Here is a 72,089-nt window from a genome sequence, read left to right on the forward strand (position 1 = left end):
GTTCTCTGACATTTTTGCTCACTCCATTCTTTCCCTCTTTGATTACTGTTCAACCACACTGACCTTTTATCTCTTCTCAAATATACCAAAGATGTTCTTGTCTCCACCCTTTGTACTTGCTCTTCCCTCTGCCTGGAATGTTCCCTCCTAAGACTTTCATTTGGCTATCTATCTCCTTCTTATTCCCTCTTGGTAGAAATGGCAACCCACTCCAGTATTCTTGCCTGAAAAATCCCATGGACAGAGGAGCCTGGTGGGCTACAGTCCGTGGGCTCTCAAACAGTCAGACACGACTGAGCGCTTAAGTATGCACACACATGCATCCCTTGTTATTATTTAAATGTCAGCTTAAACATATCGCCTTAGAAAGACCTTCCTGACCACCCAATAAATCTGAAAGTCACTCTCTAGCCTTCCCCTAGTTTAAATAACTTATTCCTACTGCTTATGGTATATGTACCCTCTCTTTATTGCGCAGTGCCTGACATGCAACTGCAAGTTGTTTGAGAAGCAGAGGCCAAGGATTAGACACCCAAGCAACTTATTAGTGGAAACACCTATGAAGGACAACACAGAGGAAGCTGAGAGAAGGCTAGGAGAGGTTTCAGACTGTGACACAGGTCTGACAGGAGGCTCGTGAAAGGAGAGAGGGAAGGAAGGGAGATTGGGTAGAAAGAGCCTCAGACCACAGTGCAGTTCTGAGCAAGTTTTGGCCAGACTGAGGTGAGGCCCACACAAAGGTTGCTCCCTGGAGAAAGGCCATATTGGGCAGGAATGGCCTCGATCCAGAACCCCCACGCAACTCAGATCGTGGCAGAAAGTGGTTTCTGGAAGGTTGGATCCACAGTGAATCCAAAGACACAGTATTTGTGACTGTCATCCACCAAGGTCCCCAGGAAGGTTCCCTGGAGAGAAGGCTGAGTGGTGGACTTCTGGGGCCTCCCCATCAGTTTATAGATATTTGCTGACAAATGAAACAGTAGATAAATACATGGATGAATCTCTGAAGTCCACACTGGAGGCACCTTCATGACCTAACTGGACAAACTGTCGAGTTCTTCAACTGGTCTCTTGCAGGGCTGGCTTTTTCTTATCATCACTTCTATAGACAGGACACACGTGCATGTTGTGTATAGGTCAGGGGTCATGTCTCTGCTTGATACCTCACGATGGAGACCTTAATTGATCCATAAATTAACTTTTTATTATTAGTAGTAGTATTCTTGTTTTTCTCTAACCAGCTTACAATGCTAATCCTTTTCTTGTTTCCTCCACAGTTCTTAGCAGCCTGCTAGGCACAGTGAAGTTCTAAAGTAAAGATCTCAACCTCAAAAGCCTACTGAGCCAGGCATGCTATGGAGTTGGGTGAAGAAGGTCTGGCATGGAGTGGTGGGGACTGATGAGTGGAGTGCGCTTGGCCCAACCAGATGGGATGACTGCTATAGAAGGGTAGCCAATTATTGCCAGGTGGATATGCAGACTCTGAGCTACCAAATCAGATGATGCCAGAAATCTGGATTTTTTTACATGACATCTCCTGATTTTTCAAATGTTGGAACTAATTAAATATTTCTTAAACACTCTGCAGGCCAACACTAGCCTGGCCAAGCAAAACATGCCTATGAGATGATTTGGCCACCAGTAGTCTCCATTCTAGACCTCAGTTGACAGACAACATTTCTAGATCTTTAAAAGTCATCGTTTTCTTTAAAAAGTTTTGTGGCAGTTATTCTTGGAAATCTTTTCCGAACCAGCCAAAGACTCGCCGTTTATGTCACTACCCAGTATCTTGGATCCAGAGAGGATGGAAGAGAATTGGCCATAAATGTCTGAGTCACAAAGGTCATGGAACTCCTGGGGCTGGGGGGAAATCCTCCATGAAATACAAGGTGACAGACATCACATTGCCAGTGTGTGAGCCAGTTTGCCAGAAGAGCAAGGCTAAAGATAAACAGATGAGTCTCACTCCCTACCCAAAAGGAGCACAAAGAGGCCTCAGAGGAGGGAATTCTAAGGCAAGTTTCACTTTCTACATATGTTATGACCCAAAGCTAGAAAATCTAACTTTTTTTGGTAGTAAGCCACATGATTAGAAATTCCAAAAGGTCAAAGGTAATAAAAACAACAGTAAAACTCACTAGCTGTTCAAAATGGTGGTGATGGATTAGTCACTAAGTTGTGTCTGACTCTTGCAAGCCCATGGACTATACAGCCTGCCAGGCTCTTCTGTCCAGGGGTATTCTCCAGGCAAGAATACTGGAGTGGGTTGCCATGCCTTCTACAAGCAGATCTTCCCGACCCAAGGATCGAATCCTGGTCTCCCACATGGCATAAGGATTCAAATCCTGGTACCTAATATAATGATCATCTTCAGCCCTCAGTCAGGATGCACTCCAGGGATGTGGTGTCGATGGTGACTCTTTCTTGGGTTATCCGAAGAATGAAGAAATCATAGATTTTAATAAACCCAGAGGAATCGAAACATTTGCCAGAGTTTGACATGTCATAAAAATGTCAGTTCTTGGATTCACATGCTTATCCACAAAGTTGTTGGAGGGAACTGCTGTGCTCTCAGATTTACAAAAGGCTGCTAAAGAGTAGCTTGTGCTACTCTTTCAGAGGAAATCTTTGTTCCTTAAAATTGTCACTCTAATCCAACAATGCTAACAATCGGCTTCTGAAGTTGCAACACTGTTTTCATTGATAATCCTAAAATGCTTCACATTAATTTTTAATGTTATTGCATAATGATTGCCTTCTCTAAAAATTATCTGTCCAGTTTTAACATAAATAAGCAAACTTCAAAAAGTACAGTGATGCTCATTGCTTTCTCTCTCGCTCTCTCTCTCAACATTTCAGGTTCAATGTACTTTCGTGTTTTGTCATAACTGTAAGAAAGCACCATCGTGTAAACAAGCACTTGGACAAATTGGCTCTCTCGGTCCCTCAGTTCCCAAAAGTCTTTGATCTGAGGAAGCAGCTCAGTAAATGTCGTCATCCAGTTTCCCCATCTGATGGCATAAAAATAAATGGTATCTGCCACACGCTGGTTTAACTGTTCCCAAATATCTCATAAACTGGTGGTGTCTGTGGGGACTGGCTTGGAGAACACTCACAACTGGAATCACTTGCTGCATCACGTCACACAGCGGACTTGCCCACAGAGGTGCTGGCCCCAACCTCGCAGGATGAAGCAGTGGTGGTCTGGCACACCAGCCTGTGCTATTGACTACAATCAAGTGTCAAGCTGCCTCTTCTCCCTTTTCACCACAATGGTGCCCCCAGTGGCAAGTGAACTCATCTTTTCCAGGTGTAGACCAAACTTCTCCAACTCATCACGGGCATGCAGTTAGGGCTCAATAGCTGGAATAGGTCAGATAATTACACATGCCTATATCCATACGTATAAGGATCTATACCCATGCCACTGTGAGATGTAACATTCCCACAGCCTAGTCCAGAAGACTGTCCTCCGACCTAAACTTCTAGACTCTCTTTTTAAAAATTTATTTATTTTAATTGGAGGCTAATTGCTTTATAGTATTGTGATTTTTGCCATACATTGACATGAATCAGCCATGGGTGTACATGTGTCCCCCATCCTGAAGCCCCCTCCCACCTCCCTCCCCATCCCATCCCTCAGGATCCTTGTGTTCATTCTACAAATATTTAGTGAAAACATACCATGTCCGAATGCCTAAATTCACCTGTTACTTGTTGACTCTTTCATGCTCAACCTCAATCTCTTTCCAACAACAGCACAAACAGGACAGAAGGGCTTATTTCCAAATGGTCTTGGCAGAAGGTGACAAAGCAATTAGCCTCCTAGATGAATCCCCTGCTATGTCATCAGTTTACTAACTTCTGTGTACTGGAATGGAGGCTGCTGCCAAGTGCAGTGTTCTTTCTGGAAAAAAAAATCATAGCTTCAAATCCTCTACATAATCATATTCTAGTTCACTTGGCAAAACTCTTCACCCCCTTTGATTGAGACTTCAATCGCTCTCTTTTAAACTCTCACATAGTAAACCTTGCATATTTCTAAATCCTTCTTGAAATGTTATATTTACTGTATATGTTCTACTATGGGTAGTATTCTATAATCCTTGACCAAAATGCTTTGAGGCCTGCCGCATTTAGCTCTCTGCAATCTCCCTCTCGGTCCACATCTGCTCACTGCTAGACAGCTTGCCTTGGCTGTAACTTTGTTAGACATGACAAGTTATTATCGTGTTTGCTAGTTTCTGCCATTTGCAATTGTCCTCTTTTAAGGCATGCTGTCTCCTTAGACCACTTTCAAGTATGTACAGGACGTGAAAAGAAATGACTGAAAAAAAAAAAACAAAAACCCTGCTAAAATGCTAGGCCTGGTTGTGGTTTTAAGTGAAACATCTGGGCTCATTCAGATCATCCTTCCCTCTGATGTGACTTTCTCTGCATGACTGACAAAGGCAGGGCATTGGCCAGGTAGCCTCTCCAAGGAGTTCCTGGAATAGGGGATTTGTCCTCCAGGGATTATATTTCTGGGCTCCTCAAACTCTTGGGCCGAAATAGGTGCAACTCATGTTTTCCCTTCCACTTGTCATGGTGTTTAGATAGCTTGATGAGAAGAGTCTCTGGAGCCTTCCTTCCAGAGGAGGCTCACTCAGGGGCACAGACACAGTGAAGACTCCTGGGGAGACCTGGCCATCATCTGTAAAACTGTGAGGGGGGCAGGCTTCTTCAGGCTGGCTGTAGAGTGTGGACCAGAGTCTAAGCATGAAGAGGCAGACTTCACTGTGTCAGCATCATTAACCGCTCCTGTTTCAGGCCTCAGCTGAAAGAACACTTTCTTGAAGAGGCTTTCTCTACTGCCCCAGCTACAGAGGAGCCCCTTCCCTTGATAATCATGTCACTTTGCTTATTTCCTCCAAACAGTTATAAGCTAGTGAGGTTTTTCTTGTTTATTTACTGATTGATTTTATTTTCTCTTGTTTTCTGCAGTGGAAAATAAACTCCATAGACAACAGGCACCCTGTCTATTTTGTTTGCCCACTCATCACCACAACAGGGCTGGCTATACAATTTGTGGAGCCTGGTACCAAATGAGTATGTTGAGTGCTTTGTTCAAAGAGCAGGAATTGAATACTGTTGAAGGCAGTAAGGTATAAACTGTTTTCCTTTCTTAAGTGATCATTCAACTTGCTATTGTGCTTTTTATTTGCTAATTTAATGACATTCTAAGTAAAGAAAAAGTTGAAATTGTAAATTATTAGTACAGATTTTACAGTTCATGTTTGTATTATACAATGCCAGCTTTAAATGTAAATATAAGAGCATTTAACTCATACGCAAATCATGAAAATTACACGATTCATATTTCATAGCTTATACTTGTTATGTATGTCATTCTTACCAGAACAGGGGAAATGCTGCACAAAACTAACTCACCAGTTTTATTTCACCTCTTGATGCATTCCACCAAAGCTCTCCACCTTCAGCCTGCTAATGAGTAAGAAAGGACTGAAAGGAAAAAAAAGTCTAAATTGCCCTATCTTTCCCTTTCCTTCTGTGGCATCATTTCAGCATGAAGTAGTTGGCTAATCCAGGGAAAGAACATGGATAAGAAAGAATGTGAAAGGATTCCTTGGTCCTTATTCTGGTTCAAAGGACAAATGGAAAGCATGGCCTCTAGGATGTCAGCACCTCCCTCACCCCCAGCTTACTTAGTAGCAGCAGTGACATATTTTCCTTCTACGTGCTTTGAGTCTGCTTGAATGCCCATGTATTGTGGGCCACCCAAATTGTGTGCCCATGGGGTGTTCCAAATGCTATATGTGCATGGGAAAGCAAAGTATTCTGGGCATCTCTTCTACTCAATGTCCATGCTCCATCATCCCATTGGACTTCACTTCCAAAACATAAGCTCAGTGAAAATATCCAGAATTACAAGACAGCCACAGCTGTGCATTAAACCTAATGCGGGGGTCGTTTGATTGCATGTGTCTGTTCCCATGAGGCCAGCCCTGATCTACTTCCTACTGCACGTGAGCATGCTGAGCACAGAGAAGAGTATCAGTTCCTATTCGACAGAGGAATGATCAATTCAGAGCTGTCCATCTGCAGAAATAAGGAACCTCATGGCCCAGATAAGAAAAAGGTAGAGAGAATGACTCCAGCTCTAGCTCTGGATAGTGTTTCTATTCCTAAGCCTAGCTGTACCTCTTGCCCTTGAGATCTATGAACTTTTTGTGCCTCCTCATAATAAATCTCCCCTGGTATATCTAGTTCAGAAAGTTCTAAGGTTTTTGCAACTGCCCAACAAATGCATTTTGTGCCCTGATCCATCCATCCCTGATTCACTCTCCTGCTATACAGAAGTCTCTACATGCCATGGTCTTTCACACTTCCACGCTTTTGACCATAGAAATGTTCTTCTTGGTATGGGTATACTCTCTCCTCTCTAACAGACCAACTCCCCTTCTCTCTGGAAGACCAGTTCTTGTGTGGCACCTTCTCCGGTTCTCTTGAGACAGTTGTTTGAGCGTCATTGTGGTGAGAAAGATTGTTGACATTTTCTGTCCCTGAGTTCTCCTCCTGGGCAGAGTGAAGGCTTGTTCCCTTCCATGTTTCTCTCAGCAGGAACCTAATCAAGTATCTGGCCCTCGGCAGATGCTCCCTATCTGTTGCATGACAGCTAGTTGTTGACTCCAAATTACCCTAAGTGGTTAGGTCTGGGAAATGTGTTAGGACTATTTTCAGGATACCTCAGTTACAAGTTGGTGTCCACTTCCCAGTTCTTAGTGCTCTTGTTCAAAGATGGTTCTTCGCTGAAAATCTTCCAGGAGATTGTGGGAATTATGCAAGGCCATGATAGTAAAAGGGGGTGTGGACAATAAAAAGAGGCAATTGAAGTGGGCTTGGAGTTAAGTCATTCAAGGGACTGTCTGGGCTCAGCTGTGCCTGGGGTACTTTTGAAGCAAGCTATTTATGACCACAGGTCACTGACTATAACACCTACATTCATTCCTGAAAGCTATGACTCAGTTGTAAGTCCTACATATGCACAGGGGCAAGAATCTGAGGGGGGCGGAGTGTCTATCTATTTCAAATGTCATTCACAAAAGTCCCCAGACTGTCTCCTAAGCAGCCTGCCTTGTTCTTGTCTGGTCTGATCCCACTGGGAAGCAGTCCAAGGTGTTAAATAGTTTCTACTGAATATGGCTGTCGACCTCCTTTGGCATGGCATTTGGGAGGAGTCTCAGTGAGACATTGTTAATTAGTTATTTCTCATCTCAACTGAGAATTACTATAGAAATCAATCCTGCTTTCATTCAGAACGCCGAGTTGTTAAACTATATCTGAAATAGAATAGGTATTATCATGATTTTGCCAAAAAGCTGACCCTTACAAGATGGGAGACTTAATGAACAAATGGCACATTTGTCAAGGTTTTGTTTTCATTGCTACCAAGACTGGCTGCGTGGAATAGAATATGAGATCATGTAGTGACTAGGAAAAGTTTCCACACAAGTGGAAGAGGCAAAAGATGAAAATCCTACATGAGACAGAAGCAAGCCCAGGAATTTCTCTCTTCTGTGCTCACTTCTTTGCACACATGAAGTGATCCCTTACTGAACAAGACAGGAAGATGGAAAACTCGCTTTCATTCAAATGACTGGTGAAAGTACCTCCCCCTTTGAAGATCTAAAGCTATAAGGTTCAGATGAGAAAAAAAGGGAATAGAACGTCATGTATCCTGACCCCTGCTATGCAGTACAGTGGGGGGAATCAGTCTCCTTCTGTTTAATTCCATGATCTAATTGTGAGTATAAAAATTATTACCCAGGTTGTGAGCCAGTCTAATCACTGGCTCATCTTTCATTAGCTCTGGGCATGTAGCTATCCTCATACCACTCTGTCCCTGACTGAACAAGTCTGTGCAAAATAATGGTTAAACCTTCCACTGTTCCCCCAAAAGGCTGAGCAGCAGCTGGCTGTAGGTCATTCGCCAACACCAGCGTTCATATGCAGTCCACTAATTGGGCACACATCTCCTGAGTACACAAACATGCCCATACCAAAGGGGTGGCGGTGCCTCCTGACACCTTAAGAACATGCAATAATTTCATTACTTTTTAAAAAGTAAGGGAGAAAAAAAAAGACTTGGCTGCGGGCAAGATTGCTTTTCAAGGAGAAACGCTTTTCCCAGGGTGCACAGTGCAGACAAAACTTACTGAATCCTTTCTGAAAATGTGTCTGGAGCAGTCTTCCAAGATGATTAATAGAGCAAGTATTTTTCACAAGGGTCTGACCTTTGAAAGGAGCACAGGCAGACAAAAGGCACTATTGGCCAGAGAAGGGTGGAGAGCTGCAGGCTCACAGGACACCCACGTGCGCACGCGCACCTCTCATCTGGGCCCATGACACACTGTGGCGTCCCTAGGGGGCAACCCCCTGGACCAAAATGCCTTGGAAAGATTATTCTAAAGTAATTATGAAGATCTTTACCTGAGGAAGATTGTCTTTCAAGTGTTGGGACAGCTGGCTGGTGTATTGCAAGTGCAGAAATTGTAAAGACAAACAAATGGAGTCAGAAGCTTGTTGCACCAAGCTTTCAGCTCAGAGCCATGGACCACAAGTTTAGAAACAAGTCCTCAAAGAAAGTGGATACATATCACCAGAGAAGGGAGCAAAGGAGGGCAGAGAATATGGGGGAAGGAAATCAATATTTTTGAGGACCTATTTTTAAATCTTTACAACAATTCTATAAGACAATATTCATGTTCCCATTGCATGAGTTGGTACTCAGTTGTGTCCAACTCTTTGTGACCCCAGGGACTGTAGCCTGCCAGGGTCCTCTGTTCATGGGATTTTTTCAGGCAAGAGTACTGGAGCAGGTATTGCGTTCTTCTCTAGGGCATCTTCCCAATCCAGGGATTGAACCTGTGTCTTCTGAATTTCCTGTATTTCAGGCAGATTCTTTACCTGCTGAGCTATTGGGGAAGCCCAGACAGGCAAACTGACCTTGAAGAATACGGAAAGGTCCTGTTGGTAGGAAGCAGCGGCAAACCTGGATGGTCAGGCCCAGCTGGGTGTCATGACAACTCTCATTCTTTTTCCACTATCCAAAGCTTTCTCAAGCTGTGGGAGGAAGGGTTAAACAGACAGGTCTTGATGAAAATTCACCTACTTACAAAGAAAGCACATTTCTGAGTCCACCAGTATGGCATAGGGAGGGTCTCTGTTGAGTTGGTAGATTGAAGCAATACTGAACTTTCTTGTGCATGCATGCTAAGTCGCTTCAGTCCTGCCCGACTCTGCCATGCTATGGACTGCAGCCCACTAACCTCCTATGTCCATGGGGATTCTCCAGGCAAGAATACTGGAATGGATTGCCATACTCTCCAGGGGATCTTCTCGACCCAGGGATCAAACCCACATCTCCTACATCCCCTGTGGGTTCTTTACCACTAGCACCACTTGAAAAGCCCCATATTTTCTTGTACTAAACTGTATTAGTGGTCTCATTTTTTTTTTTGTCTTCTTCTTCTACCTCTTAGTTTTTAAAATAATTTAAATTTATTTATACTTGGCTTATTTGTTGACTTAAAAATACTTATTGTATACCCAGTCTAGCCAGTTTCTATGCTAAGCGGTTGGTGTGCAGCAGTTTTGTCAGCCTGGGTTTCCCTTAATATACTGAGACTAAAGGTGTACATGTAGATGGATTTGGGAAATGACCGTAAAAGGCAGAGGTGAGGGATCAAGAAGAAAGAAACACGGAGGGAGGGAGTAAAGCCAGTATAAGGACACGTTAGTGAGAGGGCCGCCAGTGAGAGTGGCTGGTATCCAGTCTGCTGGCACCTTGTGAAGAGTGTACCGCAGCAGCAGAGGGCTCATGCGCTGCTGCGGTTGGGAGTCACCCCTCAAAGCACGACTGCTTGCACACTTCTGGGTTGCACACATGTGGATGTCAGGCAGGCACCCTGCCCCGCCTCCTGGGGAGTGAGGGGCCCCGCCCAGGCAGGAAGACGGGGTTTTGGTGCAGGCTTGATGCACGCACTGTCAGTGGAGAGCAGCCTGAAACTTGTGAAACTCTTTTCCAGAGCTGTGAATTGAGGCCAAGAGGGTGTGAAGTGGTGAGTGCGAGGTCTGCTACAGGACGTTAAGTGGATACTAGGGAAAGCCCACAGTCTAGTAAGAGCCATGCAGACTCAATAGGTTAACACAGTACACCACCAACAGCACTGCCCTCCAGCTGGCCTTCTTACCACGATTGACCTAAGACGGCACTCTGGAGGTGGCTTTCACAAAGTCAGAGGACTTCTCTCAGACACCACTGAGCTTGAGTCCCTACGCCCATGACCATTCCCTTGAAGGTATCTCAACCTGTGGTAGAATTTGCATGTGTTAACTTGCACTAAGATAGCACACAGCCTCTCTGAAACCATTCCACAAATAGCTTTTGTCAGTTTTTCTTGGTCACATATAGCAAAAAAAGCTACCCCTACAGGAATAAGAAAACGATTTCTCAGCACCATTGAGGCTGGGGACGGCGCTGTATCAAGCACGCTTGCCACAGTTGATTCCAAGATGTGCCTTCTGTTGTGCTGGCTGAGAAGCCATGGGAAAACCGTACCTGGTCTTCTGAGAAGGATGGCACTACAGTGGATCGGTAATGATGCTGGCCACACTAAATAATGAGGAAGGCAATGGCACCCCACTCCAGTCCTCTTGTCTGGAAAATCTTATGGATGGAGAAGCCTGGTGGGCTGCAGTCCATGGGGTCGCTAAGAGTCGGACACGACTGAGAGACTTTACTTTCACTTTTCACTTTCATGCATTGGAGAAGGAAATGGCAACCCACTCCAGTGTTCTTGCCTGGAGAATCCCAGGGATGGGGGAGCCTGGTGGGCTGCCGTCTATAGGGTTGCACAGAGTCGGACACGACTGAAGCGACTTAGTCGCAGCAGCAGCAGCACTAAATAAAGTGCACCTGTAATTCTGAATCTTGATTCTCCTTCAAAGTTATTGTATCATTAGCTTCCATTCAACATCCTACAACCAAGCTATGGTCACTTGATAGCTGCGTGACTGGCTGATAATCTTAATGGCAGACCCAAGGCTAGACCATGCAAAGATAACTGGCATTCTCATAAAATGAGTCTGGGATTAGTTTTTCTTCTGAGTTCAGGGAATATAATTGTTCCTAAATGTACTGAGCACATTTATCTTAAGAAAGCCTATGAGGCAAGAATTGAATCACACACTGAACTGGTGCTGATGCTTAGTGAGGACAAATTTTAAGAAAAGGAAAGAAAAGCGGTGGAGAGAGGGTGGGAACTCTTTCTGACAACCTCCCTGCCTGGGGCCCCCTTCCAGGGAGCTGACCCCTGTGCGTGACCCTGACGTGGTTTAGACTTGGCCAATCAGGGCACTCCATCCTCAGAGATGAGCGCGTGATCTCTGTGAGACCAACCAGAGACCTCCATGAGCCTTTCAGGGGACCACTGAGAAAAGTACTTTCTCATTCTCTCTGATCTCACCGGATCTGTGAGTGGGTTACAGGCATGGCGATGTTAGTGATGTGGTGCTTCCACGTAGAGGGAGCCTGCGTGCCTGCTTGGGTAGGAAAGCAAGTAGAGGTAAGGAGACACAGAGAGACGAAGACTGAGGCCTGAAGACCATAGCTGAAGCCCGGAAGACAGGGGTGCCTGAAGGGAGTCCTTTTAATGGAAGCCAATGAATTCTCTTATTTATGTTTCTACCTCTTGTGACTGGGGGGTCCTGGCATGGACATGATGCTGCCTGGGCACTGCATTTCAAGGAGAGTGCAGGTAACCCAGATGCCAAAGAGTTCATGGGCTGTGAAATCTTTGCCGCCATGGGATATCATGTTTTTGATACATGTTTAGTGACCGGGGCAGGGGGCGGTGTAGGGAATGCTCATAGTAAAAAGTAAAGTGGAAGAAAAAGCTAACACTGTTTATAGCACAAGATGTAGTTTTTTGGTGAAATATAAGTTTATATAATTGTATAAAACGTAGACTGAAAAGAAAGAAACTGGAATTTGAGGAGTGGTTATCTTTGTAGTTAGAATTAAAATAATTTTAGTTTCCTTCTTTAAGCTCTTCTGTGTTTCCCAGGTTTTCTGCAGCACACATAAACTGCCTATTAGTTTATATGAACATATTAATAAAAGGCTGAAAACTCATACTTTGGGGTTAATGCAAGATAGCTTTCAGTTAGCCCATGATGCCCCCTCAAGTATATAAAGATTATGTTTCAAAGCACCTGAAAAATTTAGTGTTTGGTTTCCAAGTAGGATCCTTTAGGTACTTGTGCATTTTATTATAGTGGACTCTGGCTATATCTCTAACCCTGTAGCACTTTTAGTTCAAACTGGGGATGAAACTGTACCTTCCATATGGAGTGAAAGGGGTCCAGTTATTACTACAGATATAAAAATAAAGGGGCAAGTTTTGAATCCTCCATAGATAGAGCAGTTATGTCATCTGGAGGACATTTCTTCCCAATTTTATCTGACAAAATTGCTGGATGTCAAATTCTTAGATAAGCAATACCAAATTCCTGTGGGGGAACAGCAAGTCAAATAGGAGACATTTGTTCTTGGCATAAAAGCATGTATTTAAGAATTAACTTATCACATTTCACAGCTCACTGTAAACTAAGTGGGGTAGAGAAGAAAGGGTCAAAGGCTGCTCTAATTACTCTCATTGTAGCAAGTGAAATGAAATGAAGTTTCCTGGGGGCAATTGATCAAGTTGTGATGAAAAGTGAACACACACTGGACGCTTTGGGGGCCAGGATTGGGTGGAAATTGCCACTGCCTCGTGGAAGACACTGTCGTCAATCTGGCAGAAGCGTCTGACTCCGGGAAGAATAAATAGTAACATAGCATTCAAAATCGAGGCTTCGGGAAAACAGCCGTGATCATCTGGCATTGCTCTTGCTGAGTTTTGGCTTTATTTCTTGCTGGTAACAGGAGGCTTGCGAGTTTCTTCGGTGTGTTGGGTGGAAACAGTCTATGCCTGGTGATTTTCACAAACAGATGAATATACTCCTATTTCCAAGCATGCGATTTAGCCACTTGGACTCTGGCAGTAACTGCCACCCGTTTCAAAGGGGCTGGTGTAAAGCAGCCCATACTATCTGAGCTCATATCTATTACAGAAATCAAGCTGCATGTTTTTCCAGGTGCTACCATCTTGGAAACAAGGCACAAGGGGACCAAAAAATGTGTTTCAGAACCTAATGTGAAAGCCTCCAATTAGGCTTCTTGTCCTTCTTTTTTTAATCTAGTTATTGCAAGCTGTTTTGGCTAATACCTGAATGTACTTAAATGTCATCCAATCTTGTATATTTGCTACTCTTACAACTTATGTGTTATCTTGGAAATGTTCTTTAAAAATCCCATCAAGTTAAACATATACTTGATGTTGTAGTCTGCTTTGGTCTTTTTTATTAGCTTGAGTGTGAAATTAGGCAATGCCTGCTGATTGTCAGTAAAATTTGTACAGTAGAATGACTAAATAGCAAATAGTCCAACTGTCAGAGGATTTCTGAAACCCGACCAGGAAAAACAGCAACATGGAATTAAATGCCATTCAGGGACTTTGATTCTCTGTCTATCTGTCTCTTTATGGTGTTCCATATTTCAGGCCAATCCTCCTCCCTCTCCCCTCCAACAACACGAAAAGCAAAGAACAACTCTCCTGCTGAACACTGTGTTATTCCGAGTTATATTTTCTAAGCTTTTTGCCCAGTTAGTCATATGTCTGAAAATGCATAGAATATCCTCTTAAGCAAGAGTGTGACTCAAACTCTCACTACATACTTACAAAAGAACTTTGGCATGCCCCGTCTCTGAGGAGGCTGGGGGGTTAAGACTGGACCAAATAGTGGCAGATGCTTTCTTGAACATGGAGGCCACTCCTGAGATCAAGCCTGGGTGGATCCAAAGGCTGGAGCATCCCGCTGGGTATCACATAAAGTGGGAGGGGCTGGGAAAATTTGAACAGAAACTGAAGGAGTCAGCCCATGGCTATTGCCAAGTTTCTCCTCCTCTACAGTAAATTTGAAATCTGCCCTTCTCTCTTTTATGTCACCTCCCAAACTTAACTGGAGTCCATATTTGTTCTCTGCATCCAACTGTACTACATTCCATCTCTCAGACTTAAAGCCAGTGTCTTACCGAAAATCTGGCCACTTTCATCACACTACAAACACTTAAGCTTGTAAAGCCTCCCTGAGGATCCTACAGTGATACCCAACTGCTTTCCAAAATCCTTCATGAATCTTCTCTGTAATGATTTCTCTCATATTTTCAAACTTGGATATTTGTCTATTCTCTCCACATTATTCATCAAAGTTATCAATCCCAAATAAATAGGCCATTTTAGGATTACTGTGAAGGAATGGGTTTGATCAGAAAAAAATTACTAAAAACTGCTATATAATGGAAAAACACTTGAGTTGATGGCCCCGGAATCAAGAATTCACCTGATAGTTATCACTATAGAATGTTTGGAAGTGACGCAATAGACACCTCAGAGTGTTTGTTCAAAAAAGTGAAAGTGAAGTCTCTCAGTTGTGTGTGACTTTGCAATCCCATGGACTATACAGTCCATGGAATTCTCCAGGCCAGAATACTGGAGTGGGTAGCCATTCTCTTCTCCAGGGGATCTTTCCAACCCAGGGATCAAACCCAGGTCTTCCACATTTTGCAATCAGATTCTTTACCAGGTGAGTCACCAGAGAAGCATTTTTTTTTTTTTTTTGAGAGTACCTTTAAAAAATTACTTCGGATGTTTAATGTTCACAAGGAATATATGATCCCTGTAGATTAGAATACATAGGTAAGATAAAAGAAGACAATAGTAACAAATTACCCATAACCCACCACTGGACTGTCAATATTTTTGGTGCCTGTTCTTCAGATCTTCACATTAATATTTTTCACAGTTACATGTGACAAAATAAGCTGAATAATCCAGAGCTAAGATTCAGATATGTTTGCTATATGCTACTAGGTGTCACCTCTGCCCACCACCTCCTCTTCCCAAGGGTATGTTTGCTTCCACATGATTCAAATGGAGGCTGGGAAACATTATGAGGATGGAACTAAGACAGGTCCAGATGTGGGGTCCAAACATGGATGGTTATGTTTGGCAAACTGCACGTGTGTTTGGGTGCTGTTTCCCCAGTAGAAGTCAAATGATCAGAGATGATTCACGGGATTCCTGAGAAGGAATTCATCCCAAGTGTCAAGATCATATAAACATAGAAAGAGGGACTGGAGGAGAAGTGTCATGAGTCTGGAATCAGAGTGTAGCTATAATTTCAGTCCCCATTTATGTCACTCGCAATGCCTCAGCTTAGTGGACTCTGGAGAAGAAAACACTGAGCCAGCAAAAACAAGTGCTTCAAGTGTAGGATTCCAACCATCCTTGCAGTAGGACTCCTTAATCTAAGCATGAAAAGAGGATCAAAGAACTAGTAAAAGTCGAGTATTAGTGATAGCTGTCTTTAATGGAACATCATAGACTGCTGACACTCATCCACCCATACAGTACTGAATCATACATTGCAATCTTTTCTTTAACTTTTTATTTTATACTGGAGTATAGTTGGTTAACAATGTTGCCTTAGTTTCAGGTGTCCAGCAAGGAGATTCAGTTATGCATGTATATGTATCTATTCTTTTTCAGGTTCTGTTTTAAAATATAATATTTCATGATCATTGATCCATGTGAGTAAAAATATTTCTATAATATCATTTTAAATGGTCTCAGTATATGTTTTAGCATCATTAATTTATAAACAGTGTTTCAGTGAACATCCTGTATCTAAATATTTGGGTGTCTGCTAAATAGTTTTATTAGGATGAATTCCTGAAAGTGAGATTCTGGGCCACAGGAAATACATGTGTTTAAGACCTGTGAAATGAATTATATATACCAGGTGACTCTAGTGGTAAAGAACCCTCCTGCCTCCTGCTAACATAAGAGACATAGGTTCAATCCCTGCGTGGGGAAGATCCCCTGGACAAAGGCATGGCAACCCACTGCAGTATTCTTATCTGGAGAATCCCCAAGGACAGAAGAGCCTGGCTAGCTACAGTCCATAGAATTGCAAACACTGAAGCAACTTATCATGCATGCATGTATGTGTGTATGTATATATTATTTGGTTTTAAATATATGTATATCAAAACCAAATTACCAGCATTGAATGAAAGTAGCAGATGAAATGTTATTCTTTTAATCCATTTGACATCCCAGATAGAATAACCCCTTCCCTTTCTTAGCACTAACACCACTGTAGATAACATGGACATGTTCAACTAAATAGATCCGTTCACATTTGCAGCACCTGATCCTATCTTAGACCAATGTGGCAGAAACTGCCTGTGTGTAAATCCTTACTCTTGGCTGATCTTGTTCCTCTCCACTCAGTAAGCTCATATCTAACTTGGTTACTCCCCAAAACAGTTTTTTGCATACTGCATGTCCTCCTAATTAATATCATGTTTGGGGGGTAACTCTTTCCCTGATACACTATTTCACTTTTCCTCAGATCTGCTCTTGTTTGGAATTTCCTACATTTTCAACCTCTGTGAGTGTGTCAACTTAGAGTGACACCGTTTTGAATTTGAATTCACTCACATCTGAGCCATTTTAAATTAATGTGCGAAATAAAAATCCATGAAGCACGATCATTAACAGCAGTTCTTTGACCTGCACATCTGCTCCTTCCTTGTTCTCGGTTTCTTTCTGTGAGCTCATTTCTGATCTCATCAGTATCCTCTATTCTTGCTGTCTCTTTCCCATTCAGTTTTATAAGCACATTTCTAAGCAACCCAATTGTTTAAAAGAGAACTGAGGAATACACTATGAAACACAAACTTTGTTTTTTATTATTTGGCAAAGATGTAAAGAATCATAGTGCTTACATGAGAATTAAAAAATTAGCCCTCTTACACATGGGTAGGTATAAATTAATATAGTGTTTTCAGATAGTAATTTGGGAAAATTATACTGAAATCCTTAAAAAAAATGTTTTGTGTATGCAACTCTATCTCTATGAATTTATTTCTAAAATAATGGAACAAGTATGTAAAAGTGTATTTATTACAACATTATTAATGAACAGAAATGAAACAAATGAAACAAACATAATGTCTAATAGTAGGGAATTATTTAAATAAATTTTGCATATACTTATGGATGGGCTTTCCCAGGGGCTCAGAAGGTAAATAATCTGCCTACAATGTAGGAGATCCAAGTTTGATCCCTAGGTTGGGAAGATCCCCTGGAGGAGGGCATGGCAACCCACTCCACTCCAGTTCTCTTGCCTGGAGAATCCTATGGACTGAGGAGCCTGGCGGGCTACAGTCCATAGGGTCACAAAGACTTGGATATGACTGAAGCTATTGATCATACACATGCATGCATATGGCTGTCCATGTGCCTATGGAAATACGTGCCGTTATTAAAAATGAGGACAAATCTGTATTTATGGTAATGAAAGAAGATGAGCGATACACTGTTGAGTAAAAATGGCAAGTTGCAGGGTGATTGGTGTAGTGTGATTCCCATCTCAATAGTAAAGACATTGGCACTGATTTATGTAACCAGAGTGAAAAAGCTGAATCTCAATTTCATTGGTATGTGTGCTGAGCATTGGAGAAAAGGACTCTAGAAGGAAGTGTTAAGGACACCTATGCTAGAGGAGAATAGGAGAAAACAGAAGAGAGAGCTTTGGTATAGGTTTGATCCCTATAGAGACAGGAGCATTCTCTCTAGTTTCAACCCAGAGTAGCACATAGCTCTGAACCCCTGAGCATGACGGAAGTGGCAGTCCTGGTTCATACCTAAGGACAGACAGCTCTGGGAGCACAAGAGACAGCATCTTAGGCAGAGCACCTTGGCCACAAGGAACAGTCAGAACAGACAGTTGTTGTAGAAATACAAAGGCCTGTTAAGAAACTGGCATGATGGCCTTTCCTCCTTCTTCCATTGGCTAAAGCAAGTCACATGACCATAAGAAAGTGAGGAGGAAAGGGAATCTGCTCTAATTCTTTTGGGTTGGAGGGTGTCAAGTCATACAGCAGAGGCCGTGGACTAAGGGAAGGATAAAGAATTATTGCAATCTACCACACCTACATTTTCTCATATTTTGGACAATAATCATATAACATTTGTGTAATTATGCTCATGAGAGTAAATGGTGTGCTAGATTGTTACACTAGTGGGCCCCAGAGAACCTTGCCTCCTGGTGTTCATGCCTGTATTAATTTTCTAGGCTTGCTGTACCACAGACTGGGTGGCTTACAGGAACAATGTATCCTCTCACAGTTCTTGAGGCAAGAGTCTGAAATCAAGACTGGCATAGCAGAGCCATTTTCCCTCCAAAAACTCTAGGAGAAAAATCTTCCTTGCCACTAGCTTCTGGTAGCCCTAGGCATCCCTTGGCTTCTTGGCAGCATCACTCCAGCCTGTCTCTGTCGTCACATGGCTATCTCGCCTCTGTGTGACTCTCCCTGTTCCTATAAGGACACCAGTAACATTGGTTTAGAGGTCTCTCCTACTCCTGTAGACCACACCTTAACTTGACTGCATCTGAAAAGACTCTATTTCCGTATAAGGCCACATTCTATGGTACATGGAGTTAGGATTTCAACTTACCCTTTGAAAGGACATAATTCGACTCTAACAATGTCCGTGTGTAGCCCTTCCCTCACTGATTCTAGGCCATGTGACTTTCTTGAGGTCTTGAGATCACAAGATAGTATTGAACTTGACATGGAAGAGGTGTAATGAGCACATAAGCACCAAGGCTAGCCCTCTTGAAGTGGTACCACCACTAGTGAGAAAGCTAGATGTAGCCTCTTTTAGGATGAAAAGACCACAAAGCAAAGGAGGCCCAGATTCTACAGATGTCCCAACTGACTCCTTCCAACCTCAAGCTGAATTCGATCACAAAAGGGAACCCATGTGAAGCCACCATACTGCCCAGGCAAGTCACAAAATGGTGAGAAATCATAAATTGGTGTTTTATAGAAACTACTGAGTTTCAGGGTGGCAGTGGTAGCAAACCGACACGGATAGTTATTGGATTTCCTGAAGTCTAAGCAGAAATCAGATCTGATGTTTCCCAGTGCACCATTTCTAGAATAACTGGTTTTACTGGAATTGAAAAGAACTCTAGAGATAATCCAGTCTAATTTTTTTATTTCACAGATAAGAATAGTGAGCCTTGGGAGCTAGGAACACACCTAAAGCCACGCTGCTGTAAAGGCAGGCATCGGTCCCCTGTCTCTTGGCTCTTCTATCATTACCACTGGGTCACATGCTCTAATATGAAGTTACTACTCCAAGGATGGGGCTAGCTCAAGGTCACACAGCTATTTAGTGTCACTATCAGGGCTAGAAATCAGGTTTCTTAACTTCTCACTTAGAATTCTCTTCCTTTGAGGGGATGGTGAATATTCAGAGTGTTTTGTTGGTGTTTGGTTTTTTTTTTAATCTCAGACATTTAACTGAATATTGTCCTATGCAATGTTATCTTTGTGCCAGAGTGGGGTTCAGGGGGAAAATACCGTTGCTCATCTTTTCTAGCTCTAAAATTTCTTTCTCTTCCTTTTCCACTCTTCCCCCATCCAAATCCCCCAGCCCTGGAAGCATGAGTAAGAGTTCCCACCCCTCCCCATCAGCCACCACTTCAGGCAGGATGGATTAATGAGGTTATGTCTCCAAAGAACTTTGAGTTCCTTGGAAGAAAGGCATCAACATGTAAAGTGGTGGTTGTTATTGCGATTACTTCACTGAGTAGGGTTTCACAGCTGTCCTGATGGAAAAGGGGCCAACAAAACAGAATGCCAGTTTCCCCCAGCAGAGGAGCAGCTGGAATGGATTATAAGCCAGACTTGTGTGCCCTGCTCTCTCTCTCGTCAAAGCCCATCAGCCTTTCTCAATGCCCAGCTCTCCCCTTGACAGACCAACAAGCTCCCTGAGCCAGACAGGTGTGGGCAAAGGCACTATCTAAGCTGCTCGTGGATAAGCCTGTTTGGCAGGGGCAGCAAAACCCTATATTCTGAAGTGGAGCCAACCCATTACAAGTGTTCAGTAATGCAATGGATTTCTCCAGTGGTGATTTGGGGTAAGTAAAACATTCTCATGGCTCAAACTTCCCTTCACTTTATAGGACTGGAGGGACAGGAGAGGCAGAGGAAAGAAGGTGTGCAGACTCAGACACATGTCACACTGCCAGGACCAGAGCACCTCTACACACCTTTTCTGCCTTCTGCCTCTTTCTTCCCTCCCCCATCCCTCCCTCCCTCCCTTATTCCTTCCTTCCCCCTCCCCCATCTTATTTCTTCTTTTCCTCCCAGTTAACATATACACTCAATGTTATGTCAGGCACCATGTTAGCTCCTGGAGATACAATGGAAAACAAGATGCAGTTTTTTCCTTCAAGGAATTGCCCCTCCTGGTGCAGGAGTGAGTGAGACAGAGGCAGACAAATGAAGCAAAAATCACATTCCGCGACACGTTCCAAAAACCACATTGCTGGCGAGACTAAATATATGGGGCCCTAGGAACCTACAGAAGAGCCACTCAACCTGGTTTGCAAAGAGTCTTGGAAGACTCCTGAAAGACCAATCAGAGACTGTCAGATTAAATAGAGGGCCAGTGGAGGCTGTATTCTAAGTATGGTACAGTTCCATTGGTTCTACAATAGCATAAAAATTAATGTTTTGTGAGGGTGAGTGTAAAGAAAGCAAAAGAAAAACAAATGACGAGCCTTCTCATGGTTTTAATTGTGGTGTAGTCATAATATTATTCTTACATGTATTGAACACTTGCTATGTACCAGGTATTACCCAAATCTTTAAATACATTGATTTATTTAATCTTCATAACAATTTTATAAAGCAGGTTCCATGACTAGGCTTATCTTACTGAAGATGAAACTGAGGCCCAGAAAGATTAAGTGACTGGCTCAAAGTCACAGAACTAGTGAGCAGGAGCATCAGTTTGCATGCAGACAGTCACACCCAGGCACCCGTGCCTGTAGCCAGCATACAGCAGTTTCTTTTGTGCAGAGACCAGTCATCTCTATATGTGGGCTAGCTCTGTCCTGATCTGACTTAAAAAAAAAACAAAAAAGGTCTATAATAGAAAGGCATGACAATAAAGGTTTGACTGCAACCATGAAATTAGAAGATGCTGGTTTCTTGGAAGGAAAGCAATGACAAACCTAGACAGTATATTAAAAGCAGAGACATTACCTTGTCTAAAAAGGTCCATTAGTCAAAGCTATGGCTTAAAGCTCAACATTCAGAAAATGAGGATCATGGCATCTGGTTCCATTACTTCATTCAAAATAGATGGGGAAACGGTGGAAACAGTGTCAGACTTTGCTTTTTGGGACTCCAAAATCACTGCAGATGGTGATTGCAGCCATGAAATTAAAAGACACTTACTCCTTGGAAGGAAAGTTATGACCAACCTAGATATATATATATGACCAACCTATATATTCAAAAGCAGAGACATTACTTTGCCAACAAAGGTCCATCTAGTCAAGGCTATGGTTTTTCCTGTGGTCATGTATGGATGTGAGAGTTGGACTGTGAAGAAAGCTGAGTGCCAAAGAATTGATGCTTTGAACTGTGGTGTTGGAGAAGACTCTTGAGAGTCCCTTGGACTGCAAGGAGATCCAACCAGTACATCCTAAAGGAGATCAGTCCTGGGTGTTCTTTGGAAGGACTGATGCTAAAGCTGAAACTCCAGTACTTTGGCCACCTCATGCGAAGAGTTGACTCACTGGAAAAAACTCTGATGCTGGGGGGGGGATTGGGGGGCAGAAGGAGAAGGGGATGACAGAGGATGAGATGGCTGGATGGCATCACCAACTCGATGGACATGAGTTTGAGTGAACTCTGGGAGTTGGTGATGGACAGGGAGGCCTGGCGTGCTGCAATTCATGGGGTTGCAAAGAGTTGAACATGACTGAGCGACTGAACTGAAATGAACTGAACTGAACTGATGGTTTTTCCAGTAGTCAGGTACAGCTGTGAGAGCTGGACAATAAAAAAGGCTGAGTGCCAAAGAACTGATGCCTTTGAACTGTGTTGTTGGAAAAGACTCTTGAGAGTCCCTTGGACAGCAAGGAGATCAAACCAGTCAATTCTAAAGGAAATCAGTCCTGAATATTCACTGGAAGGACTGATGCTGGAGCTGAAGCTCCAATACTTTTGGCACCTGGTGTGAAGAGCTGACTCATTGGAAAAGATGCTGATGCTGAGAAATATTGAAGGCAGGAGCAGAAGGGAATGGCAGAGGATGAGATGATTGGATGGCATCACTGACTCGATGGACAAGAGTCTGAGTAAACTCCGGGAGATGGTGAAGGACAGGGAAGCCTGGCGTGCTGCAGTCTGTGGGGTTGCAAAGAGTCAGACATAACTTAGGACCAAACAACAACAATGAAAATATATTTACCCAAGACCAGGAAATATAAGTTCTCTGTGCTTTCGGCCTTTTTTAGTTAGAACCTGCCTTTAAGTTGTTGAACATTTTATAACTGTTTTCTTCTCTCTTTAGCCACACTCTAAGCCCTTGGAGGCCACAGACTTGTTTGTTCTTTTCTGTCAGGACCCAACCCTACTCCAAGGATAGGGTTGTGCTCTGCACTGTGCTCCAAGAGTATCTGGCTGTGTCTCCATCAAAGGATTTATCACAGCATCCCTTAGAGTTGAATTACTTGTGTGAAAATTTCATATGAACTCTTGGGGGGACATTTTTGGGGCATATACGATAGATTTCCAGTAAATGACTTTTAACTTGAAAACGAAGGTACTTGGTACAAGTTCAGGGCTGGCTGGTAACCAAACCCAAATCAAAGCCTTGCAAGCAGCTCACGTACTTTCTTCTATATCCTGTGCGCTTCAGTCCTTTCAGCTCTTGACATCCCCTCCTCAGTGCCTGTCCCTGTGCAGCATTCCTCTGTTACGCATCAAAGTCATTGCCCATTATACTCAGTTTTAAATTTCCTTTGGAGGATCCAACTAAGGGATTTTTTTTTTTCTTAAAATGATGACCATTTCTAATGCCAATGAAAGTGTTTTGATTTGTTTTCAAATATTTATGTGTGCTTGTTTTATTAATGCCAAGTGTTCTGTTTAATGTATTCTAATAATCTGACTTGCAAAATTTCTTTTATTGCTTCCTACTTAAATAAAAGCTCTTTGCTGATAAGGAGAATAAAGATGACGTATTTAATCAAAAAGGCTGGTGCCCTGGGATGACCCAGAGGGATGGTATGGGGAGGGAGGTGGGAGGGGGGTTCAGGATGGGGAACATGGGTACACCCGGGGTGGATTCATGTTGATGTATGGCAAAACCAATACAATATTGTAAAGTAATTAGCCTCCAATTAAAATAAATAAATTTAAAATTTTTAAAAAAGATGAATATTATTCATCCCTTAATTCTAATATAGACAGGCTCAGGCTGTTAGCTTAGTACATATTTTTAATACATTTGAACTTGACAACACCCCTATGAACTGGACACGCTTACCGCATCCACATTACAGATAAGGAATCAGAGACTTAGGGGTTATAAGCGATTTGTAAATGGAATGCTGAGGTTCAAATAGATTTGATTTCTTAGTGCTCTTAGAAATTTGACTCTTCTTGATCCAGAATCTTTGATTTCTCAAAGCATGCCAAGGTTGATCTCATATACTTCCCGTATACAGACCGAGACACTGGTGGGCACGTGTAGGAATATGCCTAAGAGCAGAGACTGTCGAGCTTCAATTCTGCTGTTGGTGATACCGTGCTTTCATATCTGTTTCGAATAATGAAGTCAAAGAGGGTAGGGATCAAGCTGTTGCTGCTGCCTTGGTACAGAAGTGAGTCACAGTAGGTGACAGTAAACTGACCTTTAAGTATATCTGAGTTCTATACAAATTAGCTCCATAAACAGCTTCTGGCTTTTCTCAGCTCACCACGATGGCCACAGTGAGAGGGAGGCAGGTGAAGGTGGCCCACCCAAGACAGAGGCCCATATCTTCATATCTTTCCGTGGTTAGCTTACTCTGTTCCCCAGGCATATGTAACTAAATTATCATTCCCCTGCACTCCTCAAACCCTTCTTCCATGTATGGCATTTCCTCTGAAGAAAATTGAGCTCAAAGAAAACAGGGACCTCACAAAAATAAAAAAATATGAAGCTGGAACTTGGCATCCAGTTAGATTCCACTCATTATAAACCAAAATTATTTCAGAGGGGATCTACGTTTTTTTCATTCTTCTTTCGCTTATTTACCTGAAATCTGATAGGGACTCCACAGAACCACTGAACTCTCTCTGAAACTCACATGTCACATGCTGGTTGAAGGTAGTGGTGGAAGTGGGGCTTGCTCTGGGGTAAGGATACTTGAAATGGACCCTAAGCCATCATTTCCAGCACATGACCTTGGCCAGGGACCTCGCCTCCTCATGCCGACTCAGACTGTTGATGGCATTCGGTGTTATTCCTATCTCTTTAAGAATTTCCTACAACAGTTTGTTGTGATCCCCCACAGTCAAAGACTTTAGTGTAGTCAATGACTGTCTATTTTGGGACTATCAGCTCTCCCTTCTCTCTGGTCCTTGTCCTTCTTTTGAAACATTCATAATGACTGACTTTGGGAGCTGATGGGGTATGGTGTGAAAAGAACAAGCCAGCAGCACCACCTCTCACAGGTTGGCATCAGCCCAAGGAACCAGGCTTGATCTTCTTCTGTTCCACTGGTTCCTCCCATACTCATTCCATCTGCTTGTAGCTCCCTGGAACCTTTCTGCTGCTGATCACCTTCTGGCCTTACCCTTCTGCCTAGAAATCTTTCCTTGATTATAAGTAAACAAACAGGCAAACAAACAAATATTTGAAGTCTCAATCAAGCCATTACCTTCTTCATGTCTCCTTCCCAATCATCTTCTCCTTCAACCAAAGACCAACTTGACCAAGCCTTCCCTGGCACTCACCACAAAAAGACGCTTACTCCTTGGAAGAAAAGTTATGACCAACCTAGATAGTATATTCAAAAGCAGAGACGTTACTTTGCCAACTAAGGTCCGTCTATTCAAGGCTATGGTTTTTCCTGTGGTCATGTATGGATGTGAGAGTTGGACTGTGAAGAAGACGGAGCACCGAAGAATTGATGCTTTTGAACTGTGGTGTTGGAGAAGACTCCTGAGAGTCCCTTGGACTGCAAGGAGATCCAACCAGTCCACTCTGAAGGAGATCAGCCCTGGGATTTCTTTGGAAGGAATGATGCTAAAAGCTGAAGCTCCAGTACTTGGCCACCTCATGCGAAGAGTTGACTCATTGGAAAAGACTCTGATGCTGGGAGGGATTGGGGGCAGGAGGAGAAGGGGACAACCGAGGATGAGATGGCTGGATGGCATCACAGACTTGATGGACGTGAGTTTGAGTGAACTCTGGGAGATGGTGATAGACAGGGAGGCCTGGCATGCTGCAATTCATGGGGTCACAAAGAGTCGGACACGACTGAGTGACTGAACTGTGCAGAGTCCACTGATACAGGTGATGGGAAAAGCTGTAACACCGCTTTACTCTTGCCATGGAAATGTCTATATTTCTGAATGATCTAGAATGCTTTGCAGAAGATAATATTTCTTAATGATCTCAGCTTCCCCAGAACCTAGCAAAGTGCTTGCGATATAACAGTAACCAGTGTCTGTTAAAAGAATGGATGAAAGAATGAATGAGGTTTAAATCTCTCTTGGTCTTCATAGAGTCAAGCAGAGTAGGGTTGACATGGACATCTAAGATTGTAGGTTGACATCTACAATCAAACTCATTTTACCACTTTGGGGGAGAGACACAAACTCTTAATGACAAGGTTTTCTGGCAGATTTATTTTGTTCCTTCTTCTTACTTCTGTGTCTAAGAGCATTTGGATCAGTATATACCAATAGGAGATTCTTAATAAATGTTTGATGAATGAATAGAAGATCCAAGAGATTTCATTTTCAGCAACAAGATCTCAGTGGCATCCCCAGAGAAAATGGCTCCATGGTCTACAGCCTGGATGGACAATGACTGTCAGGGACAGACAATTCCTAGGAGATAGAACAGAGGCTGCTACCCTAATAACTTCAACACCAGTCAGAGGCAATAGCCATTCTGAGGACCAATCCATGGAGCAAGAAGCCTGAGAGGAACATCTCTGCTCCCTCAAAATGAGTATAATATTTTGAGTGATATTAATACTCTTTCTCTTCTCTCTTAAGTATTTATGATCAGTGTTCTAGTCAATATAAAGTAAGGTTATCACAAAGTAAAAATACATGGAAAATTGTTATGGCAATGTTGATGTTCGAACATTTGCAGCAAGACACAATAGCCTTGAAGGCAGCCATTATGAAACTAGAATTTTCTAAATGACTCTGATGTCTATTTAGCATATCAAACTAGTCCTGATGAAACACATTATACAGTTTTATGTAGTGTAGAGAAGAAGGAGACCCCCAAAGAAAACTTCACTCCTCCAAGGCCAAGGGCTTGTAGAGAGAAGATGATGGAGCAATGAGTTCAGGGAAATCAGGAAGAATATCTGGATGTTTCCTCTCTCGGTCATGAGAGCCTCATGCAGTGAGGAGGCCTAGAGGATAGGCTGAGAGTGTTTGTGAGAGCACAAGGACTTTTGACCTACCTTTTGTTTTGGATGGAGATAACTGATCCTGAAACTCCATGGAGAGTCCTACAAATTCAGAGTATTTGTGGGTGGGATATGCAGGTGGATAAAGGGACTGGCGTGTGAGTCTGAGCTTTTCCTGTTTTCATCTGGCCTGGATGCTCCTTTGTGAACCCACAGAACTGAACTAGGATGAGCCTGCCATATCAGGACAGCATTGTTGACAGCTAGGACCTGGCAGAGACTCAAAGCGTCTTCATTAGCAGGAGTGGGGTAGGCAGTGGGGCTTAAGTCTGCAGGGAGGGGCCCCAGGCTGTGAGCAAGCCAAGCAGAAATAGACCAAAAGTACTCCAGCCACAGATGTCAGCTGCGGGTGCCAGCTGTGGACACCAGCCACGGGGTGGTGCCAAGCATTCCTCAGCAGACACCAGGCACCTCACACCCAGGCACAAGTGCAAATCCAGGGGTTCCCCTCCCCCAGTGTCATGGGCTGCAGGAGCGGAGAGAGGAGCAGGAGAGGGAGATGAGAGTCCAGACAAAGTGAGGAGAAAAACAAGTGAATCTAAAGATTCTGTGTATATGTTTGGGCAGAACTAACCTGAAGACTAAACTGGACTAAACGGAGTTGTTTTCTTGCTACTTAAGGCAGGTGGAGGGCTCATGAAAAAAGTCAGATGAGAAATAAAGGAACTAATCAGGGAATCCCACCACTCACAGACAGTTTTGATCCTTAGCAGCTTTGTCATGGGGCTCAGGAGGTGAGATGCTAAAGTGAGATGCGATTCCATTCAGCATCACTCCAGGAGGGTTTCCAGAGGCTTGGGATGCAGACGTTGCCGGGCTATCACACCTCCATTGCTTCCTTTCTTGCCTCTGAGCCTTCTCTACCCCTTCTTAACCCCCTCTCCCATCCTAATTTCTCTTATCTCTTGAGCTTTTCCTTTCCTCTCAAGAGAGGAAATGCACACAGATGGGCAAGCTGAATCAGAATGGTGTTTCTGTGAGCTTTTTGGATGTTTAGAAGGAAGGAGGTTGAACTACACAATCCCTCAGGAAGCACCTCTCTGATAGTTCTGTGTGCTGTGCTGTGCTTAGTCGTTCAGTCGTGTCTGACTCTTTGCAACCCCATGGACTATAGCCCGCCAGGCTCATCTGTTCATGGGGATTCTCCAGGCAAGAATACTGGAGTGGTTGCCATGCCCTCCTCATAGATGCCTCCAAAGAACCTTGCGATGGTATTACTGACTGAGCACTTATTTCCATTTTGCAGCCCAGGGAGAAATAGGAAAAGGAATGAGAAAAGCTCTTTAGAGGACGTTTTGCTGATGAATACGTGAATGAAGAAACCCTCAAAAAGTTTAGGAGGTGGAACATTCCTGACGCAGTACGTTAACTTGAGTAACCTAATATAATAACGGCCATAAGGAAAAAACAAGTCACGCTCCCCGGAGACTATCTATAGTCATAGAAAGAAGATGTGGAACTTTAAGTAAATAATTAATTGGAATGATCCAAAGTGTTATTTTGACTAATAGCGGGGTCTCTACATGGAAATATGAGCTGCTTTGCTTGAGGGTTTCCTCACACAAAATGATCCTGCTTTGGTGAAACTTCTGAGTGCTTAGTAAGTGGCAAAGTCTTGGAAAGCAGAAGAGGGAACTGAAACCAAGCAATTTCAGGGCCCATCTGCCTGATGGAGACAAAGAGATCCTGTTCCTTACCTCTCTGGCCTCTTTATTTGTGTGAACTTTTAACTCACAAAGATTGTTTAAAGTCAAACTCAGTTTGATGCAGTTTTGAGTCATATAAGGGTGTGAGGATGGAAAGCCTTGCATTAAACTGATCTCTCTCCTTAGACATGACTTTTTGGACTTCATAATCTATTGATCAATGATAGGTCAGAAGTAGCATTAATTGGGCTCCTACTATATGTCAGGCCCTATAGTACTTACTTTTTACATCTGTATTATTTAATTTAATCCTCACCACAATTCTAGGGGTGGAATAGGGTCTCCATTTTACAGATAAAATATTATTTGGTGACCTGAAAAAGAAAATAAAATTATTCTAAAAAAATAAAAAGAATCGCTTGGACCAGCCCTTGCAAAAATTTCCGAGTTACCAGTATGAATGCTTCTCCTTTCTTCTAAACCTCCAGGTAGAGAAGCCCCCATGACTTCTCTGTGTGATCCATTTCAGCAATAGTCCTCTGAAGATATGGAACATAATTTCACATTTGCAATTCAAGTCTCCTTTAGGCCCTTGGTTTATTACTACTTTTGTCCTGTGCACAGCAGCACATGGGCTTTCGTGACCAGATCACATCGGAAAAGGGGCAAAGGACAGGAGAGAAACTGAGTAAACTTCGGGGCCTTGAGCCTCCTTACATAATTCTGAAATATGTTCTTCTTATTACAAAAGTAATTTTAAAATTTATTGGGGTTCCCTGCTGGCTCAAACAGTAAAGAATCTGCCTGCCAAGACCTGGGTTTAATCCTTGGGTTGGGAGGATCCCCTGGAGAAGGAAATGGGAGCCCACTCCATCATTCTTGCCTGGAGAATCCCATGGACAAGAGGAACCTGGCAGGCTACAGCCCATGGGGTCACTAAGAATGGGATACGACTAAGCGATTAACACACACACACACACACACTTTACAATGTTGTGTTAGTTTCTGCCATACAGAGAAGTGAATCAGCTATATTCACACATATATTCCCTCCCTCGTGGACCTCCCTCCCACCCCTCTAGGTCACCAGAGAGCACTGAGCCGAGCTCCTTGTGCTTTATAGCCAATTCCTACTAGCCGTATATCTCACACATGGTAGAATATACATGTCGCTCCCAATCTCCAGTTCATCCCACGTCTCTCCCCACGCTGTGTCCACACATCCACTCTCTGCTTCTGTGTCTCTATTCCTGCCCTGCAGATAGGTTCATCTGTACCATTTTTCTAGATTCTACATTTGTGCGTTAATACACGATATTTGTTTTTCTCTTTCTGACTTAGTTCAGTGTTGTACGACATTCTCTAGTATGACCTAACTTCATTCTTTCCTATGGCTGAGTAATATTGCATTGTATATATGAACCATGTCTTCTTAAAGTACTGCTGCTGCTGCTGCTGCTAAGTCATATCAGTCATGTCTGACTCTGTGCGACCCCATAGAAGGCAGCCAACCAGGCTCCCCTGTCCCTGGGATTCTCCAGGCAAGAACACTGGAGTGGGTTGCCATTTCCTTCTCCAATGTATGAAAGTGAAAAGTGAAAGTGAAGTTGTGTCCGACTCTTGGCGACCCCATGGACTGCAGCCTACCAGGCTCCTCCATCCATGGGATTTTCCAGGCAAGAGTACTGGATTGGGGTGCCATTGCCTTCTCTCTTAAAGTACTATATGCCCCTTATTTTAAAAAGAAAGATCTTGTGTAGTGTATGATGAAGAAAGTGAGGTTGCCCTGAAATTCCACCTTCAAGGGATTGCCAGTAACCTTTGGTCTTTAATGAAGAACTGGCTAGAGAAGTATTGCTCAGTCATTGATCTCTGCCACAGCAAGAAAAGCACAGGACTCTGGTCAGTTTGAGATGGTGAAAAGAACACAGTTTGGGAGCCAGACAAACCTGGGATTGAATCTCCGGTTTGATCTTGGACAAGTTATGTCAGTTCTCTGATTCTCAGCTTCCTAGATGTCAAATGGCTGACAGCACTAATTCATAAAGCTTGGAGAGGCCTGCATAGGATGTACACAAAGCTCTCAGCAAGGTGAACGGCACAAAGCAGGTATTTAATAATTGCATTGACAGAATATCACAGAGATGCAAAAAGTTGTGCAAAAAACAAAATTACCGGGTGCTGAGACAATTCCCCAACATCTGCTTTTTCTCCCACTGAGTTAATGGCTAGACTTCAGGTATATAAGTTACAGAATAGGCTCTTGGTAAAAGTTTGTTGATTTTTAACACAAGGTGCCTATCGGAATTTTCTTCTGTGTGTGTGTTCTTTATTGAATGATTGAAGCTACTCATAATAAAGTGAACCCTCAAATTATTAATATCTTAAGATACATTTTCAGACTCTTAAAATAAATTCTACGTCTGTAGTGACAGTTGCCCAACCTCACTTTTGATACATTGATAAACTGGAACGTTGAAGCTACCCCTGGGGGGAGAGAGTGGTGCAATGTGAGAGTCATGGTGTGAAGAAGGTGTTTCGTCCTAATGAATGCCCAGCTATCCCACTTGGTTTGGTTGAAAAGCAAGACTCCAAGCCTCAGCCTCTGTGACTGCCAAGATCCTGTCACTCTGAATGCGCTTGTTTCCAGCTGTGGCCCCACGATGCCTCTTCAAACCAATTATTCTGCAACAATTGATCACATCCCATGCCCATCACTGTATTTGAGAGCTGGACAGAAATACTGCCTGACAGACGATCCAAGCAGGGGCCAGAGGCTTCAGGTGCAACACCTCTCAACCCACTTGCCAGCGTGGGACGTGCCCTGGGTGCAACTTAACAACTCTGTAGGTGGTAACAAGGCTGAAGTGCTGAAAGACTCACTGCTTCCTGCCTGCAGATGACCTCAGGACTTGAGAGCACTTGTGTGTCTGGACTCTTCTTCCTCAGATCCCTTGGGCCCCCAGCAAACAAGCAAACATGTTTGTTAATTGTCTGTCTCCATCTAGCTTAAACGTTAACTCCAAAAGGGCAAGGCATTTGGTCTGTTTTCTTTATTGCTATAGCTCCAGTTCACAGATGTGTGTCTAATATATGACGGGGTCTCAATTTATGTTTGTTGAATGGAGAATCCAACAGTGATGACTTGGCTTAGTTTTTCTCAAGGAAAGAGAGGTCCTGACAGAAATAAGCAAATGGTAAATTTGCTGACTGTGGGAATTTGTTTATTAAAGCATTAGACACTTCAGAGGACCTGTCTTATCATTATAAGAGGTGTTTATTCTGAAATATAGCCACAGTGAGGTATATTTGATGTCTTTTAAGGCTTACAAGAAGAAAAATGTGCTCATTTTTTTATTGAATTTTACTATTCTTACTCAAGTTTTTGAAAGGCAACATGGATCATTTTAATAAAAATTGAATTTCAGTAGTGAATCTGTCAAAAGAAACATAGTTTATGCCATAGAATTTAATGTGAGTTTATTTTTTGCATTTCAAAACAGAGGAGTGATTTGAGGAGGTTCTAGAAATATTTTGCCCTCTGATGAAGTCTGAGGATCAAAACTGAAAGATAATCTTTCTTCATTTCTTAATAAGGACTTACTTCCTGTTGAATTTAGCCATGACTGACTCTGACCATGCCAAACACCTGTTGCTTTTCCTCCCAGCACTTACCTTCACCTGGCTTATGTTCCAAATGTTGCTGTTGGATGTGAGTTTACCTGTTTAATTGTTTAACATCATCTCTCTTAAATTGTAAGCAGGGATTTTCATCAGTTTTGTTCATGCTGCCTCCCCAGCACCTAGAATAGTGCCTGGAATGTGGTAAGTGCTTAGTGTGGATGCATCAAATAAACAAATTAATTAAAATGTACATTACATACCCCAATATCAATGCAAACATATCTTGGAGAGGAAGTGATGGCAACAGTAGGGCTGGGCACCCAGGGCACTCACTGGAACCTGGGACATTTGGACATGGGAGTAAAATCAGTCCAAATCCACTCTTTCTAGGTGTTTTGCCATCAGGCGTTGAATCTCCCTCAGCTTGGTTCTGAGCCTTGCAAAATGGGAATAATTATAGCCACTTAAGGAGTTATGGAGATTACATGAGAAGAGGATACAAACGTGCTTTGCAAAATCTGCTAAAACTTCCAGAAGCATCAGATTTCCTTATGTGTTGTGTACACATGTCTGCTGATGGAGTGAGTGATTGGGTTACACTAATCCATTGCTTAACTCAACCACTCTGCTGAAGAGGCTACTAATGGGTGCTCAGTCGTCATGGCAGGTGCATAAAGGGAGATGCCTGTCCCATGAAACACCAGGGATCAGAGGCCAATCAGAACTCCACAAGGAGCTTCTTAAAAATTGTATATTCTGAGGTGTGGTAAGCTGTATGCTTGTTCACATTTATTTATCTCCCTTGCCACCCTCAGGCTGCCATATATATCATGCTTTCCTGGAAGTGATGTTTGGTTTTCATCCCCAAAACACTGGGCACAGCTGTAGATTTGCCCTTAGTCGATGAATTATAAGTGAGCATGATGCCTGCCACACCAACATAGAAACATTAGATGTGTTGGCACGGTTTGTCTTGGCACCCCCTCTAGCTTCTGCACTCCGTTAAGAGAACGGCACACCCTAGTTAGAGGATACTCCTTCAGCCTGGTTTCTGGAATGAGGATACACATGCTTCTTGGTCAGGCCCAGGCATGCCCAACAGAGCCACACCAACTCACAGCCCTTATGAAACGTGAGCACAAATGTTTGTATGAGCCACTGAGATGCTGAAGCGGTTTGTTACCTTAGTGAAAGCTGACTGGTAAACCAGGATCCACGCCAAGGCCCCCAAAGTCCATCCGCTGAGGCTCAGAGATCTGTGTTTTTAAAAACCTTGTAATCAATCAGATTTGGGAACAATTCTCCTAGATTATCTACACTCCATCCTTCCTTCCTCCTACCTGCCCATAGGAACAGGGTTTGACTAATGCGTCTATCATTCCTATAACTCAGCTGGTAGCATTCTTGGTTGTCAGACCAGAAGGAAAAGAAAAGGATGTCTCTCTGAGTTGGGAATTATGATCGAATATGAAGCTGCAGAAACTGAATCTCAAATTAAATCAGAGATTTCAAGGTCACCTGGCCTCTCCTCTCCAACTCTTTACTAGGAATGTGATAGAATAATTTATCACTACAAAAGCAAGATATAGACTATGGAAAGACATATTCTATTATGGGCCAGATGGTTTGGATTTTTATGTGGTTATTATTCTAGTTTATGACAATTCCTAATAAGTGTGCCTACGTTCGTTACTGAAGTATTATTGGCTAATCAATGCCCAACAGTTCTGTCTGCTCTGAGGTCTTGAGGCACTTACAAAAAGCAAGAGGGTACTGTCAGTCGCCACTGGTAGAGACCAAGCCTATGGTTCCAAGGAAGACTTTTCATTTTATTTACTAACATCTCAGGATTAAAACTAAAGCCTTCATGTCTGGATTATGAAAAATGACCCTTTTATTTTTTGACCACTTATAATTAGACCATATGAGGGGTCATGGGTAAAGTTAAGTGAGTGAGTAAGTGAAGTCGCTCCGACTCTTTGCGACCCCATGGACTGTAGCCTACCAGGCTCCTCTGTCCATGGGATTTTCCAGGCAATAGTCCTGGAGTGGATTGCCATTTCCTTCTCTTTATTTTACATGAGTAAAGCAAAATTTCTTAAAAATTGTTGGACAATCTCATAAGCATGGTTATCTCGTATTAAAGTATAGACGAAACTGCATGGACAACCAGGTCTTTAATGAACGGCCCTTCTTTCAATGTCAGTGACAATAAGGATGACACGTATTTTGATCATTTTTTAAGGGGAACAAAAGGATAGAGAGATGTTCTAATTATGATATTTATGACATTAAAATTGAATTTGAGTTTTGTTCCCACTTTGGTCTTGTATAAGAGATAACTAACTGTTCTCTTCATGTTATAAAACCCAAACTCCCATAACCTCCAGTTATAGTCAGTAGGACAGAAAAAGATATTTTATATAATCAGCTATGCTCCAGAGGGCTTTTTGAAATGCATGTTATTACAGAGCTTGGGACTGATCACCTGGAATCCCCTGAGTCCTTCTTTCACTACACAGGTATCTATTAGATCCAAAGATGCAATCACTCATGACAAGCAATGAATATACAACAGGATTCTAGTACACTTATTTCATCAGCAGAAGAAACTTGGGAATATTCCATATTCAAATACATTGAAATAGAGATGTTAAGAGGTAAAAGCTATGTAAACCCCACTTTCCCTTGAAAATGAGGGTCTACATTCCTTTGAGTGTAGCTTTCCTCAGCTGCTGTCCCCCATGACTCCCAGAAGTATGAAACTGACAAATATCCAGTTACTCCTTGCAGAGGAGACTTAGTAACCAGCATTCATATTAGCTTCACACATTCTTTTCTTAAAAAAGTTGATTACTTTTAAACATTACTTAGATAGTAAGACATCAATTCCTAAAACCCTCCAGAAGGGAGACCAGGATGGTCCAGCCGATGATGGAATGTGTTTTGTTGTGGTCCCTGCTGTTGATGTTGGCTTGCAAGGTGCAGGGGGCAGAGTTGGCTGTGTCACTTTTTGGAATAAAACCTGAGTATGAGTTTATTTGCCTGGTATTTGCCACTTCTTCTCAAGTTGAAGACAGAAATCTTGTTAATTAAATTTCTGAATATTTAGATTCTGAATATTCTACTTTACAAAGGCATGTGATTTTGCTGGAGGTGGCAGAGAGGTAATGAAGATATTTGAAAATCTGTTGAAAGCTATAGACCCTCTCCTCACCAGAAATTCAAGTTTCAGGGAGTTCACCTGGGGTTAATGGAGTCCTGGGTAAGAGCTCACAAGATAATGAAAACTGCATGGAACTTGAGGTCTAATTTCTCCCTCATTTCTAGCTGTGTGGTCTTAAGCAAATCACTTAACTTCTCTGAGAGTTAGCTTCTTTTTAGATTTATAAACTATAAAATGATTTATAAATTTTATCATTTTTCCTTATAATTGCAGAAAATGTAAATATTCCTGAGCCCCACCCCCCAATATTGTTCTCTTTCTCTTTTAATCATTAAGATTAAATGATTTAATCTTTCTTTCTACCAATTGTGTGTGACTGTAATGTCAGTGACTGGTGAGCTCCCTAGGCCTTTGCTTAGTAAAATGTAAACTAATTGTTGTACATTAAAATAAGGTAAAAGAGCCAAAGCAACATGTATATATTTACAAATAAATATCTGAAAATCATTTTGCTTCTATAATTGCACCGCAAACCAGGGAGACGTATTCAGCCTAATATTAACATCCAACAGTTTTTGAGCACTTCCTGTGTATGCCAGACAGTTGCTAAGGCCTTTCTATATTTATTTCCCATTATTTCAAATAACTATATGAAGTACATTCTTTGTTTGTATGTGTCCCTTTATCTCCTCCATATGTTATTTGTGTGTTTTGAGATACTACGTACAATAAAATACACAGATCTTAAGTTTACAGTTTACCAGATAAAAGAATACACCCATGAAATCAACACAATCAAAATAGAGAGCACTACCATCACCTTGGAAAGTTCTTTACTTTGAGTAAATATCTAGGAATGGAAATGCAGTTACAACTCTTCCCCCTGTCTCGGGTGAGCATTTGCCAAAGGACTTTCTTTTTATCCTTCATATTTCAAATTCTTCAAATTTTTGAAAGCAAAGATATATGTGTGTGTGCGTGTGTGTATATATATATATATATATATATAAATATAAACAATCCCCCAGCAGTATATGGACCAGCACCTTGAATCAAACATACTAATATTTCTGTGAAAAAATACTTCTCTTCATGCCGAGTGGGATATATATAACCTATAGGTAACTTCATCTCATGTCAGTTCATGTTGGGTTTTGCCACCAAATAAGTGTATTATAAATTAATTAAAAATTTTTTTCTAAAGTGTTGTTTTTAAACAGCTTTATTGAGGTATAAGTTAAATTCCATACCATTCATTCATCTAGTGGTTTTTGGTATATTAAATTTTTTTAAGTGTAGTATAAAATACATCATAAAATGTTAACCATTTCAACTATTTCTGTGTCATTAAATATATTTACAATACTGTACAACCATCACCATTATCTATTTCCAAAACATTTTCATTGTTCCAAACAGAAATGTTATAACTATTAAGCAGTAACTCTCCATTCCTCTGTCCCCCCAACCTCTGGTAACATTCACTCTACTTTCCACGTCTATAAATTTGCCTGTTCTAAAGAGTTCATACAAGTGGGATCACACAATGCTCATACTTTTGTGTCTAGCTTGTTTCACTTAGCATACTGTCTTCAAGGCTGTTCCATGTTGCAGCATTTATCAGAACTTCATTATGTATATACCACACCTTATTTATTCAGTCATCCAATTGATGGATGTTTGAGTTTTTCACCTTTAAGCTATTGTCCATAATGCTGTCATGAACATTCAATACAAGGTTTTGAAATTTTTTTTATGTCTTTGGGATAAATTCCTAGGAGTGGAAATGCAAGATCATATGATAATTGTATGTTTAACTTTTCAAGCTGATTCTATGGTTTTGAGGAACTGTGAATCTACTTCCCACAGTGACTGAACTATTTTGTGTTTCCAAGCAGCAGTGGCGTTCTACAGTCTCTACATCCTCGCCAGTACTTGCTACTTTGTTATTGTTGGTCTTGCCATTCTAGTAGATATGAAATGGAATCTCATTATAGTGCTGATATCCATTTCTCTAATGATGAATAATCTTGGTTGCCATTTTTATATCTTCTTTCAGGAAATGCCTATTCCATGTCTGTGCCATGGCCTTTGCCCATTTTAAAATTGGGTTGTTTGTCTTATTGTTGTTGAGTTGTAAGAGTTTTTTATTTTGGGCTAGAATGCATGATTTGCAAATATTTCCTCCCATTATGTAGGTTGTTTACTCATTTTCTTGGTTATGCCATTTGATACACAAATGTTTTAAATTTGGATGAAGTCTAATCTTTTCTTGTTGCTCACGCTTTTTACTGTCATGTCCAAGAATCCATTGCCAGATACAAGAGCGTAAATATTACCCCTATGCTTTCTACTAAGAGTTCTATGGTTTTAACTAATATAATAAACAGTTATGTTGTTGATCCATTTTGAATTCATTTTTGTATATTATGTTAGGTAGGAGTCCAGTTTCATTCTTTTGCATGTGGTAATCCAGAGGAAATTCAACACTTTATTGACAAAACTATTCTTTACTCATTGAGTGGGCTTGGCACTCATGTCAAAAATCAATTGGCCATAGATGTAGGATTTATTTCTGGATTCTCAGTTCCATTCAATTGGTCTATATATCTGTCCTTATACCAGTACCACTTTTTTTTTTTTACTGTAAATTGTCATAAGCTTTGAAATTGAGAAGTATAAATCCCCATCACTATTTTTTTAAAAAGAAAAAGATTCTCTTGACTATTTAGAGCCCTTTACAATTCCATATAAATTTGGATTGTGTTAATTCTGTAGGGTACTTTGGCCATTTAAATAATATTTGGCATTGCCATTTAAATAATATTAAATCTTTTATTCATGAAGGTAGAATGTCTTTGCATTTACTTATATCTTATTCACTTTCTCTATCAATATTTTATAATTATGAGTATATGTCTTTCACTTTCTTTGTTAAATTTGTTCCCTGATGTTTTATTCTTTTCAATGCTGTTATAAATGGAATTTTCTTAATATTCTTTTCACATTGTTCACTGTTGATGTATAGAAACATTATTGATTTTTATAAGTCTATATCCTATACCCTGAAATTTTGTTGACTTCATTTATTAGCTGTAGAAGATTTCTTATGCTTTTGGGGGGCTTTTTAACATATATTTGGTTAGTGAAAAAGTTCATTTGTTTTTTTCCCATAAGATGGCTCTACTAGAGTTTAGTTGTCTTTAACTTCATTTGAAACAATTTTATTAGTTTGTATTAGCTGACACATTAGCATGCATTTAAAGAAAAACTCATCAAAACTGGTGAATTTTTGTGTAGCCATTTTATTATTGAAGATGGAAAGGAAAAAGCAACATTTTCATCAATTATGATTTATTATTACAAAAAAAGGTAAAAAAACCCTGAAACACAAAAACGATTTGTGCAGTGTATGAAGAAAGGTGTTGCAATTGATCTAATGTGTTAAAAGTGTTTTGTGAAGTTTTGTGCTGGAGATTCCTCACTGTATGATGCTCTGTGATTGAGTAGACCAGTTGAACTTGATAGTGATCACACTGAGACATTAATTGAAAACAATCAGCATTATACCATGAGGGAGATAGCTGGCATACTCAAAATATCCAAATCAAGTGTTGAAAATCATTTGCACCAGTTTGGTTATGTTTATTTCTCTGATGTTTGTGTTCCGCATAAGTTAAGTGGGGGGGGGGGGGTGAACAACTTTCTTGACTATACTTCCATATGCAATTTTCTACTTAAACATAATGAACGCTTTCTGCTTTTAAAGCATATTGTGACAGGTAATGAAAAGGAGATACTACACAATCGTGTGGAACAAAAGAAATCATGCAGCAAGCAAAATGAACCACCAGCAACTACACCAAAGGTCGGTCTTCATCCAAAGAAGGTGATGTTGTATATATGATGGGATTGGACGGGAGTCCTCTATTATGAGCTCCTTTCCAGAAAACCAAGCAATTAATTCTCTGCTCCCAGTTAGACCAACTGAAAGCAGCATTTGACAAAACACATCCAGAATTAGTCAATGGAAAATTAATAATCTTCCATCAGGATGATCCAAGACTGCATGTTTCTTTGATGACTAGGCAAAAATTGTTATAGCTTAGCTGGTAAGTTCTGATTCATCCAACGTATTCACCAGACATTGCCCCTTAAGATTTCCACTTATTTTGGTCTTTACAAAATTCTCTTAATGGAAAAAATTTCAATTCCCTGAAATACTGTAAAAGACACCTGGAGCAGTTCTTTGTTCAAGTAGATTAAAAGTTTTGGGAAGATGGAATTATGAAGCTGCCTGAAAAATGGCAGAAGGTAGTGGAACAGAAAGGTGAACAAGTTGTTCAATAAAGTTCCTTGTGAAAATAAAAGATGTGCCTTTTATTGTTACTTAAAAATGGAAGCAACTTTTTTGCCAACCCATTAGGAGCATGTCATCTTCAAATAGAGATAATTTTACTTCTTTCCAACTTAGATAATTTTTATTTCTTTTTCTTATCTAATTGCTCTGGCTAGAACTTCCAGTACAATGTTGAATAATAGTATTGAAAGCGGGCACCCTAATCTTAAAGGGAAATATTTGTCTGTCCCAACTGAGCATGATATTAGCTGTGGATTATATATATATATACATATATATATATATATATATGTATATATATATAAATGCCCTGTATACTATTTAGGAAGTTTCCTTCTATTCCTAGGTTTCTGAGAGTTTTTATCATGCAAGAGTGTTGGATTTTTGTCAAATGATTTTTTGCATTAATTGAGATAATCATGTAAGCTAGTTTTCCTTTGTTCTATTAATACAATATGTTTCATTTATTTATTTATTTAATGCTGAACTACCCTCACTTTCCTGGAATAAATCCCATTTGGACATGGTGTATAATCCTTTTGATGTGCTGTTAAATTTGGTTTGCTAGCATTTTGTAGAGGAGAGTGTTAAATTCAATTTATGGTTTTTGTTGTTTTACAACTGAGAATAAGGAATTGGGGGATTCAGTAAGGTGACTAAACACAAAGCAAGCTGATAAATGGAGCCACATCAACATGGAGATCCCTAGCAGTGTGTCCCTGTGTCCCAGGGTACTGAGTGGTTCTCTTCAACATTTTATCAGTGGCGTGAAGATGCAGAAGACCCCTTGCAGCAGAGAGGGAAATCCACTGGTTGAAAGTGAAAAATAAAGATTCCCAAAGTCTGACAGCTTGGAATAACTAGGCCAAACTAACAGGGTGCATTTAAAATAAGGGATCAATATTTGGGGTTCAATAAAATGGTTAGGGAAGGATAGGAGGCTGCTAGATGAACAACTCTTCCCATAAACAGAGCTGAGATTTAGCCGACTGAAACACCTTCATGAACTGTGCATTTCTGAGGCTGGAGAAGAGAAGTACAAAGTGGGGCTATGCTGACAGTGGCCTGTCCACAGCGCACACGTGCACGTGCGTGTTATGTGTGGGGCTTGCTTAGTTCTGCTCTTGGCTCCGCAGGCCTGTCCACATCTGGAACATTTATTGCCTTCACTTCTGGGTGCCAATTTTTAAGTGACAAACTGGAGCCCATCCAGAGGAGAGTGACCAGGACAAAGAAAGGACTCAAAATCATGTCAAGCCAGGGAGTGTTGAAGGAACCAGGGCTATTTGGCCTGGGGGAGAGAAGATTAAGTGGGGGATTTGAGAGTTGTTTTCAAATCACATCATGTGAAAGCAGAAATAGACTTGCTCTGTATATTTCCAAAGTGGGGGAAAAGATCTAGTGGTGGAGTCAGAAGAAGGGAGAGGTCAGCCTTCTGCAGGGAAGTCTGAGGGCTTGGGGGCTGGACCCGGCATGGGTCGCAGAAAGTGTTTTAGCATCTTAGCTCCTCCACCCCCACTTCTGGGGAATTACTTTCATTCCCTCAACGCTGTCACTGAAATACGTTGAACTTTACCCCAGACCCAGTTCAGGCCAGTGAGTCCTTTGCCTGGGCTTTGGGGATTTAGGAGTGTGGAGGATTCAGGCTAGCTGCAGTGGAAACTTTCAGAGGTAAAACTAGAGAAGAGTTTCCCACCCAGAGGAGAAGATGTATGGCAAGAAAGAAAAAATAAATCTAACACTCAGAGGTGTGATGAAGAGAAGGAGAGAAAAGGAGAGAGGAGAGGGAAGTGAAACAAAGCGGTCAAGCCCTGTGCTCCAGATGCTCCTGAGGCTCACTATACTTTTACCCTCCCACAGCTTGGTGGCTCAACTCTTCCTTGGATTTTGTGAAATACCCTACTGTCATTCCAAAGGGATGATCTTGTACTGAAACTAGAATTGAGTTTTTGTCACTTTCAGTTAAAAGGATTCTAACTAATATGAGCAGTCTGAGGAGGTAGTGACAGCTCCATCTGTGGAGGTGTTTAAAGAGAAGCACACTATGAAGTGATTGGGAGTAAAACTGAAATAAGATTGGTATTGAATGGGTAATTTTTGAAGCTGGGTCATGGGTTTATTATCTTATTATCTCCACTTTTCTTCTCATTTAATGTTTTTCATATTAAAGAGGAGAAAAAATGATGTGGAGAGAATTCCAGCACTGAGGAAATATGAACTAAATCAGTGGTTCTCAAACATATCAGACTCCTTGGAGTTGATTTCAGTGATAAGAATTTGAAACTTTACTCCTGGAAATGTTGGTGAATCTGTTAGGATAAGGCTCAGGACTCTAGACATTTTCAAAATTCTGCAGATGGTTCTGACCATCATCCAGGTAAAATTATTGTTGGATTAGGCATGTTAGCTCAGTGGGTAAAGAATTTGCCTGCAATGCAGGAGACCTCAGTTTGATTCCTGGGTTGGGAAGACCCACTGGAGAAGGGATAGGCTACCCACTTCAGTATTCTTGGACTTCCCTTGTGGCTCATCTGGTAAAGAATCCACTTGTGTAGCAGGAGACCTGGTTTGATCCCTGGGTTGGGCAGATCCCCTGGAGAAGGCTACCCACTCCATTATTCTGGCCTGGAGAATTCCATGGACTGTATAGTCCATGGGGTGGCAAAGACTCGGACACAACTGAGCAACTTTCACTTTAACTTTCAGGCATTTAAAGCAGCTTCCAAACCTAAGATCTGTAGGCTCAAGGAGAATAAAGGCAGGAAGTGACCAACACCCTCAATTTCAAAATGTGAAAACTGAGATCCAAAAGGGTCAAGTGATTAAAGATGACAAGAACTGGTAAGCAACAGTGGGAAAAAGTCTACATACCCAGGCAATCCGTGTACTCTGTCCTGCTCTTGCCAATTTCATAAAATTATGAAAGCCTTCTTGATAAACAAGAAGACACAAAGAAAGCTGACTCTGGATCCAGAACGTTTAGTTAAAATCCTGGCTCTGCTGCCCATGGAGCTCTGAGTGTCCTGGTTTCCTCATCCGTTTCATGGGTGGTTGCTGTAAATTAAATGAGTCAGTCTATGCCTATCACTTAAAATAATGCTAATAATGCTTAAAATAATGGTCGTAAACAAGTGTTTGCTACCATTGTAGCTATTACTTGCATCAGCTTAGGGAGGAAATTCTCACTGAAGACATTTGAGAAGATTTTAGATGATTACTCATTGTTGACAGTTCAGAGCAGGAGTGGATTATTTCCAGCCCACGCCCAGGATCTGGCTTATTGCTTCATGTCATCTTGCTCAGTATAAGAGCTCAGGGTGCAGAGCCTGAGTCATAACTGCCGCCCTGGTGGGCCACGCTGGCCACCTCGGCCAGAGGGAAGAAGACACAGAGTGGCCATACAACAGCCACAGAAATATGATTAATCCCTTTATTCCAGAAGGACTCTTGCTTTTCTGTGGTTTTTATTTCCTATGCATCCAGTCATCAAGCCAATAAATAAAACTTCCTAACTTTAATGAAAGCAAATCAACAACAAAACAGCTGAGATAGGGTGGTTTCTAAGGCAACTGTTAGGTGTTGTAAAATTAGACATTATCTAAAGAGTAAAATGGGCGGGTCATGGTGGAGAGGTCTGACAGAATGTGGTCCACTGGAGAAGGGAATGGCAAACCACTTCAGTATTCTTGCCTTGAGAACCCCATGAACAGTATGAAAAGGCAAAATGATAAGCTACTGAAAGATGAGCTCCCCAGGTCGGTAGGTGCCCAATATGCTACTGGAGATCAGTGGAGAAATAACTCCAGAAAGAATGAAGGGATGGAGCCAAAGCAAAAACAATACCCAGTTGTGGATGTGATTGGTGATAGAAGCAAGGACTGATGCTGTAAAGAGCAATATTGCATAGGAACCTGGAATGTCAGGTCCATGAATCAAGGCAAGTTGGAAGCGGTCAAACAGGAGATGGCAAGAGTGAACATCAACATTCTAGGAATCAGTTAACTAAAATGGACTGGAATGGGTGAATTTAACTCAGATGACCATTATATCTATTACTGCGGGCAGGAATCCCTCAGAAGAAATGGAGTAGCCATCGTGGTCAACAAAAGAGTCTGAAATGCAGTACTTGTATGCAATCTCAAAAACGACAGAATGATCTCTGTTCGTTTCCAAGGCAAACCATTCAATATCACAGTTACCCAAGCCTATGCCCCAACCAGTAAAGCTGAAGAAGCTGAAGTTGAACTGTTCTATGACGACCTACAAGACCTTTTAGAACTAATACCCAAAAAAGATGCCCTTTTCATTATAGGGGACTGGAATGAGTAGGAAGTCAAGAAACACCTGGAGTAACAGGCAAATTTGACTTTGGAGTACAGAATGAAGCAGGGCAAAGGCTAATAGAGTTTTGCCAAGAGAACGCACTGGTCATAGCAAACACCTTCTTCCAACAACACAAGAGAAGACTCTACTCATGGACATCACCAGATGGTCAACACAGAAATCAGATTGATTATATTCTTTGCAGCCAAAGATGGAGAAGCTCTATACAGTCAGCAAAAACAAGACTGGGAGCTGACTGTGGCTCAGATCATGAACTCATTACCAAATTCAGACTGAAATTGAAGAAAGTAGGGAAAACCACTAGACCATTCAGGTATGATCTAAATCAAATCCCTTATGATTATAGTGTGGAAGTGAGAAATAGATTTAAGGCACAGATCTGATAGAGTGCCTGATGAACTATGGAATGAGGTTTGTGACATTGTACAGGAGACAGGGATCAAGACCATCCCCATGGAAAATAAATGCAAAAAAAAGCAAAATGACTGTCTGGGGAAGCCTTACAAATAGCTGTGAAAAGAAGAGAAGCAAAAAAAAAGGAGAGAAGGAAAGATATAAGAATCTGAATGCAGAGTTCCAAAGAATAGCAAGGAGAGATAAGAAAGACTTCCTCAGCGATCAATGCAAAGAAACAGAGGAAAACAACAGAATGGGAAAGACTAGAGATCTCTTCAAGAAAATTAGAGATACCAAGGGAACATTTCATGCAAAAATGGGCTAAATAAAGGACAGAAATAGTATGGTCCTAACATTAGCATTAGATATTAAGAAGAGGTGGCAAGAATACACAGAAGAACTGTACAAAAAAGATCTTCACGACCCAGATAATCACGATGGTATGATCACTCACCTAGAGCCAGACATCCTGGAATATGAAGTCAAGTGGGCCTTAGAAAGCATCACTAGGAACAAAGCTAGTGGAGGTGATGGAATTCCAGTTGAGCTGTTTCAAATCCTGAAAGATGATGCTGTGAAAGTGCTGCACTCAATATGCCAGCAAATTTGGAAAACTCAGCAGTGGCCACAGGACTGGAAAAGGTGAGTTTTCATTCCAATCCCAAAGAAAGGCAATGCCAAAGAATGCTCAAACTACTGCACAATTGCACTCATCTCACATGCTAGTAAAGTAATGCTCAAATTTCTCCAAGCCAGGCTTCAGCAATACGTGAACCATGAACTTCCTGATGTTCAAGCTGGTTTTAGAAAAGGCAGAGGAACCAAAGATCAAATTGCCAACATCCACTGGATCATGGAAAAAGCAAGAGAGTTCCAGAAAACATCTATTTCTGCTTTATTGACTATGCCAAAGCCTTTGACTGTGTGGATCACAAGAAACTGGAAAATTCTGAAAGAGATGGGAATACCAGACCACCTGACCTGGCTCCTGCATATAGAAAGCTATATGCAGGTGAGGAAGCAACAGTTAGAACTTGACATGGAACAACAGACTGGTTCCAAATAGGAAAAGGAATACATCGAGGCTGTATATTGTCACCCTGCTTATTTAACTTCTATGCAGAGTACATCATGAGAAACGCTGGGCTGGAAGAAGCACAAGCTGGAATCAAGATTGTCGGGAGAAATATCAATAACCTCAGATATGCAGATGACACCACCCTTATGGCAGAAAGTGAAGAGGAGCTAAAAAGCCTCTTGATGAAAGTGAAAGAGGAGAGTGAAAAAGTTGGCTTAAAACTCAATATTCAGAAAACGAAGATCATGGCATCTGGTCCCATCACTTCATTCGAAATAGATGGGGAAACAGTGTCAGACTTTGTTTTTTGGGGCTCCAAAATCACTGCAGATGGTGATTGCAGCCATGAAATTTAAGACGCTTACTCCTTGGAAGGAAAGTTATGTCCAACCTAGATAGCATGTTGAAAAGCAGAGACATTGCTTTGCCAACAAAGGTCTGTCTAGTCAAGGCTGTGGTTTTTCCAGTGGTCATGTATGGATGTGAGAGTTGGACTGTGGAGAAAGCTGAGCGCCGAAGAATGATACTTTTGAACTGTGGTGTTGGAGAAGACTCTTGAGAGTCCCTTGGACTGCAAGGAGACCCAACCATCCATTCTAAAGGAGATCAGTCCTGGGTGTTTATTGGAAGGACTGATGCTAAGGCTGAAACTCCAATACTTTGGCCACCTCATGCAAAGAGCTGACTCACTGGAAAAGACCCTGATGCTGGGAAAGATTGACGGCAGGAGGAGAAGGGGACGATGGAGGTCGAGATGGCTGGATGGCATCACTGACTCGATGGACATGAGTTTGAGTGAACTCCGGGAGTTGGTGATGCGACAGGGAGGCCTGGCGTGCTACAATTCATGGGGTCGCAAAGAGTTGGACACGACTGAGCGACTGAACTGAACTGACCTGACTGAAAGAGTAAAAGCAGGAAAAGAAGTGTGAGCTCCAGGAAAGCAGAGTTTCAGCCTGCTTCTTCCACTGCCAACCCGGCAGCCAGTGCAGAGTTTGCCATGTGGTTGCGGGTCAGTAAATATGTGTTAAAGGGATTGATCTTTCAGGCAACGGCTCCTACATGTTAAAGGCAATTGAGACCATTTCCAGTTCCAAGTGTCAATCTGCAACTTCAGTTGTTCTCTGAAACTGGAGAATTTCACAAATATTTTAAGAAGAAAATTTGAAGTTAAACATAAAAGATTAGATATTTCCTGTGACCTCAAGGGCTATTTCTAAATAAATGGAGAATAATTTCAGGGACAACCACAGAGAAAAGGAAATCATGGGAAAAATCTCTGCCTCCCACGTACTGCTTGTTCTTCATCGTCCAATGGGGTCTGTTTTATACATACATATATATTTTTTATTTATATATAATTCTATATATGAATTATAATATATATAATTTATTTTTTAATTGGAGGAAAATTGCTTTAAAGGTTGTGTTGGTTTCTGCCATGCAGCAATGCAAATCAGCGATAATTACATATATCACCTCCTTCTTGAGCCCACTCCTCTAGGGCATCACAGAGCACCCAGCTGAGCCCCCCGTGCTATACAGCAGCTTCTCACCATCTGTTTTAAACATGCTGGCGTATTTATGTTGATGCTGCTTCCTCTGTTCGTCCCACTCTTTCTTTCCCCTACTGCGTCCACAGTTCTATTTTCTACATTTGCAGCTCTATCCTTTCCCTGTGAATAGGTTCCTCAAAATCATTTTTCTAAATTCTATATGGGTTAGTTGCTCAGTTTTGTCCAATGCTTCGTGACCCCATGGACTGTAGCCTGCCAGGCTGTTCTGTCCATGGAGTTCTTCAGGAAAGAATACTGGAGTGGGTTGCCATTCCCTTCTCCAGGGGATCTTCCTGACCCAAGGACCCAACCCAGATCTTCTGCATTGCAGGCAGATTCTTTATGGTCTGAGCCACCAGGGAAGCCTTATATGGGTTAGTAGAGTATATTTATTTTTCCCTGTCTGACTTACTTTACTCCGTATAACAGGCTCTGTGGTCATCCATCTCACTAGAACTCACTCAGATTCCTTCTTTTCATTGTATATATGTACCAAGACTTCCCTGGTGACTCAAATGGTAAAGCATCTGCCTACAATGCAGGAGACCTGGGTTCGATCCCTGGGGTGGGAAGATCCTCTGGAGAAGGAAATGACAGCCCACTCCAGTACTCTTGTCTGGAGAATCCCATGGATGGAGGAGTGTGGTAGGCTACAGTCCACGGGATTGCCAAGAGTCAGACATGACTAAGTGACTTCACTTTCTATGCACCATACCTTCTTTATCCATTCATCTATTGATGGACATCTAGGTTGCTTCCATGTCTTCAGTTCAGTTCAGTTCATTTCAGTTGCTCAGTCGTGTCCAACTCTTTGTGACCCCCATGGACTGCAGTACACCAGGCCTCCCTGTCCATCACCAACTGCCAGAGTTTACTCAAACTCATGTTCATTGAGTCAGTGATGCCATTCAACCATCTCATCCTCTGCTGTCCCCTTCTCCTCCCACCTTTAATCTTTCCCAGCATCAGGGTCTTTTCCAGTGAGTCAACTCTTCACATCAGGTGGCCACAGTATTGGAGTTTCAGCTTCAAAATCAGTCCTTCCAATGAATATTCAGGAATGATTTCCTTTAGGATGGGCTGGTTGGATCTCCTTGCCGTCCAAGGGACTCTGAAGAGTCTTCTCCAACACCACAGGTCAAAAGCATCAATTCTTCAGTGCTCAGCCTTCTTTATAGTCCAACTCTCACATCCATACACGACCTCTGGAAAAATTATAGCTTTGACTAGCCAGACCTTTGTTGACAAAGTAATGTCTCTGTTTTTTAATATGCTGCCTAGGTTGGTCATAACTTTTCTTCCAAGGAGCAAGTTTCCTTTAATTTCATGGCTGCAGCCACCTAGCTATTGTAAATAGTGCTGCTATGAACAGGCATACATTTGGTTTTCTCAGTGTGTATGCCCAGTAGTGGGATTGCTGGGCCATATGGTAGTTTTATTCCTAGTTTTTAAAGAAATCCCCATACTGTTCTCCATGGTGGCTGCATCAATTTACATTTCTACCAACAGTGCAAGAGGGGTCCCTTCTCTCCACATCCTCTCCAGCATTTATTTTTTGTAGATTGTTTGATGATGGCCATTCTGACTGATGTGAGGTGATACCTCATTGTAGTTTTGATTTGTTTTTCTCTAATAATTAGTGATGTTGAGCATCTTTTCATGTGTTTATTGGCCATTTATATGTCTTTGGAGAAGTGTCGATTCAGGTCTTCTGCTCATATATTGACTGGGCTGTTTGTTTTTCTGATATTGAGCTACATGAACTGCTTATGCACTTGATAGATTAATCCTTTGTCAGTTGTTTTGTTTGTCTTTTCTCCCATTCTGAGGGTTGTCTTTTCACTTTGCTTATTGTTTCCTTTGCTATGCAAAAACTTATAAGTTTAATTAGGTCCCACTTGTTTACTTTTGTCTTTATTTCCAATACTAAAGGAGGTGGGTCAAAGAGGATTTTGCTGCTTTATGTCAAGGAGTGTATCATGTGTGTCTTCCTCTAAGAGTTTTGTACTTTCTGGCCTTACTTTGAAGTCTTTAATCCATATTTTTAAAATAAATTTATTAATTAAAATTTTAAATTAAAAGATTATTGCTTTGCAGAATTTTGTTGTTTTCTGTCAAATACAGATATGAATCAGCCATAGGTGTACATAGGTCCCCTATCTCTTGAACTTCTCTCCCACCTCCCTCCCCATCCTACCCCTTTATGTTGATACAGAGCCACTATTTGAGTTCCCTGAGACATACAGCAAGTTTCCATTGGCTCTCTATTTTACATATGGTAATGTAAGTTTCCATGTCACTCTCTCTGTATATCTCACCCTCTCTTTCAGTATACTTTTGCGTTTGGTGTTAGAAAGTATTCTACTTTAATTCTTTTACATGTAGCTGTCTCGTTTTCCCAGCATCACTTATTGAAGAGGCTGTCTTTTCTCCATTGTATATTCTTGCCTCTTTTGTCAAAGATCAGGTGCCCATAAGTGTGTGGGTTTATCTCTGGGCTTTCTGCCTTGTTCTATTGGTTGATAATTCTACTGTCTTGATGACTGTAAATTTGTAATAGAGTCTGAAGTCAGGAAGGTTGATTCTTCCAGCTTTGTTTTTCTTTCTCAAGATTGATTTGACTATTTGGGGTATTTTGTGTTCCCACACAAACTGTGATTTTTTTGTTCTAGTTCTTTGAAAAATACCATTGGTAGTTTGATAAGGATGCATTGACTCTGTAGATTGCTTTGGGTAATATAGTCATTTTGAAAATATTGACTCTTCCAATCCAAGAACATGATATATCTCTCCATCTGTTTGTGTTTGATTTCTTTCATCAGTGTCTTAAAGTTTTCTGCATACAGGTCTTTTGTCTCTTTAGGTGGTTTATTCCTAGATATTTTATTCTTTTTTTTTTATGGTGAATGGGATTGTCTCCTTTATTTCTCTTTCTGAATTTTAATTGTTAGTGTATAGGAATGCAAGGGATTTCTGTGTATTAATTTTGTGTCCTGTGACTTTACTAAACTCATTGATTAATTCTAGCAATTTTGTGGTGACATCTTTAGGATTTTCTGTGTATAGTATCATGTTATCTGCAAACAATGAGAGTTTTACTTTTTCTTTTTCAATCTGGATTCTTTTTATTCTCTGATTGCTGTGTCTAGGACTTTCAAAACTCTGTTGAATAATAGTGGCAAGAGTGGGCATCCTTGTCTTATTCCTGATCTTAGAGGAAATCCTTTCAGTTTTTCACTGTTGAAAATAAAGATTGATGTTGGTTTGTAGTATTATGTTGGGGTATGTTCCTTCTATGCCTATTTTCTGGAGAATTTTATCACAAATGAGTGTTGAATTTTGTCCAAACCTTTCTCTGCATCTATTGAGATGATCATATGGCTTTTATCTTTCAATTTGTTAATACGATATATCACATTGATTGATCTGTGTATAATGAAGAATCCTTGAATCTTTGGGATAAAGCCCACTTAATAAGTATATGATCCTTTTAATGTGCTGTTGGATTCTGTTTGCTAGAATTTTGTTAAAGATATTTACATCTATGTTCATCAATGATATTGGCCTGTAATTTCCTGTTCCTGGGATATCTTTGTGTTGTTTTGGTATCAAGAGGATTGTGTTTTCATAGAATGAGTTTTGGAGTTTTCCTTTCTCTGCAATTTTCTGGAAGAGGTTGGTAAGGAGTTTGGTAGGGGTTAGCTCTTCTCTAAACTTTTGGTTGACTTTGCCTGTGAAGTCATCTGGCCCTGGGCTTTTGTTTGCTGGAAGAATTTTTATTACAGTTTCGATTTCCATGCTCTTCTGGTTTCTCTTTCTCTGTTTCATTCTCTTTTCTTTTCCCCACTACCCTCTCCCACACCTTGTTTTAAAGACTTTTCTCTTTCCTTCAACTCTCTTTCTCTTCTTCTTATTCCTCCTCTAAGACAGTGCTTTACTTTTGGTGATAAAATGGAACTGAGATATCAATTAAACAAATCCTTAATTAATATTTAGGAAGCTCTTGCCATGTGCTAGGCACATTTTTATTACGACTCTTTGTTGGTATTAAAGTGTAATTTATACACATGAGAGCTCACAAATCTTACATCTTGAAGAATTTTCTGCTGCTGCTGCTGCTAAGTCGCTTCAGTCGTGTCCGACTCTGTGCAACCCCACAGATGGCAGCCCACCAGGCTCTGCCATCCCTGGGATTCTCCAGGCAAGAACACTGGAGTGGGTTGCCGTCTCCTTCTCCAATGCGTGAAAATGAAGTTGCTCAGTCGTGTCCAACTCTTAGCGACCCCATGGACCGCAACCCACCAGGCTCATCTGTCCATGGGATTTTCCAGGCTTCTACACCTGTGTAATTGCCACCAAGTCAAGAAAAAAGACCTTTCCAGTCTCCCTGCAGGCTCTCTCCTGCCCCTCCTGTTCAACACCCTCTCCAAAGTTAATCACTCTTCTGACCTCTATCACCAGAGATTAGTACTGAGCTTCTTGTGATTAGAATCATGCATGTATTCTTTTGTATCTAACTCTTCTTGTTCAGCTTATGTTTGTGGGATTCATTTATGCTATTGCATGTAGCAGGTAGCTTTTTTTCCCCAACTAAACCGTATGTTACCAAGAAGAAATACATTTTTTTCTTTCTAAAATTGCCAACCAAGTTGTGCATCAATTTGGCTCATGATGGCTTCTTTCTCCTCATCCATCCCCAGCTCCCATTCCCTAGTTCCATGTAGATTAGTGCTACCTGATAAAGAAGAAAAGAATTCGTACACTTGGGTTATACCGTCACCTTCTCAGTGAAGTTGGGGATTGTAACATCTGAGATCCCTTTCAGACTGAGGTTTTCACAGGTTATCTATTTGTGTATTACTATCTTCCCAAGTTAGCTGCCTTTGCAACTTGGCTACACAGGACCTATGGACACAGGAACCTGCCTTGCTTAGGATTTCACTGACAACATCCCATTGTTCATCTTGCTAATTCTTTCCTGCCGCTAGAGGTCAGGGTTCAGTTAGTACTACAGAGGGCTGAACAACTGTGAAGGGCCAATCAGCACTCAGGAGGATCCTGGGGGGCTGTCTGGGATGCAGTGGGTTGTGTGCTCAGTTTGAGACTGGGCATGAAAAGGCTGAGTTATGCAGGCAAACAAGTTGTGCCATTACCAGTGGAAAACGGACCTCAAGCATCACAAATTCATTTGTATTTGTTTACTTATTTATTTTTAATAGGAAAGGACATTTTGTTTAACACATTTCACTTTATTTCTTTCAAGCAGAAGAATACGTCAATCTCCAGAAAAAATTTAAGCATTCCCCTTGGAAGTCCCAGAAATGCTTGGTTTCCAGATTTAACAACAATAACAATAAAAATGTTCACTCGGAAGTTTCTGGGGGATCGCTTGAGCAGCTGCAAGACTTTTTTTCCTGACAACTAAAAATACTTAGTAGGTAAGCATGACTATTTTTGGCCTAAGCTTATTTTAGGGTTCTAAAGCCCAGTTCTTCAATGCTGCTTGAGTCTTCACTACATCACCCCAATTCACCCTGACCTCACAGTGCTGACACCAAAGAAGTAGCATGCAGACTAGAATTGTAATCAATATCTTGAAAATTTGCAATAAGGAGGCAAAATTTAGAGATAAGGTGGTCAATGGTTCTCAAGGAAATAGTTTAGTTTTATAAATCTTATCCAAAACCCCATGTATAAAATAGATGAAAAGTAGATTTTTTGGGGACTTCCCTGCTGGTCCAGCGGTTAAGAACGTACCTTACAATCCAGGGGACATGGGTTCAACCCCTGGTCAGGGAGCTAAGATCCCACATGTCTTAGGGCAACTAAGCTCATTATGCTACAGCTACTGAGCCTGTGTGCTCTGGAACCTGCATGCCACAACTAAGACGTGGCACAGCCAAATAAATGTGTTTTTTTTTCCCAAGTATATTTCCTCTAGGTGAAAGAGCTATGTCTCCTGCCTGCTCAGCTCCTCAAAGTTGCCTACCCCACTCCATGGCCACAGAGGATGTATTTCTGATGTCCTGTAACTTTAGGAATATTTTTTGAAAACCAGCAAGATAGCCCAAATCCTTTACTTTATACATGGTAGAATAGAGGTCCAGTACTTGCCTAGCTGGCATCATACTATGACAATGATGTCTGGCATGAAATATGACTAGAGATGAATTATTTTTATTAAAATTTTAGGTTTTTTTTTTTTAAACACACTATACACTTCTTAATTCAGCATATTAGTTCAGTTCAGTTGCTCAGTAGTGTCTGACTCTTTGCAACCACATGGATTGCAGCACGCCAGGCCTCCCTGTCCATCACCAACTCCTGGAGCTTGCTCAAACTCATGTCCATTCAGTCGGTGATGCCATCCAACCTTCTCATCCTCTGTCATCCCCTTCTCCTGCCTTCATTCTTTCCCAGCATCAGGGTCTTTTCCAAGGAGTCAGCTCTTCACATCAGGTGGCCAAAGTATTGGAGCTTCAGCTTCAGCATCAGTCCTTCCAATGAATATTCAGGACTGATTTTCTTTAGGATGGACTGGTTTGATCTCCTTATACATTGGTATACAGAGTGTGTGTTTAAGGCTAAATAACACATGTTAGGTCAGTTTTACCAGACCCTCAATTTGGTAGAGCAGCAACCCTGTCATGTTCAGATTTAATGGGTTACAATTATGTTCTGATGAATTTGAAACTTCACTAAGGAAGAGGATTTGATCCTTTCACAAAGAGAGAGCAGTTTTGCATCTCAAGTGTGCACTAGAATTTGCTGCTATGGAGACCACTTGCTTACACCAGATGTTTTGAGCAAGAAAATTTTCACAGCAAGTGAGGAGGCAGAGAGTGTGTGTAATCAGGCTGTTGTTGCTGCTGCTGGGAGAAGGCATTGAGTGCTTGGAATAAAAGGGGAAGCAACAAAAAACTAGGGGGCGAGGATCCAGGGAGAATCTTGCAGTTCGTCATTCCTCTATCAGTCATGTGGTGACTTATTCACATACCAGCGAGGGAAGGAAAGCTATGGAAATTTGAGAGCAACTTCCAGCAAAGGCGTTTAATATCAAACTGCTCTCTCATCTCCCCCCATCAATTTCTATGACCCAATGAATATTTACTCTAACGTTAGAGGGTCTCACTCAGATGAGCAACACTATACTCAAGTTTACAGAAAACCAGGGCTATTAATGCCAGATAAAGATCAACAAGGAAGCAGTTTGTTTATATCTTGGTGTTTGAATTTCTCTAGTTCCTGTCCTAAATTGTGCCTCATCTTTAACCTAAAAACAAAATAAAATTGGTAATTATGCTTGTTCTTTTAATAAATAGTTGTGTTTTAAGCTAAAAAAATTCCTGGTACACTGTGATACCAGAAGCAAAATGATTTGCTTTTATTTTCCTCTGATTTTATAAAACTGGAAAGAGCATGCATTTTCATAGTATATTGAAGACAGAAGAGCATTCTGTGGCATGTATACTAAGATCAGCTATTGGGCCTAGAAAAGAACCAATAGCTCATTGCAAACTTGACAGTGGGCCGGATCCTAACCTCATTACCTCCGCTCTGTGAGAGCAGACCTAGGAGAATGCTTGAGGATTTGGAGCCTTGTTAAGGTCTTGTCTTATTTTGATTAATATGGAGGAGAGTTTAAGTCACCTGTAGTGTTGTGTCTTGAGGTGTGTTCCTAGGATGAGGAATGCGTTATTGTGTACTGGGATTCACCTGGCCCAGTGGGCTCACTCAGTAAGGGGTGGAAGGTTCTACTCTTTTTGCTTTGGCCACCAGCTGTTCTGCAAAGTTTGAACATGGGAAGCAGGGGATTGTTTAACTAAAAGCCCCCAGATCTAAGGAATGTGGTCCAAGATGCTCTCTGAGCATTCCACTTGCCTGCAGTCCTGATAGCTACTCTCAGAGGGACATACTGTTCTCAACATACCAAACTAAGGATCCTGCATCATCAGGAAGTCAGAACAGAGAATCAACGGAAACTGAAGGGCAAAAAGTCAAGTAAAAGCTCATCCCTCTGTCCAGGGCTTGTGAAGAAATATCCTCTTCTTTGGAATCCTTGTCCTTAAAATGGCTTATGGCTGAGTGGAACCTTCTCTGGACAGGCTTGTGTGTATTTAGTATATCTGTGATGATGAAGCATTCATTTTCATTGTTTTAATAATCAAGCATCCAGGTCAAATCTTTGTCTTACTTCTAACCCCTTGGCTTATTGACATTCCAAGCCAAGCCCTTAGTCTGATTCCCCCTATGTGAGAAAAAGGAAGGTCTAACCACAGTGATAATCTTCTGCATTCCTCAGAGATGACCCTGCCACCCACCTCTCTCTTCCTGATGTAGAGAAACAGAAAAGGAAAAGTGGAATTGAGACCAGGATCAAACAGATAAGGACTAAATTCTAGGTTTATGAGCTGATTAACCATAAGCATTATTGACAAGGGCTAGGACAGCATGCATATCCAAGACGCTTCAAGGAAGCCAAGAATATGACTTTGCACCCTGGGACTCTTGGTGAGCTCAACTGGGGAAACTTTAACCCCAGCTGACCTAGCCAGGCCAGCACAGCAAAGCTATGCACGATGGCAATAGTAATGTACATAGCTAAGGGCAAAGGAGAGGAGAGTTCCTGCCTCTTCTCCAGGAGTGAAGAACAAGAAGGGCTTGGGAAGAACTTCATCTTTTGTGTGGGTCAGAATCTCATCCTCTTCCAGGAAGAGGAGGTGAAGGAAACAACTGTGGAGTCCAGGCTGGGAAAGGAGACTTCATAGTGGTCAGTACCTCTCACTGCTTATGTATGAAGTGACAGGTTTGAATGAGCATTGCAAAGTTTGCAGCATGTTCACATCCACAACCAAAGGGAGGTTTGTCCTAGAGACCAATTGTTCAGTGTGTGTTCAGGGAGTGAATTCTGTCATTCAGCAAATGTCTATTGAGTTCATTGGTTATTATTCTAGCATGAGTAAGGCAATGATGAGCAAAACAGATTCTTTGATCTCACAGAATATATAATCTAGTGGAATAACCCAATAGGCATCAAGTTGATGCATCAACATAAACTTAAAATCAAGGTGAGGTTCTCAGTGAGCAGAGAGTCTTTCAATTCATATTTTTGCAGAGAGGTTTCTTCAATCAGACCTCCCATATTTATCTCTTCCCCCCCCCCCTCCCCACCAACCTCTTGGAGCAGCCTTCTTGATTTTCTTTCTTTTCTCTTGAGTTACTTTTTCCCTACCGGCACTTACTTAGAGGAGGTTTCTCATCAGACAATAGCAGGAACCCTCTTTCCCCCAAATACAGTGAAACAAAGTCTTTTTCCTCAGAGGATCATGTGCTGGGAGCTCTCCATTTCCCTTTTCACCAGACTACACAACAGCACCTATGTTCAAAGGCATTGAAAAATTACTCAGCTTTCATAGCAGGGACGAATGGGGGACTGAGACAGACCTTGCAAGACTTATCATAATGAAAGCTTCAGAGTTAGTTGCTGGTACCAAATTCCAGAGAAATTGGACTGGAGCTCTAACCCAGCTGGACCATATGAAGAGTTGGCAGGAGATTTCAAGCTTCTCCAGGGAAACAAAGATACATGAATCCGTTTCAGAGACTGGGTTGTCTCCCAAACAGTAATCAGATTCCTGTCTTGCATCCCACAATCCCACAGGTGTAAACCACATGAACAAATATGTGCCTAGGGCTGAGGGTGGGGGTGGTGGGGGAGGTGATGACAGTTCTGAATTCATCATGCATCATCTCAGGTGGCAGCTGTGCATCTGTTCCATATTTTGAAGCCCCCTCCCACACCAGTAGAGCTATTTCAGCAGATAATATCTGGGATCGACTGAAAGAAAAGTCATATGTTACCCAATGTCCTGAAATGGCTCAAGAAGATGGATAAGGGGTAGGTGTCGGGGTTGAAAACTTGCATTTTACCTCCTGACTTTCAAAATCGTTTGGATGGCAGTTCTGATGCTGTCTTGGAAACTGGACTTAATTAGCAGGAAGCAGCGCTCTCCGTGGGAGCTCTCGGACAGGCACTTTGGGTCCCTGCCTCCCCAAGCTCCCTCCAAGGGATGGGATTTGAATCGTTGTGGCCCTTGGGGCTCCTACAAAGTACTTCCAGCCCATATGTGGCTGCAAGCGATAATCCCAACACGTTTTGCAGGAAGAAAAATTGTGCTGGGAACAGCAAGTCAAGCATTTGCTGAGTTTTAGTAGGAGGTGTGAAAAATATGTAACTCGACTCAGGGTCATTCCCGTTGGCCTCACTGCGAGCCACAGGGTGTGTGAAGGGAAGCAGAGGCAGCGCCAAGCTCCCATCCATCTTTCCATGGCTCCATTAATCTCTCCTCTTCCTGAAAACGGACTTATCTTGCAATTGGTTTAAAACTCTCCCAGGGCTGCAAATAGGACTGCCGCTAGCACCAAATAGCCTCTGTGCTAATTAGAAAAAGACGGTTCCCTCCTGGGTGGGAGAATTCAGAAAGACGCCCCCTCCAGGCAGATCAGTTAGTGAAGGGCACCTTCTTCTAAGCTAACTCTGGCAGTTGGAGAACAGACTGGATTTCAGTCTCATGCTACCCCACCGGACCTCACAATGCCCACTGGCCTCCGGCTCACCAAATTGGCACTGACTAGTCTTCTGACACTGTCTCCTGGCTGGTATCTGCATTCTCAGTCCTCTTCACTTAACCAACACTGAAACTCACAATCCCTTTGGAGATATTAATGAAGATCATAATGAATGAACCGATTCATTCATTATGTTTTCTTTTAGTTGCACTGTCCTGTTTGTTCTATGAAGTGGTGACTGGCTTTTTGGACAAAAATTTTCAATACAAATCCTTGCTGAGTTGCCGTTTCTCCATGATCTTCTCTCCAATATTTTCTTTCTACATAAGGAATGAGCTGCAGGTTTAAGTTCATATTTTCCTGTTAAATTCATATTTTCCTGACATTGGGAACAATTTTATATCCTGTTTTCCTTCACCGTTAGTTTGGGATTGTTTCTGATTTTCAGAAGCCATTTCATCAAATCTTTTTTTTTTTTTTCTTGGCCTTTAAGTATGCCTACTCTCTCAAGACCTCCTCTATCAATAATAATAGTTATAATAATAATTAGAACAAAAAATAATTGAACTGTTACCATATTCCATGTGCAGGTGCTGTCCCATGTACTGTTTGTGGATTAACTCATTTTAATTATCACAGAAGCCATGTGAGGCTGGTATTATGATTATTCTTGTTTTAAGAGGTGCTAACTGAGCCAAGAAAAGTGAAGTAATTTGCCAATAGCACACAGCTAGTGGAGCCAAGATTCAAGCCCGAGCAGTCTGGCCATAGAGTGCCCACTCTTGACCTCTATTCATATTGTCTCCATCTCTTCACTAATCAGTACTTTCTACATCTCCATCACTCTATGCATTCACTATTGTTCTACACATGTTTATTAATGCCTATATACCAGGCTTATGCTAGGCCCTGAGGATGCAAACATAAGCTAAGACACAAACCGCCTAAAATAAAGATCGTTTTAAAAGAGTGGGGGTGGACAAATAAGTATAAAGGCAACAGGCTTTATATGGTTTTATAGTTGACACATCTTGGATGTTTACCTTGACAATAATATCCTAATCTAGAAACTTCCCTTTCCCATTGCATCTAAAAAGGAATAAGCTTATGTGCCCTATCTATAGCACTGTATGACTATTTGTTTGCTCCATGACTGGACCAGAGGGGCTACAAGACCTACATTCTACCAATGCAATGGATATCAAATCACCAATCCGCTCTTCAAAGATATTTGAACTAAGGACACAGTAAAGATAGGTCCTTAAGAGAAAAGCTGATGTTCTCACTTTGGCAAACACACATGTTGGGGAACTGCATAAGCAAAGGTTCTGATATGAGACTGATCATGATAGTTTATGGACCAGGAAGGCCCTGCCTGATGCCAGAGAGATGGCCTCCGGGCTAAGATAGTGGGAGATAGGTGATTTAGCCCAAAATATAAACACTAATTCCCAAGAGCCACAAAAGAACATCAGTCTAACTGATGCCTATGGAAAAAGGTGTGAAGAAGGTAGGGCCTTAGGGGCCGAATGCAGATGTCTGTATATGACACAGAAGGTGGGTGGCTTTCAAACATTTCCTTCTGCAAACTGCAGGTCATTGGGAACCCAAAGCCGCAAAGCAAGTAAAAAGATCATTGTTCTGGTATAAGCTAGGGTCAAGGCCATAGAACCTTCCTTCCTGTTCCGTACAAGGTAGTGGTACCCCTGGAATTGTGTTACTTAGAGCCTTTGCTTTGGGAGTTCACAATCTGAAGAGGAAGGGTTTCACCAGAGACTGGCAAGGTAAGAGCTCCTGGGGGCCCAGACTGGGGGCAGAGTAACTTCCAGGACTCTGTAGTGCCCAGAGGTGCGGGGATGCAGACTTGATCTGGCAGAAGAAGGGGCAGGAAAAGGACAAAGCTGCCAGTTACTTTAAATGACAGGCTGGCAGCCAAATGTGTTATCTGCATACAGTTGCTCTCAGAGGTTGGTAGGAGCTTCTGGTCTTTATCACTGGATGGCTTTCTTAGCATCTGGATGGTGTAGTTTTGGTCTTAATCTTTATTTAGCTTGCAGTCTGAAATAATGGACTCTCTGGCCATTCTTAACCTCAGTTTGATTCACAGAGTTTCTACACTGGAAAGAGATGTCTAATGTTTGTTGAATATTGAACTGAATTAAAGTAACCATAAAGAATAATCGGTTACTTCAGAATTATCATAGAATAAGGTCAGAATATTTCTAGATAGTGGCAGAGAAGACCATTCTTCTACTGCAGAAGTCTTTGGGCATTATATCTACTTAAGGAATGGAATGGGTAAAAACATTCAACTATATTTCTTCCATTTCATATCTGGCAACATAAATAGACCATGATTGGAGTTAGATAGACATGAATTCCATAAATTATAGAATTCTAGCTTACTATGGTTGATAGTTGGAAATGCTAAATAAATTTCCCTCAGCATCAGTTTTTAAATGAAAGAGTGCCAAACCTACCTCCCAGGATGATTCTGAAGATAAAAAGAGCTCTCCTGGGGTAAGCACTGACATCAGTGCCTGGCATATAGTAGGTATGGATTTGCATTCAATCAAATAAATGAATGCAAGTGATTTCACTTCTTATCTCAGTTTCCTCATCTGAATAATGCACACTAACTACATGTGTTTGACAGGTTTTTGAGAGATCAAATGAGATAAGAGATGCAACAGCCCTAAACTCTCAAACTATTTATAATATTAAATAGAATAAATGGTTTGAAATGAACAACTTGAAGAGCAAGAAAAGGAGCAAAACCAGAGTCTGAGAAGTAGTTAAAAGGAGCATTTTCTACCTCTTTGTATGGTGTTGGCCAAAAAGTTTGGAAAAACCTGAATGAACTTCTTGGCCAACCCAATAGGACAAGAAACAAGAGCACAGGCAAATTTATGGCACAGCCAACGCCCAGGGGACCCTGGCAGTTAACAGCAAAGAGCCCGGCGGTCTGTGGGTTTGGGATCACAGATTTATGCCCCTGGCAGACAAGCTTCCAGAGAAACCAGACCTATGGCACCCATCCACCCCGGTGCTGGGCAGCTGACTGAGTAGAAGGAATCCCTCCTGGGTGTGGCTGACTCAGATTGTCTCCCTGTCTGTGTCAGCTTGTCTCTTCGGACAATAAAGACTAAGTGTAGTGTTAGTCACTCAGTCGTGTCCAGCTCTTTGCCATCCCACCGACAGTAGCCTGCCAGGCTCCTCTGTCCATGGGATTCTCTGGGCAAGAATAATGGAGTGGATTGCCATTCCCTTCTCCAGAATTTTGTTCTCTACCATAAATATGGTTTTAGTGCTGTCTACCGAGGCAAGGTCAAGAGGGATACAGTCCAGTATCTTGTTCTAATATTTCTTCTTTTTAAATGAATCTTTTAATAGTTTTATTCATGTTCATTTACTTATTTTAGTAGGTGTGGGTATGGTTAGAGTTTGACTTTTTCCTTAAGTATATGCAGTCCATGGAGTGTCAAAGAGTGGGACACAGCTTAGCAATTGAACAACAACAGCATGATAAAAGAAAAATAAGTGTCTGTCTCGGGCTACTGTGACAAAATACCATGGACTGGGTGGCTTATAATCAACAAAAAATCTTTTCTCACGGTTCTGGATGCTGGGATGTCCAAGATGAAAGCAGGGGCAGTTTCGGTGTCTGGTGAGGGCGCATTTTCTAGTTTATAAATGGCCATCATGTCACTTTGTCGTCACATGTGGGAAGGGCAAAGGTGCTCCCTGGGGTCTCTCTTATAAGGCACTAATGCCATTCAGGGGGGCTTTATCTTCAAAACCTAATCATCTCTTAAAAGACCCACTTCCAAATACTGTCACACTAGATGTTAGATTTTAAATTTGAATTGGAGTGTTGATTGGTTGTTACAAGACCTTCTAGACTAACACCAAAAAAAGATATCCTTTTTATGATAGAGGATTGGAATACAAAGTAGGAAGTCAAGAGATACCTACAGTAACAGGCAAGTTTGGCCTTGAAGTACAAAATGAAGCAGAGCAAAGGCTAATAGAATTTTGTCAAGAGAATATACTGGTCAGAGCAAACACCATTTTCCAACAACACAAGATACGTCTCTACACTTTGGCATCATCAAATGGTAATATTGAAATCAGATTGATTATATTCTTTGCAGCCAAAGATGGAGAAGCTCTATACAGTCAGCAGAACCAAGACCTGGAGCTGACTATGGCTGTGATCATGAATTCCTTACTGCAACATTCAAGCTTAAATTGAAGAAGGTAGGGAAAATCACTAGCCCATTCAGGTATGACCTAAATCAAATCCCTTATGATTATACACTGGAGGTGACAAATAGATTCAAGGGATTAGATCTGACAGACAGATTGCCTGAAGAACTATAGACAGAGGTTTGTAACATTGTAAGGCGGCAGTGATCAAAGCCATAGCAAAGATACAGAAATGCAGGAAGGCAAAGTGGTTGTCTGAGGAGGCTTTACAAATAGCTGAGGAAAGCAGAGATGTGAAAGGCAAAAGAGAAAGGGAAAGATATACTCAACTGAATGCTGAGTTCCAGAGAAAGAGATATAAAAAGCTTTTCTTCAATGAACAATGCAAAGAAATAAAGGAAAACATTGGTATAGACAAGACTAGGGATCGCTTCAAAAAATTAGAGACATCAAAGGAAAATATCATGCAAGGATGGGCATGATAAAGGACAGAAGTGGTAAGGACCTAACAGAATCAGAAAAGATTAAGAAGAGGTGGCAGGAATATACAGAGGAACTATTAAAAAAAAAAGATATTAAAGACCTGGATAACCATGATGGTATTTCACTCACCTAGAGCCAGACATCTTGGAATGTGAAGTCAAATGGACCTTAAGAAGCATTACTGCAAACAAAGCTGGTGGAGGTAATGGAATTCCAGTTGAGTTATTTCATATCCTAAAAGATGATGATGATAAACAGCTGCACTCAATGTGCCAGCAATTAGGAAAACTCAGCAATGGTCACAGAACTGGAAAAGGTCAATTTTCATTCCAAACCCCAAAAAAAGGCAATTCCCAAGAATGTTCAAACTACTACACAGTTGCACTCATTCACAGTCTAGTAAGGTTATGCTCAAAATCCTTCAAGCTAGGCTTCAGTAGTACATGAACTGAGAACTTTCAGATGTACAAGCTAGATTTACAAAAGGCAGAGTAGCCAGAGCTCAAATTGCCAACATTTGTTGGATCATAGAGAAAGCAACTGAATTTCAGGAAAACATCTACATTTGCTTCATTGACTGCACTAAAGCCTTTGACTCTGTGGGTCACAACAAACCGTGGAAAATTCCTCAAGAGATAGGAATGCCAGACCACCTTAACTGTCTCCTGAGAAACCTGTATGCAGGTCAAGAAGCAACAGTTAGAACTGGACATGGAACAATGGACTGGCTCAAAATTGGGAAAGGATTATGTCAGGGCTAAATATTGTTACCCTGCTTATTTAACTTACATGCAGAGTACATCATGTGAAATGTCAGGCTGGATGAATCACAAGCTGGAATCAAGATTGCTGGGAGGAATATCAACAATCTCATATATGCAGGTGATACCACTCTAATGGCAGAAAATGAAGAACTAAACAGCCGCTTGATGAGAGTGAAAGAGAAGAGCGAAAAAGCTAGTTTGAAACTCAATATTCAAGAAACAAAGATCAGAGCATCTGGTCCCATCACTTCATGGCAAATAGAAGTGTGAAAAAAGTAGAAGTAGATACACTTCTTTTCTTGGGCTCCATAAAATTAAAAGACACTTGCTCCTTAGAAGAAAAGCTATGACAGACCTAGACAGCATATTAAAAAGCAGAAACTTCACTTTACTGACAAAGGTCCACATAATCAAAGCTATGGTTTTTCCAGTAGTCATGTATGGATGTGAAAGTTGGACCATAAACAAGGCTGAGCACCAAAGAATTGATACTTTTGAACTGTGGTGTTGGAGAAGACTCTTGAGAGTCCCTCGGACTGAAGGGAGATCAAACCAGTCAATCCTAAAGGAAATCAATCCTGAATGTTCATTAGAAGGACTGATGCTGAAGCTAAAGCTCCAGTACTTTGGCCGCTTGATGGATAGAGCTGACTCATTGGAAAAGACCCTGATGCTGGGAAAGATTGGATGCAAAAGGAGAAGGAGACAGCAGAGGTTGAGAGAGCTAGATAGCCTCACTTACTCAATGGACATGAATTTGAGCAAACTCCCAGAGTTAGTGGAGTACAGAGGAACCTGTAGGCCATGGCTACAGTCCATGGGCCTGCAAAGATTCAGACATGACTTAGCAACTGAAAAACAAGACAAAGATTCAGTCTATACCGGGAAGAAACCATTGAAGTAAAGGCAAAAATGTATTATTGGGCATGGAAATGGGTAGAGAATGCAATGAATGGTACTAAATGTTTTAAGGTAACAAGTAACAAGGTCATAAAACACCATACCAATGTTCAGTTCAGTTCAGTTCACCAGAATCCCTCAGTCATGTCCGACTCTTTGCAACCCCATGAATTGTAGCACGCCAGGCCTCCCTGTCCATCACCAACCCTGGGAGTTCACTCAGATTCACATCCATAGAGTCTCTGATGCCATCCAGCCCTCTCATCCTCTGTCGTCCCCTTCTCCTCCTGCCCGCAATCCCTCCCAGCATCAGAGTCTTTTCCAATGAGTCAACTCTTCGCATGAGGTGGCCAAAGTACTGGAGTTTCAGCTTTAGCATCATTCCTTCCAAAGAAATCCCAGGGCTGATCTCCTTCAGAATGGACTGGTTAGATCTCCTTGCAGTCCAAGGGACTCTCAAGAGTCTTCTCCAACACCACAGTTCAAAAGCATCAATTCTTCGGCGCTCAGCCTTCTTCACAGTCCGACTCTCACATCCATACACTACCACTGGAAAAACCATAGCCTTGACTAGATGGACCTTTGTAGGCAAAGTAATGTCTCTGCTTTTGAATATGCTATCTAGGTTGGTCGTAACTTTTCTTCCAAGGAGTAAGCGTCTTTTAATTTCATGGCTGCAGTCACCATCTGCAGTGATTTTGGAGCCCTAAAAAATAAAGTCTGACACTGTTTCCACTGTTTCCCCATCAATTTCCCATGAAGTGATGGGACAAGATGCCATGATCTTCGTTTTCTGAATGTTGAGCTTTAAGCCAACTTTTTCACTGTCCACTTTCATTTTCATCAAGAGGCTTTTGTTACTATTTATAAATACTAAACATATCCATTTTGGTTAGTGTGTCATCATATACTTTTCATATTTTGCCTAATATAATTTTTAGTTTAGAATATATTTTTGGTTGGAACACCACAGTGTTTGCAGCTGCTTCCCGCAGTTGGCTGTAATAGATTATGAATTCAAATAAAGAAGAGGATAGATAAGACATGATGAGCAAAAGAAAAATAGAGCAGGAGTACCTTATTATTAATATTCTGGTTTTGAGTTACTGAAATCACAGGTTGTTTGGAGTGAAATTGTCTGCAATTGTAACAAATTCTAGAAATCAGAACATAATGAAGGTCCAAAAGCTTTAGACCGGTCAAGCATGGACCAGTTGCCAGGTATGGTGATAAAGAATATTATCTTGTTTGGTCCCTAGAATGGTGCTGGATAATGTAGCCACTTTCTACATGTGGCTATTTAAATTTTAATTAATTAGCATTAAGCAGTATTAGAAATTCAGTTCTTCACTCACATTAGTCATATTATGGACCTATCGCAAGAGCATGCTGGGTGCCATGGATCATAGCACTTGTGAAAGACATCAGGATTTTAATCTGGCTGTCACTTATTAGCTATGTGACTTTAATTTCCTCCAGTTATACTTTCTAAGCCTCAGTTTCTTCATCTGTAAAATGAGACTAGCTGTATCTTAATGAAAATGAAAGAAGAGAGTGAAAAAGTTGGCTTAAAGCTCAACATTCAGAAAACTAAGATCATGGCATCCAGTCCCATCACTTCATGGCAAATAGATGGGGAAACAGTGGAAACAGTGGCTGACTTTATTTTTCTGGGCTCCAAAATCACTGCAGGTGGTGATTGCAGCCATGATATTAAAAGACGTTTACTCCTTGGAAGGAAAGTTATGACCAACCTAGACAGCATATTAAAGAGCAGGGACATTACTTTGTCAACAAAGGTCCGTCTAGTCAAGGCTTTGTTTTTTCCAGTAGTCGTGTGTGGATGTGAGAGTTAGACTGTAAAGAAAGCTGCTGCTGCTGCTGCTAAGTCACTTCAGTCGTGTCTGACTCTGTGCGACCCCATAGACGGCAGCCCACCAGGCTCCCCTATCCCTTGGGTTCTCCAGGCAAGAACATTGGAGTGGGTTGCCATTTCCTTCTCCAATGCATGAAAGTGAATAGTGAAAGTGAAGTCACTCAGTCGTGTCCGACCCTCAGCGACCCCATGGACCGCAGCTTTCTAGGCTCCTCCATCCATGGGATTTTCCAGGTAAGAGTACTGGAGTGGGGTAAAGAAAGCTGAGTGCCAAAGAACTGATGCTTTTGAATTGTGGTGTTGGAGAAGACTCTTGAGAGTCCCTTGGACTACAAGGAGATCCAATCAGTCTGTCTTAAAGGAGATTAGTCCTGGGTGTTCATTGGAAGGACTGATGTTGAAGCTGAAACTCCAGTACTTTGGCCACCTGATGCAAAGAGCTGACTCATTTGAAAAGACCCTGATGCTGGGAAAGATTGAGGGTGGGAGGAGAAGGGGACGACAGAGAATGAGATGGCTGGATGGCATCACCGACTTAATGGACATGGGCTTGGGTGGACTCTGGGAGTTGGTGATGGATAGGGAGGCCTGGCATGCTACGGTTCATGGGGTCACAAAGAGTCGGACATGACTGAGCGGCTGAACTGAACTGATGCCTATGTTGTACAGTTGCTATGAGGTTACCTAGTAGATTGCCTGATGCATAGCTGATGAAGAAGAAGATGGTGATCAGGGAGAAGGATGAGGGGATTCAAACTCATCCTCAGAAAGCTTCTGGTGTGCCTCTAAAGCATTCTGGTCATTCCATGACCTAACTGTGCACCGCCATGGTAGGAAACCTCCCATTTCAGCACATTTCCACCATCTCCATAACACACAACCTCCCTCCAGGACACGGATCTCTTCAGTGACTCCATGCACTAAATGCACTTGTTCCTATAAGTAAATGACTCGTCAGATTTGAAGGTACCACAGCAGAATAGTTGAAAATTATCCTTGCAATCAAATCTAATATCAGTTTACCCTTGAGAGGACAACCTTCAGTGAAAGAAACCAGTTTCTAGCTGCAATATCAAGAACCAGTGAGCAGATACTGGCAATAATTGGGGGGAAATAGCAACACTGCTCCTCCCAAGCCTGCTTCTGATTGTATGTTTTTTCTTTTCCTGACCTCTAATAGACAAGACATTGCTTAAAATTCTCCTGCTGTTAGCAGGCCGAAGAAGTCACTCCTTTAGAGACTAAAACACCTGCAATTGTTCTGCTTTCTCCTGTCATACCAGCCATTTTTTTAACATCTGGATAAGTAGCTACAACACAGCATCTTTTCCTGTCTTGAGTCTCAGCCTCCCACTGACCACAGGGTCAAGTGTTTTGCTTAATTCCACATTCTATCCTGCTGTCTCTTCAATCAGTGCTGTCATTTCCCCGGTTGGAGGGTCGATGACTCGTCTGGACAATAGGTCTGCTATAAGCAAGTCTTTGCCTGGGGTATAGATTACTCATAAATCATATCTTTATAACAGCAATAACATTCCCTGTCGTCTAGCAGGTGCGTTGCCTAGTGGTTTGTGATCTGTCTGGACAGTCAGGCTTCTGCCAAATGCATATTTGTGGAACTCTCGTGGTGCACGTATCACTGCCAATATTTTTTTCTTGCCTGCTCAAGCAGACTTCTTTTTTCCAGCCAAAAGCAGCATTAGAGATGTACAAGTGACTACTGGACCATCCGATTGCTTGCTGAGAATCTCACTGTGAGTTCTCAGTGTCCTTGTACATCACTGAACAGTTATTTTGGTAATGCCAAATTAGAATTCAAAATAGAAGAGGAAAGGAACTCACATGTGCTAAGTGCCTGTATGGTACCAAGCCCTGTGCTCATTGCCTCACATGTGATATTTTATTAAATCCTCCCAACAAACTCATGAGGTGAATATTACCTCTGATCTCTTATAATGAGGAAAGTAAGAATATACGAAGTTTGATAACAGTACCAGCTAGTAGCTATCACGCCATGACACCAGGTGCAGTGATACACAACTGTATATAACTTTCTCATTTAGTCCCTAGTCTAGGTGCCATGTCCTATAAGATAACAACTAGTCACGTGTAGCTACTGAAATTCAAATAAATTCAAATCAAAAAAATTTCAAGTTCAATTCCTCGGTGATACTAGCCACATTTCAAAGGCTCAGTTGTGACATGTGGCCAGTGGCTCCTGTCTTGATAATGCAGGCATAGGACATTGCCATCATTTCCCAAGTTCCCCTGACCAGTGCTGCCCTAAGGCAATGCCCGAGGTGGGGCCAGGTACTTTGATACACATACTACAGATGGGAAAAGAAGGGCTTTGATGGATTTTGTGACTTGCTGACTGACTGTAACCTAACCTTGTGCATTAGGTCCAGGCTTGAATCCAGTTCCAGGAGTCTTGCCCTTAACTGCATCTCTGAGCTATGTACTCGGTGACTTATCTAAGGGCACACAGCTGACAGGTGACGCTGGAGGGCTCTTGGGCAGAAGGTGCCTTGAGAATTCATGGGTAGCTACTGTAGCCTCACAGCAGACCCTTTCTGATAAGCCTTATCTCTGGTGCTAGCCATGTGGTCCTCATCACTGGCATTTCCTTGATCTGGTTTCACTCCTGAAGTTATCAGATGCTCCGGGATCTTTGCCTCCACCGGTTATGTGCACGTGCATCTTTAAAGGTCTCTTGTCTCTGTGGGAGCCCTTCTCTCCATCTCACAGTGTCATCTCTGGGATCAAGGGGGTGTACTTGGCTTCCCCATCTGCCACCGCCATTCATCCTGGCTGCATGCGAAGTCTTTATCATTCCTGAATGACCCCGGAGGCTGACTCAATCCCAAATAGTAGCCTGTGACTCTGGCTGGCCCTTCTGAAAAGCACGAAGAATACAGCACAGTGGATTCCATCTGCTGTCAGGCAAAGCTCTTCTGCTGACTCAGAATGCAAAACTTCCTTGGTGGCCAGAACAGAGGCATGGCAGGTAGTTCTGTTGCCTCCGCTCACTGCAGCCTCGGGCCCCAGCTCTTTTTCTCAGGAACCATTGCACTGAGCCAGGATCTCTGCTGACACCAAGAGTTCGCCACGACACAAGACTTGCAATGAAGTTTCTTACTGTTGCAGAGGAATACAGTTTGTGGAGTGGCCCTGACCCTGAAGGGTCTGTCCTAGGCAGTTTGGGAAAAATAACACTTCATGAGCCATTACTGTGTGTCCATGACACTGATTTATGCACATGATTTCATTCACTCTTTACAAAATCCTTAAGTGACTTCTGCTTTATGACTCCCACCACTCAGACGAGAAAGACAAGCATAGAGAAGAAATCTGCTTTAAGTCACTTAGCTTTTTGGGAATTGATTGGGATTAATATTTTGAATCATTATGTTTATTACCTCTTCATTTACTCTAATTTTATACCTAAAAATTCATTATTCATGATTGACCAATGAGATAAACAAGCCTTAGCGATTAAAGCTCTTTGTCTAGGATTCAGGTAGTAACCAAGCTAGAGATGACTGGAACTACATTAGCGTATATTTTGCTTGTTTGTTTTAGTCGCTAAGTCATGTTTGACTCTTTGTGACCACATGGATTGTAGCCCGCCAGGCTCCTCTGTCCATGGGATTTCCCAGGCAAGAGTACTGGAGTGGGTTGCCATTTCCTTCTCTAGGGGATCTTCCCTTCCCGATCCAGAGATCAAACTCCTATCTCCTGTATTGGCAGGCGGATTCTTTACCATTAAGCCACCTGGGAAGCCCAGTGTATACTTTGGCTATTTTTTAAAAGTCCAATTTTAAATAATTCAGCTTGAAAGTAAACAGTATGTACCCCAATGTTCATCGCAGCACTGTTTATAATAGCCAGGACATGGAAACAACCTAGATGTCCATCAGCAGATGAATGGATAAGAAAGCTGTGGTACATATACACAATGGAGTATTACTCAGCTATTAAAAAGAATTCATTTGAATCAGTTCTGATGAGATGGATGAAACTGGAGCCAATTATACAGAGTGAAGTAAGCCAGAAAGAAAAACACCAATACAGTATACTAACACATATATATGGAATTTAGGAAGATGGCAATGATGACCCTGTATGCAAGACAGGAAAAAAGACACAGATGTGTATAACGGACTTTTGGACTCAGAGGGAGAGGGAGAGGGTGGGATGATTTGGGAGAATGGGAATTCTAACATGTATACTATCACGTAAGAATTGAATCGCCAGTCCATGTCTGACGTAGGGTGCAGCATGCTTGGGGCTGGTGCATGGGGATGACCCAGAGAGATGTTGTGGGGAGGGAGGTGGGAGGGGGGGTCATGTTTGGGAACGCATGTAAGAATTAAAGATTTTAAAATTTAAAAAATAAATAAATAAATAAATAAATAACAATAAGGTAAGAAGAGTGCTTTGTGAAATTTATATCACGCTATAAATTTAAGGTACTCTTTTTTTTTAATGTCACAAATTCATCATTAATTGTGTTAAATATTACTTCTTGGTCATATTCTTCAAGTTAGACCCACCAATGGTTTCTGCTCTCATAAGTGCTCAAAAACCCAATAAAAGAAAATAAGTCCATCAGTAAGGATCCAGTTAGACTGCATTAAAAGGACAAAAACTCTGGTTAACTTGGATAGAAGTTTGCTTCTCACTTCTGTTAGAGAAGCTCAGAAGTGAAAAGCTCAGGGCTGGGATGAGGACCTTCTCTGTGGTTCTCATTTTCATGGATCAAGATGGCTGCCAGGATTAGGACCTGCACGTCCACAATGGAGATGGTTGGATGCAGAAAGCAGAAAAAAGTATGAATATCTTTCCCATTAAGAAGACTTTACTTCCACTTATATCCATTTTATCTTATGGTTATGCAAGAATATATCCAGTTAAAAGCCAGTGTTATGTTTCTAAGAGAACAGATTTGGAGTGAGCAACTAACCATCTCTGCTAAAAGAACTAATGTCTTAAAAAAAAAAAAAACAAGTGATGTCTAGAATAGTCTATAGATCTGCTAATATACGAGGTCATTAAGGCCACTGCCACTTTCCTGGCTCATCTCCAAAAATGCGGCCCTTCAGTGCTACGTGGCACCGTCCCTAACTGGATCTCAGAGACAACATAAACCACATGTGGTTTCCCCTTTTTCTTGTTCCACATTGCACCCAGGGGCTTTGCAGGACCAGCTTCCTCCAAGAATGATCTTGAGAAGGATATCACCATTCTCCTCCTTATGCTCCCTATTCTATAACTCAATCCAATTTTTAGTTTAATGGTGCATTCATTTGGAGACAGGCCTCATCAGTTTAATTTCTGTCCCATTTTTTGCCTCTTGTGTCTAGGTGACCACCATTAGATCTAAGTGTGGCAAGGTTTTAACCTGAGTTAAATGTTGACACTCCAGGACTTTCATTTTAAGCCATTATCACCAAATTAGAGCATTAGAGCAGCAGCACTGCTGAGATCCTGTAGAAAGTACCTCTAACTGCTCAGTTAAAATATCAATTGATGGAGCATCTTGCCTTCCCTGAGGTTCAATATCCTTACCTTTCATATAAAGAAGTTGGGAGTTCATTTAAATAATCTATAATCACTGTCAGATTTTGATCTATAATTCCTTGGCCCTACATAGATGTGACCTGAGAGGGTAGCCATTGGGATGCAGAGGCCAGAAATAGAGCAGAATAGAAAGGGAGGTTGGAAGAAGCCAGGTCTCTTTACCTATTTTGCCAGAGTTTAGATTTTTCCAGTCTAAACTTACTGATCACGCTTAAGGGAAGGAGGAGAGAGTAGACATCTCTTCCTCTGATAAGCAGCAAGTGCTTGGAAGACCAGTGTGTGAGAGCATCTCATTGGGCAAATGGACGAGGAAAGCACCTCCAAGCTGCCTCTGGGTTCTCCCCGACCCGTTTTCTTCTGACTCTCCATCCTGACACTTCTGGTTCCATTCCCTACATTTCAGTGTTCCTCTGGTTCTAAGTCTCACCCAGTACAGTCCCCCTTATCCATCTTATCCACACAGATCTGCATCTCCAAGCTTTCTGTTGAGCTCCAGGCCCACAAAGAAGCCTTCATAGGCCGTTCCAAAAACTATATCTACAAACAAAATTGCCCCCTTCCCCATAAAATATGCTGATTCTTCAATATTTCCAGTTTCAGAGAACTACGCTGTCACCCTAGCTAACTGCCTCATTCAAAACCAAGAGCCATTTTAGAGCTTGCCCTTTCTTCCCCACTCCTCCTCCCTTGACCCATCTAGCAAATCCTCTAACTGCTGTTATCTCCTCCCCACCAGGAGGGGCTCCTCATTTTTATCCGCAGTAGTATCATAATTTGGGGCTTCCCA

The sequence above is a fragment of the Ovis canadensis genome, chromosome 9 (genome assembly GCF_042477335.2).
Source record: "Ovis canadensis isolate MfBH-ARS-UI-01 breed Bighorn chromosome 9, ARS-UI_OviCan_v2, whole genome shotgun sequence".
In the NCBI taxonomy this organism is placed as follows: Eukaryota; Metazoa; Chordata; class Mammalia; order Artiodactyla; family Bovidae; genus Ovis; species Ovis canadensis.